The sequence below is a fragment of the Acanthochromis polyacanthus genome, chromosome 2, assembly GCF_021347895.1.
Source record: "Acanthochromis polyacanthus isolate Apoly-LR-REF ecotype Palm Island chromosome 2, KAUST_Apoly_ChrSc, whole genome shotgun sequence".
In the NCBI taxonomy this organism is placed as follows: Eukaryota; Metazoa; Chordata; class Actinopteri; family Pomacentridae; genus Acanthochromis; species Acanthochromis polyacanthus.
This window is the reverse complement of record NC_067114.1, coordinates 18354039-18426127: the sequence shown is the minus strand read 5'-3', so window position 1 is coordinate 18426127 and position 72089 is coordinate 18354039. Positions and strand designations below refer to the sequence as shown.

General features: G+C 40.6%; 4 protein-coding genes across 6 annotated transcripts in view; 1 reads left to right on the top strand and 3 right to left on the bottom strand.

Moving 5' to 3' along the window:
- Positions 1 to 37766, top strand: part of nfatc3a (nuclear factor of activated T cells 3a) — a 67762-nt gene extending 29996 nt beyond the window's left edge. The window contains exons 3-10 of the mRNA XM_022208981.2: positions 1768 to 1930; positions 15252 to 15451; positions 15967 to 16139; positions 16651 to 16791; positions 20369 to 20424; positions 20571 to 20697; positions 22719 to 23813; positions 34712 to 37766. Coding sequence (XP_022064673.1) covers positions 1768 to 1930; positions 15252 to 15451; positions 15967 to 16139; positions 16651 to 16791; positions 20369 to 20424; positions 20571 to 20697; positions 22719 to 23813; positions 34712 to 34788 — 2032 coding nt within the window. The 3' untranslated portion in view covers positions 34789 to 37766. The remainder of the gene's footprint in view (positions 1 to 1767; positions 1931 to 15251; positions 15452 to 15966; positions 16140 to 16650; positions 16792 to 20368; positions 20425 to 20570; positions 20698 to 22718; positions 23814 to 34711) is intronic.
- Positions 37767 to 39599: 1833 nt separating this feature from the next.
- Positions 39600 to 64318, bottom strand: esrp2 (epithelial splicing regulatory protein 2). Of its 3 annotated transcripts, XM_022208992.2 has the most exons (17): positions 64211 to 64318; positions 63883 to 64035; positions 62739 to 62867; positions 56176 to 56289; positions 55117 to 55231; positions 54838 to 54933; positions 54108 to 54162; positions 53464 to 53574; positions 52476 to 52608; positions 50962 to 51004; positions 48193 to 48494; positions 47039 to 47272; positions 46518 to 46716; positions 44528 to 44732; positions 44228 to 44426; positions 42961 to 43061; positions 39600 to 41090 (listed from the first exon to the last, which is right to left on the bottom strand). In XM_022208992.2, the coding sequence occupies exons 2-16, from the start codon at positions 64012 to 64014 to the stop codon at positions 42975 to 42977; spliced, it is 2154 nt and encodes a 717-aa protein (XP_022064684.2). In that variant the 5' UTR covers positions 64015 to 64035; positions 64211 to 64318; the 3' UTR covers positions 39600 to 41090; positions 42961 to 42974. The 3 variants fall into 3 exon arrangements, with proteins under 3 accessions (XP_022064684.2, XP_051800883.1, XP_051800884.1); XM_051944923.1 differs by lacking the exon at positions 64211 to 64318 and having other exon boundaries at positions 53464 to 53571; positions 63883 to 64075; XM_051944924.1 differs by lacking the exons at positions 42961 to 43061; positions 64211 to 64318 and having other exon boundaries at positions 63883 to 64075.
- A 2749-nt stretch (positions 64319 to 67067) lies between these two features.
- On the bottom strand, positions 67068 to 68569 carry si:dkey-148a17.6 (uncharacterized protein LOC108190685 homolog). Its single transcript, XM_022208742.2, has one exon. The coding sequence runs from the start codon at positions 68532 to 68534 to the stop codon at positions 67449 to 67451; it is 1086 nt and encodes a 361-aa protein (XP_022064434.1). The 5' UTR covers positions 68535 to 68569; the 3' UTR covers positions 67068 to 67448.
- Positions 68570 to 69107: 538 nt separating this feature from the next.
- On the bottom strand, positions 69108 to 71802 carry LOC110961418 (leukotriene B4 receptor 1-like). Its single transcript, XM_022209034.2, has 2 exons — positions 71638 to 71802; positions 69108 to 71000 (listed from the first exon to the last, which is right to left on the bottom strand). Exon 2 carries the CDS (start codon positions 70969 to 70971, stop codon positions 69934 to 69936), a length of 1038 nt encoding a protein of 345 aa, XP_022064726.1. The 5' UTR covers positions 70972 to 71000; positions 71638 to 71802; the 3' UTR covers positions 69108 to 69933.
- Between the last annotated feature and the right edge of the window lie 287 nt (positions 71803 to 72089).

The following is a 72089-nucleotide window of genomic DNA, read 5'->3' as shown; positions in this document are numbered from 1 at the left end:
ACCCTTGTGCCGTCAGAAACATGGGTGTAGCATGGCTAGGCTAACAGCAATCAGCTTTCAGACACAAATCAATGGACACCTTGATAGTTTGGATACACACACACACACACACACACACACACACACACACACACACACACACACACACACACACACACACACACACACACATGCATGTAGCATGTGCTGCTCTGCAATCGACTTCTTGGATCATGAATACTTAATTGTGTACCCTGTCATGATGTGGACTACAGGTACAGTAGAAAGAGTCTTCAAGTAAAACATATATATACTGTGTAATAGCACAGGTATTACAGGGTGATGTTACAGATAATACAGAAAATAGTAGGATTATAAAATCTTAGCAAAAAAATGGAAAACAAAACAGGTGAGCTTATAATATAAGCAGAGTACAAGGTATTAGTCTTTGTGAAACTTGACTAATTTACACCAAACTGTGGATGAACTATATTCTGAAAATTTCTTAGGGTACTATCGGAATAGACAGAATTAATACAGTGACAAAGTTGGAAAGATTATCGTTAATATTAATTTGACTTAGTGGTCTAGTAAGTTTTATTTCATTTAAATTGTTCTTATGCGTTAGTTTTTTTGCATATCTTTAGTACGGTTTGTTTGGAATGCAGCACGACGCTCTAAAATCCCTACTTATAGTGGATTATAATAAAATACATTTCATAAATCATAATCATGAACAATACATAGAACAATCACTGAAAAGGTTATAGCTTTGTTTGTTTTATACTAATGACTGACGCAAGTGTTTACAAAATGTTTTGGGGATAAAGTGATCTAATGCACTCAGATGAAGGGATCCAGTTTCTCTGTGGAGACGGCCATTGAGTGTTTTATTTTTGAGTGCAGCTGTTCAAATATGATTGTGGCCTACACAGATAACAAAAAAGAGACACGGAGGAAAAACACACAATGCTAGCCGCTGCAATGCACTACACATAAAATATACACTTGTACAGTATCCACACAGTCACACACACACACACACACACACACACACACACACACACACACACACACACACACACACACACACACACACACACACACACACACACACACACAGTAATTTATGCATTGGCTGACACACACTCTTGTCCTGCCACCCATTCACTGACCCACACAGGGGTAAAGACTCAGAAAAAAAAGTCCCCCTTAGGAAATGATTCACCCTTAAAGCCTTAACATGACCTATTACAAGTTGTTGTGTTTAAGAACAGGATTAATGCATGTGGGCATTCCAGTGATTCACTGTCTGATGGTGCTAAGCACTCTGCATTTTATACCCCCTTTCGCACCTATTGCACCGTGTCACCCAATGAAGGGGGAATACCACATTTTCAGACTTGAGACAGGTTTCTGTCATCAGCCATGAGTTAGAGCACGTTTGCACTGCTTGACCTTATACTATAATGTCGCAGGATTAACATATCTGTGCAGAATAATTAAAATATTTAAAATCCTAACGTACGTAGACCCAAGCAAATTTTCAGATTTGATTTTTTTTAATGCTCCCTCAATCTTAACCTTTAGATAGAACTGTTTTTTCAAATCTATTGCCCGTGTACTATTTGCTACAACCACAAACATTTCTAAATTATGTTTCAAATTAATTCTGACTACACCTTTTTCACAACACTGTATGCTTTTAGAGTTTGTTAACAGAGCTCTAACGTCCTCTACCTCTCTGCGTGGGTGTGAATGTGCATGCTTGTGGTATTCCTTCCTCAGGACCTCCTCACTGCCTCCTCTAGATTGGCCACTGCCAAGCCAGTTCAGCCAGTATGAACTGAAGATAGAGGTGCAACCCAAAGCCCACCACCGAGCACACTATGAGACTGAGGGCAGCAGGGGAGCCGTCAAAGCAGCATCTGGTGGCCATCCAATCGTCAAGGTAATAATTTGTGTGTTTTCCCACAGGTTTGGGTCATTTCCTACTGCGCCTTAAGCAAGGTTATAATCCTCCAAAATTTGGCTGTCGAAACTGACCTGAAACTTTATAGATTACAATTTCCAAACACTAAATTGTTGCTCAACATCTTGTGCATTAAGGGAAATTACTTTTGCAGATCATAAGTGAAAGTAAATATAATCATTGATGTCTCTACCATATTTAGAGGTTTAACTTTTATCTGAGGTCTGTTAACACTATTCTGGCAATGTTTTAGAAAAATTACACCCAGAGTACTTATCCAGCTCCCATTGTACTAACCACATCGCCAAAATGTCAACTATCAGAGCCTCCAGTGGTTAAAGTGAAAGAAGGAGAAATATCTTGAACCTAAGTTGTTTTTATAACTTAGCAACAGCAGTTTGCATGTGACTGAAATGTATTTTCTCTTAAAAGTTTGCACAAGGAGGCTCCCATCGCACTTAAAATACAAATGCCATTAGCTGATGATATAAACCTGCCAGGATATCTTTTGCAGGACCTTGTTGAAAATGCTTTCAGCTGCTTTCACAGTGATCTAAGCATCCACCATTAATCTACTAATAGTAAAGATACATTATTGGACTATAAATAAGTAATTGTTCAGCCTCGTAGCTCAAACATCCACTGGCTAATGGGAATGAGCATTAGATTTAGGGTTTCATTTTACATATTTGCATATGTGGATTGTCACATGGATCCTCTCCTACAGCAGCACTGCCAGTCAGCCTGTTGAAGCAGCGAGATTTGCAGGCAGGCAAGAGACCTGTCACGATAGCCCAGTCAGCTGGTCTGTCATCTGATAGCACCTGTGAGAGACTAGGTGAGCCTCCAATGAGCTATGGCTGCTTTTTTCACAGAGACTGAGAGAGGGGGGGGGGGGGGGGGGGCAGAAGATTTCAGTCTCATGAATTTTTCAAGACTCCAATGACAAGCTTTCTTTGTGTGTATGGTTAAGAAAGGACCAAATACTGATCCAGATCTATTGTTGGGAAACCTTACAATGGCAGAGTTCAGGCTGATAGACTGGTCAGCTGTTCATTTAGTCCAGTAGGACTGCCATGTACAGAACACTAACCTCGGAACACCTACATCTGCTCTGTTGGCATTACAGTGGAACCTACATAATTTTCTTTGCCAAATTTTGTGCAGTAGAACTGAATGAGCGTTTTGTCTAAATGTTTTTTTGTTGTTGTTGTAGTATGGTTTATATATTATTGGTCCTATTTGGTTTCCCACTTGGACTAAATTTGTACTGTTAGTATTGTATTTGTTAGAATTTCTTGGAACTATAGATGGGAAATTTATTAGTCCTGAGGTGAGCTCAGTCACTGCTCATTATACACATTACACAGGCTATAACAATTAAGATAAAATACAACACTTGAACAGCTGTGGACACAAAATTTCCTGAAACAAGGACGTCTAAACTGCTGCCATTTGTTGCTTTAGAAACAGCCTATGTCCTCATACATTCAGTCATGCAGGCTCCCTTCAGGCCAATCATTAACCATTTCTACCTCAGTTAGACCAAGATTCAATCCTGCCATATGTGACGATGCATAATTTAGCTGTCAAATTTTTTCAACCGAGCGTTTGCCACGGTTGCCCTCATTTCTCATCCCCAAAGGCAATTGTTTAGTTTGTCACTTTCCTTGCAGTAGCTAGTGACAAGAAAATAATATATCTTCAGTTAGACAAGGTCATTTCAAAGTTGATTCCATCTCCAGCTGCAATCTGGTCTGCAGTACCAACATGTTTAGCCCTGAAAGTCATTAGAGTCAGTTTAGCTGTTCTGTAGAAGCAGCAGACTCAGGTTTGTTGGCTCTGAATGATTTTATTATTGTGTAGGTATTTTTTTTTAATGTTATTATGGTTATTAGTTTCGTTGGGCTAAATATTAACCAAGATTACAATCTGAAACCAACTCCAATAAAAAATAAACAACAGTTGAGGTCGAGGAGGCAAGAACAGAAGATAAACTACAGACAAAGTCAGGTTCACTCACAATCGTCTACTATTTCATTTATATCATTATTTTTTTAGATTGGCATGGTTTACCACTCACTTTGTTGTGTTCTTGATACATTTCAGTACAATAAATGTCCTGTAGTATGATTTGACCTAGATCTGTGGAGATCGTTGGTCAGCGTTTCTCAACATACAGCTGCTGTTTACACTCCGTCACAGAATGCTGCCACTACCTGTGATGGAAATGAAAATCAAATCCATTTCTGCTAAAATGCACTCAAATTTACAGATATCAACGTGTTTTCATGGACAGCATGAGCAGAAAAAGCAAGAGAAGCACACGTATAACATTTGCTTGCCATCAGCTGCAGTTTGCAGAGCTCTGTGCAGAGAAAATGTGTGGGTGAATAACTTATGAGTGAGAAGGGAGTAAACAAGTGCGAGCAAGTCATTTTTTTCATATATGTATATGTGATATGAAACTAAAAAAAAATCTTTACACCATCTTGTAGTCAGGCATTACACACATCCCTCCACTCTTTTGACTGTGGATGCAGTTTTTAGGTTCATGTTTTTCATGCCTCATCATTAATAATGTCCAAATGTGAAGAAGTGAACTGCTGTCTTGTACTGTGAGGATGGATACATCGGCACTTGTCCAGCAGGTCTAACAGTCACTCTTTGTTTACTAAACATCCAGTCCTCTATTGTTAGTCTCCTTAGCTCCATTTTGATGCTCTATGCAAAAAAGTGCCTTAAAAGGTACTTGAAAGGTCACTTCTTTGTGCTGTTATGTCATTATTGTTTGTACAGAAACACATTTACTTCAAAAACCAAAATCACACACACACACACACACACACACACACACACACACACACACACACACACACACACACACACACACACACACACACACTGCGTTTTCTTTGAGGTTGTCAGAACACGCAATGAGATGCATGTTCTTTTAGTATTTTTAGGAAAAATGCTAACAATGTCTGAACAGCAACAACAACAAAGGCTGAACCTGATTAAAGGGACTCTGAAGTCATTCAGCCTCTGTTTTGACCTAGCATACATTGGACGTAAGGGGGTCAGACCACTTGAAACTGTTAACAAGCTTGCATATATCATATTTCCCAGGTGCACTGTTGGTGTGAAGTAAGCTGTTCCCTGGAGGCAGAATGTCACAGGTGCATGTGTGATTGCAGCCTCTCTGTATTTCAAACACTGCAAATATTAAAGGTTTTGGTGGACAGCAGAAAGAAAAGGAACTGTCCTTTTTTATAATTAAAAGTTTTGTTGACAAATTCTCAACAATATAGATTTGGTGACTTTGCTTCATGGCTCCTGTTATGAGCATTTCTGTTATTCTTCTACTCTTTTCTACTCCATTTCTCACTCTGAATTCAAATCAAACATTGCTTTCATGATTTAATCTTTTTGATCTAAAGTACTGTGATATTCACGCTGTTGTCCTTCCTATAGACTGTTCCTCCTCTGTGCTCTGCGGGACCTCTTACTGTCATTGAATCTTGACACTAGTAGTGTGATGTCACCAGATGACGCCATAGCTGCCATCTGGACATAGTGATGACTTCCTTTTGTGACCTCGCTGTTGCCCAAATCAGTGCACCACCAAGCTGCAGTGTCAACAGAAAAAATGAGGATGTCTGAGCTGTTGAGCTGATGTAGTTTAAATACTTCAAAGGTCTGAGATGGTTTGCCTTTTTCTGTAACTATGTAAGATGGAAAATAGTAAGTTACCACATGCCTTCTGTTTTGTGTTTGTCTTGAATGTGGAAATGTTTTTCATTTCAAACATTTGACTACTAGATACAAGACGTCTCCCACTTCACTGAAAGACCATTCTGAATGTATGCGTAATGCATCCTTCACGGTTAAGTTTCACACTGGTGTAAGTTAACTGCTGACTGGACCGAGGCTGAACTTCAGACTAGTTGTGATTTCACAAATATTGCTTGCAGGTACATGCCTCAGACTCAGATTTCAGGTGAGCTCAGAGAAACCTTCAACTTTCAGCAAATGAGTTTGAAAACTTCTTCTTGGGTCTAACTCTGAACATACATTATTCTGTGCAGTGAAGGTCAAACATCCAGTTGTAGCCAAAATCACAGAAACACATTTCTGACTGAAGGTGCAACAGAATAGAGTAATAGAAAAAGTTGTAGCATTTTAGTCTTGGTATACAAGTGTAAGGTCTTGAAATAAATAGCGCGAAGCCTCATAAATGCTGAACAGTAGCTGTTGTTTGTTGATGCTCCCCAAAATAAAAAACAGGAAACATAGCAGTTAATCTGTTCTGCCCATCTTTATATTTCACATGTGGTTTAAATGCTTGCTAGATGGCAGCTATGTGGCTTGTCACTCAGTTTCTTTCTGCGCTGAATGCCCTCTTTGAAAGTGCTGGGATAACTAATCGGTTCTTTCCCACAGTTTCCTCATTTTTGGAAAGTTCATTGAGATCCCTTCATCCAAGGGATCTGCATTTCTCGCTGCTTGGACTTGTTTGTGCTCTAAGTGTTGGTTCGTTATTTTAGTCTTTCAATCACACCAACTACTTTGGTTTGTAATGTTTTCTTGGATTTGAAATTTTTTCTTGGGGGATGTATAGACTCTACTTTAAAGCTCAAACCACTCTCTTGTAGCAGTGGATGTCTTGGCTTCATGTCTCTTAGTAACATCATCAGTACCGTCACGGAATGGCCAAACTTTTGCAGATGATTTGGGGCTTTGTTTACAAACTTGAGAATGTCTCCCTTCTGACATGTAGACACCAGTGCACTGTTTCCTGTGTTCTGCCAGCTATTGACTTTGTTGCTTGATCACATTTTGATGAAGTCCCAAGAGGTGTGTCATTGATCAGACTGTGGTCACGCAAACTAAAAGGGCCACTGTTGGTAAGTCTTTTTGTTTTGGTGCTCTGCCAGAAGATATTTTGAAATGTGACTTCTGTAAAATTTTACACAAATAGTTCATTTTAAAGGCTAATTTTCAAGTGTTTTATTTTTAAATTGTAAAAAAAGAAATAGGATTTACTGGTTAATTCCCCAGTGCTGATAATGGCACACTCACAAGTTTTCTGTCTGTTAATATCTCATTTTGCAAGTGCATTTTACAAGACAGGATTGCTGATTGTTGCACATAGTTTTGATGTCAGCCTTCAAAAACTGGCTTTTCTGCAAGAAGGAAGTATTTCAGTGTGTCATAGTTTCTGTTTAGTTGCCTGCTAGCTTAAGTGTCAAGCCTTTCAGTTGCTCTGCATCGAACTGAATGACTCAGATGATAAGCAGTTTTAAGTCAGTTATTTCAAACCTGTAGTTTTGGGAACCAGACACAGGATGTAGCAGCTGTTAAGACGTGTAACCACAGAAAATAAGCGGCAATTGAACCACCAAGGAGATCCCATTGTAGCGCTGGAACCAGAATGATTCAGTTTTAGCCTGTTATCGTACTCCAGCAAGATGATGTTGGGTGCTGGTACTTCTGTGTACCCACTTGTCTGACTTTATGACTTTAAAGCAGTTCAATGTATTGTGTGGTGCATGCCCGAGTCAGCTGGGATAGGCTCCAGCTCCCCTCACGACCCTAGTGAGGATAAAGCGGTGTATTGAGAATAGATGGATGGATGGATGTTGTATGTATTAAGTAGACATAGCTGAAGCCTTTGTATTTTGTGTTCTGGCAACAGAAGTTCGTGTAACTGTTGCTTTAGGAATAAAACATGAGACTGCAGTGTGTTGGGAGTTTGACACCAGCTTTGTCTGTTATTACTAGTAAGGAAGACTTGAGGGTGTTGACCAGCTGTTGATCACTGATCTAAAGAGAGACAGGGGTGTCATTATGCATTGGCTGGCGATGGTCATAACAGTCAGCTCATTTTCTCTCTCTCTGTATGTATGGTAGCCAGACAAAGACTACAAAGCATGACAGTGTTTACGTTGAATTGTTTTGACAGACATGATTCATAGCACTGGGTTCTTTGAGGAATGCTATGTCTTCCCATGCAAAGGCTGTTACTGAGGGCGAATAACTGCTCACAGTGTAGCTTTGTGATATGTCCAATTTTCTTGTTGTTCATTAGGGGAACAACCACTTTTAAGAAAACTGCAACAGAAGACTTCACCTATATAATTTATCAGAGAAATATTTTGAATTATTGAACTTACTCTATAGAGACTCTATATTTTCTAAACATCAAAATGAGCATTGTGATTTTACAATAATGTGCAACAATGGTTCTCAATATGCTGACAATCTCACCTTTTTAATATAATTGTACACTGCAGGATGGCTACATCTGTGACTGGCTGTTTTAGCCATTCCTCTGGGGCTAGCTGCAGACCTTAATCGGTACACCTGTTGCTAGGAGACATATAAGTCCAAAGCCTCTCTGGCTGGCTGAAGGCTGAGGTATCCTTGTGCGTATTTAACCAGCTTATTTGAGTGCTGCTGCACCCACACAAATATAAGGAGCCCCTCTGGTATTACTGACGGGGCTACAGACAGAGACAGGCAGACAAAACAGAAAAAGGCTGTCAGATGCAGTGAAGAAACAATCACACAGCACAGAAACAAAATGAGTGCACACAAACACAACATCGGACTGTGCTGTACGACGACACAAGTATGGAAAAATAAATATTAAAACCTGTTGCCACAGTTCATAAATCTAAATGAAGCTATGGTGTCTGGTGACAAGGATTTGAAAGAGAATACGGCAGAAGCTGTCCAAGACAGCCTTATATTTCCACCAGCTTGGATGCATTAAATGATTTTGATCCCAGTGCTTGAATGCACGGCCATGACCCCATTACTGTCTGTCTCTGTCATTCACTTTCGCATTTTCAGTGTGTCTAATCCCTCCTCGTATTTTATCCATCTCTTTCTACATCTGTTAGTCTACTTTCTTTTCTTTTACTTGTCATTTTCCTTTCTGCAATCCCGACAGGTCTCTCTTTCTCTCTCCAACTCCCTCAGTAGATTGACTGTCACAGTAGGGAGACACACGGACAACAATGCAGAGCCATGCGGTTTGCACTGTGTGAACTGGCTGGAGCTTGTGTTGCGTTGCCCCAGGGCTGTATTTGATGTAAACATGTTGGAAGCTTGGCTCTCATTTGTTGTAATCAGGCTTAGCGCACAGCGAGAAAACAGTTGCTGAGAGAGGGAGAAAGAGACAGAGAGAGGTGCGTGTGTGTGTGTGAACGTGGGGGAGGATAGAATGGGGAATAAGAGGAATTGAGCTTGGACCAGTCTAGCAAGGCCATATACAGCCCTCATGCAGTATACAGTAAACTCTGCTGTGTGTGTGTGTCAGTGTAGGCGCGTGAATGAGCGTGCGCATGTATTGACCTTGTTTAAACAAACAGTCAACCGGCTCCCTGGCTCTCGCTGCCCTCCCTAGTGTGCTGGGCAAATAGCAAGCCTGTGTGAGCTGCACTGTGTGTGTGTGTGTGTGTCCATAGATCCCATGCTGTGGTGCCACAGTGCCACACAAGGGAAACCACTGCCAGATAAAATGGGCCCTCTCGTGACCTTGACCACTGTTTCTCCTGTTTTTACATCTGCTACACACACACGCTAGCCAGACTGCCACGCACACGCATACTCGCGTACACATGCTCTCACACACACCACAAACCTTTCCAAGGGCCACAGTTTACACCAGAGTCGGTGCGCTTAAGTCCACACATTCTGTCACACACTCACACGACACAAGCTTCAGGGCTGTAGTTTACACCAACGTGAGTCTATGTAGCTGCTAACACACACACACACACACACACATACACACAGAGAGTCTCACCATGGCAACAGTGGAGCAACACAGGGAAACAACTTAGCAGAGTCAGGCGCTCGTTGTGAGAAAGTGTCGAGTTACGGCAGAGGGTTGGAGCTGAGGTAGGTGAGAGGCTCTGACAGGGACAGAGAGGAGAGAGTGACAAAAGGGAAAGAAGCAGGAAGAGATGGGAGGAGGAACGCAAGCCTGGGTTGGGGAGAAAGTGACAAGGAGAGATAAAGAAAACAGGAAAAATAAAAGGGGAGGATAAAACGAGAAAAAGAGGTAAACACAGATAACGAATGGCAGGTTGATGAAGATGCACCGTGAGTGAAGAGCGGCAGTGTTTTGCCACAGGGAGCAGGTGATGTTCTCACTCCCTGCTTTACACATGTTACTTTTCCATTATCAAAACTCTTGGAGTCCAGAGCAGCCCTTACTAGCATAGCAGTGTGTTTTTTTGTATTATAAACAAAGGTTATAATATTTGTTGTGCGTATGCCTGCACACCTGCCTATGTGTTCTTGTAGTGATGGGAGATGTTTTTCCCCCTCAGCCTGCTTTGCCTTATTACTGGATCAGTGGAACAGATGAAGGCCAAAAATAAGTAGGGACTTTATTTAGTGGGAGCTGAGTATGTAACTGTATCCAGCGGTTTTATTTTAGGGGAGAGAGTTCATCCTAAACTCGATCCACAGTCAGAAGCTTGAAGTCAGAAGTTAGTTACATGCTTCAGCGTACATAGGACTGGGGTCATGTGACCACTTTTAATGTCACTGCAGTTTAATATAAGAACTGATCTCTATCAGGCCTGAGTTACTTGCTGACTGACCAGCTGGGCTTGATGCACTCTGGACAGGCTGAAAGGTGAGGAGTTGAAAGTGCAAAGACCACCCTCCTGTGGTATTTCACACTCAGCCATAGATTTAAGGGGTGGCTGAGGGGTGACTCAAGAATGTGGAACAAGTCAAGGGTGCGTGCCGTGTGCGTTCGCTGTCAAGAAGCCTCGTTTGCCAGGAGCATGGTGCAATCCATGTGTGCTTGTTTACATGTCCTGCTGTTTGCAGGTGGTGCTTTACCCATTTTCTAAACTGAAAGTGCAAATAGGCCCCCTAAAGTGTAGTTAGACTACTATTTGGGAAGCGCCTGACATCATTGTGGTCAGCAATTGTCACCCACTCCTAATGCTGTCTCTGGGATGTAAAACAGAGTGTTTGGGTTGAAAAGGCAAATGCAGCATTTTGAAAGAGAGGCATGAATGAATATCAGCTGATATTAAACTAAAGTATTTGGGGAAAAAATGTGCTAAGAATTTGACACTTTTGGCGAGGGTTTTTTTTTTTTTTACTGTACAGCTTCTATTACTTAAATACTAGTCTCATGCACCAAGTTCTCATGTGTTTTAAGGTATAGATATGTAATTGAGCTTTGTTACTTTTTACGGATTACTTTTATAATGCTGCTATAAGTTTTACTCTTATGTAAATTAATCACATTAAACCAAATTAAGGAAACATCAAACAAAAATAATAGTTTTTAGTACGAGCTATCATTGTGGCATAGTGACTAGATTAGCCAGGTTGTGCGGTATGCTTCTGTTTGATCTGGAGTGTTGATTCACTGGAACTGCTAAAGTGAGCCTTTTCCTTCTGGCTCTCTAATCAGGTTTTCCTGGTTGATTATTGGATTTGGAAAGAACTCCTGGCCTGCTAAGTGTATGTTTGTCAACACTCTGGCTCCACAACAATTACCTGATGTGTAAAAGAGGATGTAGACAGAGGAAGACATGAAGAGGACCTGGAAGGAAGAAACAAAATAATTATCCCTTTTTGTTTGATGGTGACAGTTTGATGTGTTTAGCAGAATTGACAAGCTGGAAAAATAAGTCTTAGATAGCTTCTCCTTCATATTTCACATTGCTGAATGTTTAGCCTCAATAATTTCGATGCTTTAAAAGAAAACTTAAGTTTCAAGTTGACACTGACATTAAGACATTGACTGCTTAAAAAAGGTCATATTTTTCTGTCATTTTCCATTTTGATTTACATTCATGAAGTTCTTTCAGTTTCTTATTTCTGTCCTTTCTCACAGATACATTCCTCCAGACACTGTTAACTCTTTTTATCCTGTCTGGAACACACATGGTGTTGCGAATAAACATGCCCTGATTTATGGACACACACACACTCACACACACACACACACACAAACACATACAATGTGTTCTACAGGCACACAGACACATGTATGCAAGCACTGTCTGTGTTCACTTCCACAGTGTGCAGACATGATCATAAAACAAGCAACACAGCCCACAAGACTGTTGATTCCTGTGACTCCACATTTCTTTGAATCCTGAAAAATTGTGTCATTTATAGCCACAGATCCATTTAGGCCCGGGTGCATAATTACCTGTTAGCTTGTTACTAGCCCAATTTATACTTTCATGTGGCTCTTAAGATCTAATGTGGCTTTTAAAGATGAACCCATTACTGGTTATTATGGGGGGGCCTCATGCTGTTCCCTGGTGCAACTTCCTTCCGAATACATTTCACGTGCTGCAGCCCGTAGTTTTGAACATTCTGTTAATTCCAGTTTGTCATGGGTTGTGATGAGAAAGCAGAGTAAAAATTATTGCAAGACATGCCACATCTGTCAGTTCTACTATAAATTTTGGCAAAACATTGTGTCTCTCTGACTTTATATTTGCTTTGCTTTGTGGAGCAATCATCTCTGTGGATCGTGTCCTGCAGCATACTCTACACCTCAGGAACCAACACAGACACGCACCCAAAAGCCTTGTGAATTACTGATCTGTTTAGTCATTCACTCTAATTAATCCTTCACCGAGCAGTTATAAAGCACATTTGGAGGATGTGGTGGAGTGTCAACATACCTTGGGGTAGGGAATTTTTGCTTCAAAAAGCCTTACTAAGCTTCGGGGGAATTTTGTTTTAAAAGCCACAGTTTGAAATGTAATCACTGATTTATTGGTACCAATCAACAAACCATTTCCTCCATAATTCTACAAGACCATAACATGGGACTTCCTCGTGGAGATGCAACAGCACTTTTAATAGATTTCTGGTTAGAATTTTTCAGGATGTTTTGAAAGTAAAGCTATTTGTGAAGATCGAATCACCAATATATTAGCAGTGCCAATGATGGGATTATTTTTTCTCTGGCCTTGTATATAGAAATGCCTTTAAATTTCTCAACTTAACTGGCTATAAACACTGCCTATGTAAACTCAGCAAGCAAATACATGAACATCAAGTGGTACAGTGACCTGTTTGATCCAGACAGTGTCACAAGCTGTATGTTTTTTTTTCTCATAGCGGTTGGTATATGATGCTGTTTTGCCAGCTTGAACTTGCACTTTCCGGCATAAACTTGTGTACAGCTAGTCTGAAAGACTGGAAGCGAAAAAGAAATGCGCCACCACAGAAAGCTGTGTGTTCACTGTTTGGTGTATATATACGAAAAATAAATTTCTTCTATCCACAAAAGTTAGGTATGTTGAAAGGATTAGTTCAAGGTAATTGTGCATCTCCTGTCCTGCTTGGTCTAGAGTAGTAAGAAGCCTTAGTCAAGTTTTGTTTACAAGCCAGAGAGTACGTTTTCTCCTGTTTTAGTTTCTGTTTAGCTGTCCTTTGGGAACCAGTAAGTCCTTATTGAGTTCAGTAGCACAACCCTCTAAAGATAGAAGGTTTTTATTCAGTTCAGAACAGTGAATCATTATTAAGATTTAAACTCCACCCTGCCTCACTAGTATTTTCCTCTGGAGGCTCGTCCTCTTACATAGCCTGCTGTAAAAACAGCATATTTCACTTTTTCCACAGCTTGGTTCAACGAAGGTACCCCCATACCTCCACTTTTTTCACCACAGGGAACTGTCTTGGAAGTAGTGAGTGAGAGTGAACGAGAGGTTTAATGCAAAATTGAGCTCAGGCTACCGCTAAATCCATTAACAAGAGTTCCCAAGAACACAGATTCCACTGCTGATTCCAGCTCACCTTTTACCAATGCTGGAAATAAGTTATGTTTAAAAATACTTCTGCAAACCAGTGCAGTTTAAAAATTGACTTCAAAGAAAGTCAATATTTTGAAACCATGCACACATTTTTTGGGTTTGCTCACTGTTTTTCTCACTTGCGTATGTTTCCAGGGCCTGATTGTGACAAATTTCACTCGTTTTATTTTAGCTAATTTTGGAACAGCACATGACAATTCCCAAACTACACCCACTTTCTGTCCATCCAGACGCCAAACATTTTGTACTAAACATTGACACAGCGGTGTGTGACGCAAACCTGCAGTGAGGAAAGGGTCAGTAGCCAGCTGTGGTGGGGTTGAGGCTTGGCAGTTCCTGGGGTGAACTAGCAATGAAAGGCCTTGTTCTTTTCTGTTGCCCTCAACAGGCTGCCTTCCATCTGAGTTGGAGGTGTGGGCTTATGAGGGCAGTATGGTGGGAGTGTGTGCGTATGGGGGGTGCCATCCTGCCGTCACGGAGTCTGCCAAGTACAACATTACAACAGTAGAGGGATTGTGTGGCCTGTGTGTTTTTTCTGTCCCTCTGAGGAGAAAAGGTCCTGCTCCCCTTTCCGTCTTCCCCTTGTCTTTACCAAACACGCAACACTTTTCCTACATCAAACATCTCACCTGTCTGAATGGGAACTGAGGTGCCGGCACTCATGGACAACCGGAGAGGACTGCTGCTGCTTGGCGCTCAGTGTCAACTTGATTGGCACACGCAAACCACTGCATTTGAACTGACATTTTGTTTTTACCACACTATAACTATTACAATCCATTTCATATATGTGTGTGTGTGTGTGTGTGTGTGTGTGTGTGTGTGTGTGTGTGTGTGTGTGTGTGTGTGTGTGTGTGTGTGTGTGTGTGTGTGTGTGAGAAGAACTCACAGAACAAGTGGAGGAACATTTAAGAGATGCTTTTTGTATAATTGCACAGGTTTGTGTTAGTTTTTAATTTTTCAGGTTGTTGTTGTGTCTAAAGCAACATATTTAAAATGTTTTTTTTTCTGTAAGCAACAACCCAGCATGATCTTAGCAGTGACAGTGATTTGTAAGTGTTCACTTATCTTCTTTTGGTAATTTAACTCAGTTTTCTTGTAACTTTGTGTTGTCTGTGAATGTACTGAAGGACAAATGGAACTGTGTTTATTAAAAAAAGATTGAGTGCATCAGGTTTTCTCTGAAAATATTTCCTTTAGCAAAAAGCCTGCAGACGGAAAAATTTGAAGGCTATTAGTTGAAAACATAAGTGTCAAACTGGTAAGAGGCCAAAGCGTCAGATGAATCTCCAGTGGCCCTGCCAGAAATATCACAACACCCTCGACCTGCCATTAAGGTTCCCCTCCAAAAAAGGGGTGGCTTTCTGAAAGGGAATGGAAATGAAAAGAATATTCATTTGTTCACACCTCTTGTCTGGAGCCCAAGGACTCACATCTGTTTTTATTCTGTTTTTCTATCTCTCTCTGTCATGTCTCAGCTCATTGGCTACAGTGAGAAGCCTGTCAACCTGCAGATGTTCATCGGAACAGCAGATGACCGTTACTTGAGGCCGCACGCGTTCTACCAGGTGCACCGGATCACCGGAAAAACTGTAGCTACAGCCAGCCAAGAAATTATTGTCTCCAGCACCAAAGTTCTTGAAATTCCTCTCCTTCCTGAAAACAACATGTCAGCCAGGTAGTTGTCAGAAGCACTTCAGGGTTACATTACTCAGCTATGAGCTTACCACCATGAAGGAGGCCCTGTCCAATGAAAAATAACCACAAATATGATTATACATGGTTGTAATATCTTCCAAAGGGGATTTTATAGATTTTTCTTAATTTAAACCAACAGGAGGGTCACGCGCAAAGGGAAAATGTGAAGGCTTCCCATGGAGCAGAGAAACAAGCTTTATTAATTTATTTATGATCCTGTACCACCAGAATTACTATATTTATATAAGATCCGATTTCATTTACACTGCAATTCATAACAAGAGATTTGGTAGGGATTTTCTCATTTAAAGTTATAATAAATCATATTCACAGACATTTTTAATTTGTGACTCAACGATGCCTCTCACTTCCAATCCCCTGCTGGGCTTGTGGTTGGTTTTATCACTCATAGGCCTTTACTACTTAAATGTGTCTGAGATGCTGGCCGTCCCGGTAGTGCTGTATGGGGCCAACTATTTTCCCTTTACCTTGCAGTATCGACTGTGCTGGCATACTCAAGCTGCGGAACTCGGACATCGAGCTGCGGAAGGGGGAGACGGATATTGGACGGAAGAACACACGGGTCCGCGTGGTGTTCAGAGTGCACATCCCTCAACCCAACGGGAAGGTGCTTTCGCTGCAGGCTGCCTCCATTCCTGTGGAGTGCTGTGAGTGTTTACTTCCCAGCCTGAGTCTCACACATAAAAATATTTGTTCAGAAAACCACAGACAGGATAAAGACCTACGCATGGCACACAAACGATCCTATCCACACACACATGCCTTTATTAGCAAGCTTGCGGTCTGGCAATTTAGGATGTTGATTTAATCTACTGTTTGCTCTTATTGAAAATCACTTTAGATTATAACGTCTGATAAATGTTATAAATATAAATGTGCTCAGTTCTGTCTGTGCCCTTCTAGCTTAATGATCACTTAAGAAGCTCCACACACTCACGGCACATACACAAGCACACAAGAAGAATACACTTGGCTTTGTTCTGCATTTTCTGTTTTTTATTGAGGCTTTCAGTGAGGTGTTGAATCCATAGTCATTTCTGGCCGCATGTTATATTGAATTATATGATTTTACAAGCCATTGTCCACTTATGATACATCAGCACAGCTCAGCAAATGATCGACCTCTTTTCTCTTCAACCATTTCTGCGTATCTCCCAGCCCAGCGTTCAGCTCAAGAGCTGCCCCAGGTTGAGAAATCCAGCCTGACCAGCTGTCTGGTCAGCGGGGGAGAAGAGATGGTCATCACTGGCTCCAACTTCTTCCCGGAGTCCAAGGTCATCTTCCTGGAGAAAGGCCCTGGTAAGGGTTGTGTTCACACAGCAGCTTAGACTTGAAGTGCTACTGCAGGAAGAGCTAATGCCAAGTGTGTGAGCAAAAATATTGTATGGCTATCTGACAGATTTATCAAAAAGACTGAGCAAAAATGCATGATGTGTCGTTTTCAGCTGTACTTTGTGACTCAAAGACCAAGCTGAATTTCATAGCATTCATTATATTCAGCTCTTAATGGACAGATTCTATACAGGCACATTTTTCTGCAGTAGTGAAAAGAGGTCCACAACATAATATTTTGTCTTCTGTATTTCTACTACACATTAATTTTTTTTAAGTTATTTCTAAAATATTAACGTTGTTGTGGCAACAAAATACTAATATATGGAGAAAATAAATATTTCTTCCAAATGCAAAGAAATACTCCTGACTTCTGGTATCAAAATTGTTAATGTCTGTGCATCAGTTCTCAGATCACATCTATCATTTTGTGAAATGCTAATCAGACTTTGACAGTTTTGTTTTCAATATATAAATCATGCCACTGCAACAGGGATACTGTGTATTACACAAAACAAGCTTCAAAAATACATACATAAGATTAGTTTTTTCTTCAGCCATGCTTGACTTACTCAAAGTATTTTATTAAAAAAACATTGAATGTGTTGTTAGGTTTATGTGATGTGGTCATGCTGCATCCAGAGCAGCTCCAATTAATGCATTTGGTAAACCAGTCTTGCACCACCTGTGTAGAGAGTTTGAGTTTCAGGATGAATATAGAATCCTAAAACCAGTATTTGTAACTTTAGAAGTTGCTGGTAGCTCTTTGACAAATACCTAAGCTAAAGAGATTACTGAGTTTACTCCCTGTGGAATTTAAATGTCTTCTTTCAAGCCATTGTCTTTTGTCCTATTCTTTCTCTGTTTTACACGACTCTATTATAAAAACACATGTAAGAGCTGTTACTTAGGGTGGAAACTTTAAATGGATGACAGTTGTTGAGCCAGTCTCTGCCTGCCCTAGGTACCTTTGTGATGTGGAGCAACAGAATCAAGTTCACACATGGCAGAAAGTTGAGTAGTGTTGTTTTTGTGAGTGAGAGCCATTCTGTAAAGTTTTCTAGGGAAAAAAAAGTTTCCTGAAGGAATGTGTTCAGCGCTTTGAGGTGTACCAGGTGAAGCATGGCATAGGAAAGTAGCAAGAGGAAACTTTGCACATCTTGGGTAGGGAGTAAAGCTGGGTCCTATGGTGCATGAAGGCCGTGGACTGTGGAAGGAGACAGAAAGAATATGAAAGGGGAGGGAACATGAGGTTGATTAGGTTCGTGTAAATGATCCTTCTCATCATGACTAATCCGTCCGCTTTAGTGCAGAAAGGCACTGATTGGAGTAAGTATTGGAATGGAAGAAAAGAAAAAAGAGAGGCAGTGACAGATATTTTTCCACCATCTCTCATAATTGAAAGACAACAACATATTCAAGAGGAGGAGGACAGACTGGTCTATTGTTTCCAATTATACCCAGACAGTTACTCAAGTGAGATTGTGTTAAAGCAAATAAATGTCAAACTGTAATAACATAGTTTGGGTTTGCTATCTTTTGGTTTGCTTAGCTTTAATTTGATTCTTCTTTTTTGCTACCTTAATGCAGCCTGTTGTAAGAAAGCAATGTTGAAATATATTTTTATTTAAAAGTAAATGAAATTTTTGGTTCATTGAAATTGAACTTAGGCAGTGAAGCCATATAAAAGAAGAGAAAAGGGAAGGCAAGTAAAGGGAAATTGTCTGAGCTTGAGGATCTAGTGACTTTATTTATACATAAACTGCTACAAGAATTGATTTTTTAGGAGAGAGTTTGCATGCATAGTTTGCATGCAAAATGCATATATATTTTTGCCTAGAAAATAACAGTTTTAACATGACTAAACTACATCCAACACTGAAGTTAAAATAAGCCCATAATTGGTCTTTCGGTTTTACAAGCATGAATGTTTACACAAGGTATTCCACTTTAAAGGCTGCAGCACAGCCTACTTTGAATAGTGACTAATACAGCAAGGATACTGCGGTGTTGCGTTGTAAAAGCTACACAACTGTGGCTTTTTACAAAGATATAAATGCTCACAGTGGCAACATAAACAGCAATCACCTTCTTTATTTTTATTCGATCTTCCGGCACAATGGGTGTACGGTCTTTTCCCTTCTGAGTGGGGTGCGCAAAGTGTTTCGATGATCCAAGTCATTGTCTTAGTGTGGTATGAGGTTCCTGTCGGTGCTTGTTGTCTGACAGAGCATGTGGGGCCCTTGCTCCTGCCTGTTGAATGTCAACAAGCTGCACTGCAATAATGCACTGCTGTCAGCTGCAAGACATTCAAGGTCATTTGCTTGTTGGAAAAAAAGTCCTCTGTCATCAACAAGTTAAGCTCTTCCTTCACAATAGAGAGAATCTGTTTTGGGTTATGACTGTCTAATGTGCCAGTGGATTACTACTACTAAGGCTAATGTTCTGGTGAGGTCAGTGCAGGTAAATCATCCACTTAAAGCTACAGTAGAGTGGATTTTGGTAGAAAGCTGGATAGCCTAAATGTACCAGGGCTCACAGTCGAGTGCTTGCTTTGTTAAATCTACATATAGGCTTGGCCTCTTTGCAGACATGTTGCAGATGCCTGACAGTGGTATTTGGGGGAATCCTTTGGGTTTTGTGGAAGAGGCCATGCAGGTGCAGAGTATACTTGCACCATGTGCGTGCCATGAAAAAGGCAACTGCAAATAAATTTTCCTCAGCTAAGAGGCTGTTCAGTAGTTTAGCTGTCAGAGTTTTTATTCTTCTCAATGCTCAATGATTGTGATTTCTTCCAACCACACGGCAAGCCTGTCGGTGTTTTCACCCCAACTGCTTCCCTTCGAGCAGCTGCCCCTAAGATGTCTGGCCAAATAATTAGATCCCTCATAGGAAAACTGGAAAGGATGTTTTCTAGCCAGAAACCTGGCAGTGTGTAAAGTCATTCTAAAATAAATACAATTATTCCACTGCTCTCTCCATAATTTTAACCAGGCAAGACAAACAGCAGGATATTTGGGCATTTGATTACTATTTAATAGCTGCTAATATTTTTTCCATGGGGCTTCTGGGCCTTTTAAACCTATATAGTTTGAAATGCTTTTGATTCCCCAGAACAAATTGAAATTGTGTGCTTTTCTGAAGCCTCACGTGGTTCTTAAGCCCTGTCTGTTTGAGAAAGCACTGCACATTGACATCCGTTTTGGAAAATAGAAAAGAGAGAGCTACTCCAGCAGTCTGAAAAGATGTCTAAATTGAAATGCAGCAGTTATTAATGATCATTTCAGATCTGGGTTTATCACTGATTCTGTGCAAAGTAAAATTTTTGTCCACTATTCTTACAAAACAAGTATTACTCTGCTGTCCCTTCCAGACCAACACTTACAGCCTTTTCTCATGAGCGATGTGCTTATGATGTCGCAATGACTTACATATTAATCTGATTAAAGGTGGGGGGGGTTTACAGTACAATACTTTAAGCATATGACATGATGATTGTCACTGGCTTATTCATTTCCCTTTTTGTCTTAACCATTCCCTTTAGATGGACGACCACAGTGGGAAGTTGAGGCAAAAATAATCCGTGAGAAAACTCAGGGTGTAAGTAGTTGCTTATTTTCCCATATATGCTACAGCATTTTTCTGTGTCATTTGCAAAGCTTTCTACAAGTATTTTCATTTTGATATGTTAATTGTTCTTTTTCCAAACAAGTAGTGTGTGCCAATAACGTCATATGTTTTTGCAGTCATGCATTGTGGTGGAGGTCCCTCCCTACCATAGTAAGACTGTGAGCTCAGCTGTGCAGGTGCAGTTTTATGTCTGCAATGGAAAGCGGAAAAGGAGCCTATCACAACGCTTCACTTACCTTTCAGGTGAGTTTAGAGTTTCGAGATGTGAATGTCGAAAATGACTACTCTGAGGCTGGTTTTAGTTGTTACACTATTAGAGACACTTCCACATCAAGATGCTCCTCGAGGCTTTACTTTGTGAAGCTTTCTGCAGTTATGAATCTCCCAGTTTAATGACACGAAGTGTGACTGACGGCAGCGACAACATGCTCCACAGGGGCTTTGCTAACCCCATTTCTCTCTCGCTCTCTCCAAAGAAAGCATTGCTGTGGTTTAGGGGGGACTCTTCCACTAACAATAACATTAACACCTGCCAACTGTATATTTTGTAAAGCCTCCTCAAACTCCCAAGCCAGCCTTTTATTTTTTCTCACATGCACTGCATTTACATGGGGTTTTATGATACACATTTTTTGCTATCCAGGAAACTTTTACTATATGTAGACCATGAGCTGTGGTTTCATGCAATTATTTTATTTTGTATTAAAGTGTCAAGGAAACTTAATGTTCATAATATTTTGATCTTAGAGTTCCTTGACGTTTTTCATTGAAGTCAAATCCGTGCTTTGTTATTTGATATTGTTATTGGTTTTTTTTTTTTTTCCTTTTAAAGCCAGTCAAACTGAAAACATTGTTGGCGGAATATAATGACATGTGAGCATTTTGTGCAACACATCCAAACCCTAACTTTCACCGCAACAGCGTGTATATATTGGTGTGTGTGCATGCCTGTGTATGCGTATAAGCGGCCTTGCCCATCCACCCACCCAGTCTTTCTGTTTGCAAGCACGCCCACTCGGCACAGGCAGTTCCTGTTTTCCCCCGCTGACAGCTTAGGGCAGCCAATCAGAGCAGAGAAGAATAACCCTACTCTGTCAGTCAGGCTGGGTTGCTGACACCACCAGTGTCACCACGGACACCGCCTGCTTTATTGTGGCAGAAAACAGAAAAAAACTCAGCTAATCAGTTTTGTTTCATGTTTCATCATGGGCTCTGCTGCAGAAGCTCTGGCCCAATTTAAGGATGATTTCTGAGAACATTTGCAGAAAAAGACATGTTTATTTGGAAAATGTGAATAAAATGCCCCCCCCCCCCCCCCCCCCCCCCCGTTTTGTTCTCTTAATTGCTGCATTATCAAAAAGGTTACAGTATTTGTTAAACCTCACACAGTTAGGCTCATTTTTGTTTTAAAGGTGGGAAAAAAGAAAGCTCCCTGACTTCAGTTGTACACAGTCATGTTTAAATATAAAGTACATCAACCTTCTCTTACCCTTGGCGTCCCCTGGCTCCATTTTCAGCCAGAATAAATCCCGTTTGGCCTTTCTGTGCCTCTTGCCTTTCAATCCCAGAGGCATGACAGGGTGAGCAGAGGGCACAGTCAGTGAACTCGTTTGTTCTGTTGGTCTGATCTGGGCTGGGGGGCATTCAGCTCCTCTTCCCACACAGCATTTCACATGATGGCACTCAGACTGACAACATATGCTCTCTCTCTGATTCAGAGCTGGATAAAAATAAAACTCACTGTCACAAGGCACCAGATTGGGAAATAGGTTACCGATTGGCATAGCAGTGCTCTAAGCTGTCACAGTAAAACGGAATGGCCCCATTTACTATGAAAATGTCACTCTGTTTTTTGGGAGGCTTTTTTAATCTGGGAGGAGACCTATTTCAGAATCTATACATTGCAGAGACTGTTTACTTCTTTCAAAGTCTTTTGATGCAGTTTTTTTTCCTGGTTTTAAGGAAAATATTTCAGCTTTAAAGCCACTGATAGAGGGAATTAGTGGGGGTTGAGAATTTGGAAAAACTTTAAACAGCTACTCCCTTTTTTTTTACAAGTTGAAGTCTCTGGACTTCTCTGCCTGAAGTAAAAGTAGTGTCAACACTGTCGATGTTGTGCAATGCATTGACATGACAAATTTATAGATTACGTGTCTTTCATCAGCTTTCTTGCAGTATTTGATTAATAGAAATGACTGAAAATGTGTTTTTCTTCTTTTGTCACCTCTCTGTCTCCCTCTCTTTGTATACCTTTCTCCCTTCAGTGATGGTTAAACAGGAGCACAGAGACGAGCTGGACCTTACTGCTGTACCCCCCATTTCCATGCCCCTGGCACATGCTGCCACTCTGGTGCGCACCCAGCTGCCTTCTCCTGACCAGGGCCACCCATCGGACAACCTTCTGTCCAGCTCCCCTCACGGCCTGGGCACGGGCTCCGGACCTGCTCTGCTCCCCCTGCAGGCTCCCTGCCCCTCCCTGGGCTCCCCGTCTTTCCAGCACCTGCCTCACCTCCAGGGTCGCAGTTTGCACCACTCCCCTGCCGACTGCCACATGACGTTCCACTCGAGCTCTGGTCCTGCTCCTCTTGCTGCCCCTCCCCAGCCCTCCTACCAGCCTTTGCAACACAGCCACAGTCACGGTCATAGCCTGTCCTTCAACGGCCAGCCCAGCCTTCCTCCTCAGAGCTATGAGAGAATGCCCTTTCAGCAAAGCCCCAGTGCAGCATCACACCCGATGGGCATGGGAATGGTGTACTCCACGTCCCCTTGCTCCTCGCCGTCAGGTCCCTCCTCCTCATCTACCAATCCCATTGCTGGATCCCCGCAGAGCCAGCAGCCCCTGCTCACCCCTTCATCCCCACATCTCCACACTCTCGGAGGCTATCACTGCTCTCCAAATCCCACCCAGGTTCCCTCTCCAGGTGGACACCCCCTTGCAGGGCAGCACTCCTCACAGCTGCAGAGGGCCATGGGCTACCACCCAGTTAGTCAAAGGTCAGCTTCGTGTCCCACACCGTCCAGCGCCCCTCCACCACGGATGATCCCCTCTCCCCACTCTGGGCCTTCATCTCCTCAACTCCACTCCTTGCCCTATCAATCTCCCACTTCATCCTCCCCCACCTCAGGTGGCAGTCCTTTGGGGGCCCTGCAACAGCAGCATTCAGGACAGCCTTCCCCCCAGGCTACAAGCCCAGTCATGACTAGCTTGTCCCCAGCAGCAGTGGGGCCTCTTGTTCATCCTTTAAGCCCTCAAGGACCTTTCCCCTCAGACGGGGAGAGGCTGAACATTAAACAGGAGCCAGAAGACAGAGAGCCCACCTTCCGCTCCATTGGCCTGCAAGACATCACGTTGGATGATGGTGAGATATATTTACATATTTACCGTAAAACATCTTTTGTACTGTTTATTTTGTCAACCTGGTGTCTTTATCACACAGTGAAACACTTATATCTTTTAGAAGCAATAAGGACTGATTCAGAACAAGCTGCCTTCACTACTGTGATTGTCAGTACTTGAAAAATGACGAATATTAGAAGTTTATGAAAATTTGAATGTATTTACATTTGACTGTTTTGTAGTGGCACAGAGCAGACAATGCCATCAGAAGTAGACGGCCACCATCATTTCATCAACCTTTCAACCTTCTTTTACTTTCCCTTTTTATTAGTTTCTGTCTTACTCTTTGTATAACTGTGCATCTCTGACTCTCATTCTACTGCTTTCTGTTAGTCCAATCTTGTGCTCTCATTATCACATTTTCCTCTCTCACCCTGGCCTTTAACACAAGATATTTAAAGCACAGCCATCTGTGATCAATCTCATTTTCATCCTGAAACAAGGGACACCAAGGGATTAAATTTATCCTACAATATGTGACGCACAAGATAAATTTGTATCTGATGATGTAAAACAATACAGGAGACCAGTTGTTGTATTTTGAAGGGGCTGAAACCTTGATGCCTGATAACAGTGATAGCGTTTCATCTGTCATTGCAGCACGCAGTTCTGTATACAGGTTCATTACCGAGCGGTCCTGTGACTAAGTATTGGGTAACATGGACACAATAGGACTGATAACTGTAGTATCATATTAAAGGGCCTAATTGTGAACTGCTAAGCTTTTGTGTCTCTGGCAGCAGTTTGGAGATTAATTACACCTTGAATTTTATTGGCTTCTTTGAATTGGTAGTAGTGAGAGGATTGCATCATTTTGTGCTACGTGCAATGGGTGTAGCTGGAACTCTGAGCGTACCGTTGTGTGCTGCTGCAATAATTACATCCTGTGTGTGCTATGTGAGCGTGTGTGTACTCGCGTTAACAAGTCTAATTAGGATGCTCAGGAGAACTTGTTGACTTAACGTTTGACCATGAAGCCAGCGTGTGCATTTAGCACCTTTTCTTCTCTCATCCGTGAACTTCTTTGCCTAAAATATGTTAATCCAAACTGTTCTAAGTCATCTACCTCCTTATCTGCCATTCAGAGCCTCTCCTGGTTTTGTTCACCTCTGTGCCATATTCAAATTAGAGTTCTAAAGATTTAGGGTTAATGAGTAGCCTGGCAAGGCTGTGTCAGGGAGGTGTGATATTGTGTGTTAGCAAGGGTCAGCCTAATTAACACTGTCAATAAGTCATGTGTAAAAGACTAACAGCCGCTGCGGTTCATCAGTGCATAACACTTAGGAACGCATACTCAGTCTCCCTTTTCACAGCCTCAATTGGATGCACCCATGAAATGTGTTTTTCCCGAAATTTTTCACATAAAACTGTATCTCAGATTTTATTCAGCCTGTCCCTGCTGTCACACAAGTGTAAAGACACAGCCAATCTGAAAGTAGCTGCCTGCACTCATTCTCCTACAAAAAGTGTGAGAAAAGTTTGTGAGTGACACGGTTCAGCCGGGAATGTAAGCTCTCCCTCTGAGCCCGTGGCTAAAAATAGCTTTCTGTGCCAGCCCAGCTCTGTAGGCCATGTTTTGAAGTAGCAACGTGGAGTTTCACCCAGCTCTGAGTTTTAGGAGGTCGCAGCACACTCTCCAAAGTAGACCGCATTCACCCCAGTACAGCAGACAGACTGGTGAGGATGGACACAAATGCAAACATATGTTAATATAGAGCATACTGTTATACATGCATGCTGACTGTTTTGCATTATAGTTGACTGTGTAATTCACATCATTATAACAGAGAAACCCAACATTCTGATCTGCAGTTTAGTAAAACAGCTATACAAAGTAAAAAGATGGGCCTTTGACATTTCAGAATGAGATTGCATCTTCCCTTTCTTAAGCTCATGATCTTCACCTGTTCTTCTGTTTTTTCCCCGTCATCCTTTACTTTATTTTTTAGGTATAATTCACATTGTAGTTAAACATGAATGCTTTGAAAGCGCGCATTTCTGCTGGATATTGTAGTGTATGTTCCTCATACATGAAATGAACTCCTGCAGTAGTATCACAGACTAATTTGAGTGATATAAGAGCAAATGCGGGTGTGTAGAAAACTGCTCTGGTTAGCAAGCAGATGGCCCTTGTGACGCACACCAGAGCATGCTCGAGGATGTGTGTCTTGGTGTGTGTATGAGAGAGAGATGGTGTATTGTGTTTGTGTGTGTCTGTTTGATGTTGTAGAGGTGTGAGTGTATGCGTATACTGTATGTGTGTGTTTGCGTGCAGGGCAGGAGACGCAGGAGGTGAGAAGACAGACTGACAGACAGATGGACAGACAAGTTCAGGATCCAACCCCACTGCTGGGTCACTCAGCCGAGACATTCAATCTGAAATGTACTTGGCGTCTGAGATTAAGGTGTATACTGGACAATTTGTTGCATTTCAGAGTATACAAGTCAGATAAAAATGTTCCATCTTGACTAAAAGAAGTGGTGCAGTCATGGAGTAATCACACTTAATGCAAAAGAGAATACATAACCAATTTCATCTTTGAAAATACAGCAGATGAAGGGACCATTACGCTTTATTTTTATTAGACTTTCCAATGAAAGAAAAAAGAAAAGAAGATGTTAACGGATATGATGAACCAGAAAAGCAAAGAAGGAACTTTTGAACAAAGCAGCGAGGGACATAAAACTCTGTGTCGCTAAAATGTGCAGCTTTGTGTATTTCTACGGCTTTGATGTCTGAATTGAACCAGAACAGCGTCTGGTTGGGTGGTGCCTTCATGAGAAATGATCAAAGACACGTTTTTCATGGTCACCGTTTGGCACATTTGGCATAGGGAGCAATCAGAACTTTACCCCAAAAACAAAATAGAAACTCTGATTACAGGATTTAGGATAATTATGTGGAGCATAGATTATTGGTGGATTTGGAATATTGTTACTCATTTTTATGAAATAATTAAGATCTACTGTCTATCCCCAGTATGCAGCAACCAGTTAAAACATCTGTAAACTTATGTGTTGAAGTGTCCATAAACAGTAGTGACTTGAAGAATGGGTGCCTCCTGTGATGTTAAATAACACGTCATTGTGACAGCCTGAATCTGCCGACTTGTGCATTAAACTAATTAGTCAGCATCTGACTGTCTTTATGATTGTAGAGCATAGCACATGTGTGATTGTCTTTGTATGCACCTAAGTGGTTACTGTAGTGTCGACACTGCACAGCATGTGTCCACAACAAAAGCTGGTCTTTTGTTAGCCATGCCCTTCCCAAATGCATAGCTGCCTCAAACTGTGAGCACTGCTTTGAGGGTTAATAATAGGCCAAGCCCTGCTGCCTGCACTCCTTGAGAGACACCAACACAAATGCACACATAGACACACAAGGAGCGACACACATTTTCCTGTAGATGTAGTCAAATCTAGAAGTCAATGAACACGTCATTAAATTATATGTTTTTATTGTTCTGTTTTTCTGTCTTTACAAGAACTGCATAGAAATGGGCAGAAATTGCCAGCAGCTGTTGCTAAAAACGTTGCACCACATGCATATTGTGCCACACAATAGCTCTTAACCTGCTCTTGATTTTTTTTTTCTGTTTTGTACTGGTCACCTTTTTATTCAAGAGACTTGCATGCATGTACTGTTCATTTCTGATTTCAAATACCCATTAAGCAACATTTTTAAACAACAGCTATGTTTCTCGTTCATTTTCTAGACTACTGAGATGACAGCATCAAGATGACTCATTTTTTCCCCGTGAAATATGGGGGTCCAGTCAGCAGCGCACTGGGCTAGCTAAGAGCAAACTTTAATAGCTGTGCTATTATGTGTTATTTAATGAGCTCTAACGGTAGCACTGGTGCAGTTCTGTGCAGAGAATTTTGTAATCTTCAGAGAGAATGAATAAAAATCTTTCCCCATTTTCACTATTTTTGAGTTCATCATCTGCTGTAGTTTCATACTTACCGGACATACACTACCGTTAAAAAGTTTGGGGTCACTCAGACAATTTCATGTTTTCCATGAAAACTCAGGCTTTTATTCATGTGCTAACATAATTGCGCAAATGTTTTCTAATCGTCAATTAGCCTTTCAACACCATTAGCTAAAACAATGTAGCATTAGAACACAGGAGTGATGGTTGCTGGAAATGTTCCTCTGTACCTCTATGGAGATATTCAATTAAAAATGAACTGTTTCCAGCTAGAACAGTCATTTACCATGTTAACAATGTCTAGACTGGATTTCTGATTAATTTACTGCTATCTTCATTGAAACAAACTGCTTTTGTAAACCCTATAACTCTTGAATGGTAGTGTATTTGGTTTGGGTTTTCTCATTTTATTGTTCCAAACATCATCATGAACATCAAAACACTGATCTTTATTTAAAAAGCATATTTTTGTAGTAAATCTCGCTCCCACTGCACCCTTTGTCCCTCATTCCCATTTTCAGCACACACACAGAATGTAAATCAAGCAGACTATGATCAGATACTGACAGAATTTGACAAAAAATGTATTAAATTTAAATCCCATACTGTATCACTAAACCCTATTTATTTAATAGGCAACTGCTCTTTCCCAGGATTCCCAGGATGCTGCAAAATCATTGGGAGCTGTAAAATAAGTAAAAGTGTCAAGTGTGTGGCCAACATCTAGCTATTCAGTATAAAGTGTAATGTTTTTGTCAGTAGTTGGCCCACCAAACCCAGAGTAGAAAATGCCAGTAAATATTGGATTCACCTTTGACAGGTAGCAAGAAATGTAACTCTGGATGTATCCCAAATTAAATTGAACATGAAATTAGACTTGGAAAAGACCTTTTGTCTTTTGCTCAATTTGTAAATTGTCTTCATTTACCTTTTTTCCCTTTGGAAAGGTCTGAAAAGCTTATTTGTATGTTTTTTTTTTACCATCACACACTCCATAGAGTAGTTGGTAACTTTGGCTCAGCGGCCTTTTTATGAAACATTACAGATACATCAAACAAGTTGTTCAGAACTGTTCACTTCTGAAATGTGTGCAAAACCAGAAAGAAATGTAAACATAGCTGTAGTTTATTTAACTGATCATTTGTTTGAAACAAGGAGGAGTAAATCATCTATCATCGTTTTGTGTGTGTGTGTGTGTGTGTGTGTGTGTGTGTGTGTGTGTGTGTGTGTGTGTGTGTGTGTGTGTGTGTGTGTGTGTGTGTGTGTGTGTGTGTGTGTGTGTGTGTGTGTGTGTGTGTGTGTACACACGTCGTGCGTGTTTGGGGCCATCGTCTGAGTCAGAGGCTTCATCCTACCATTAACCAACCAAAACAGTAATAACACTGAAGTCTTGATTCGATGGTATGAAAAACAGTGGAAGGAAAATACGTTTCCATCAAATGCTGCTGCTCTTTAAAAACAATGGCAAACATTTGCTGGTCTTTTCCCCTTAAACAAGTGGAAACGGACTTTCTGTGTCATCTTTCCACACAATTAAGGTCTTAAAGAGTGTAATGCAGAGGTCTTGGCAGAGGCAAGAGCCGAGTGTGGAGACGCTGCCAGCTGCTGTTTTTTTCGTTAGACAGAAGGAGGGGAAGCCTGGAAATCCCTCAGTGGGGATGAGAGCAATGTATTAACTCCGAGGTTGTTTTTATGAATATACACAAGCCACATTATTCCGAAACGTTAAAATGCTGCTTTTGCCAAGATTTGTTTGTTGTGTTGTTGTCTGTTCTTGTTGCTTCTCATGAACGCCTCTTGATTTGTGCTCTCAAGCCAGGCATCGAGCACCGATGCTCAAGTGAGAAATGAATGCTAGTCCACGCGTTTTAATAGTGCACAAGTGAGGACTTGACAGTGTGGTGAAGTATGTTTTATTCCCCCTTGTAAATGTGGAGCCGCTGAAATATGTAGTCATGTTTGTGTGTAAACAGTGAGCTTTTCTGTGAGTCACAGTGCAGAAAATACAAGTTTTTAAACTTGATTTTGGTCTGACAGAATAAGTTGCTTGAAGATGTCACTTACTATTACAGTTTTGGAAGTTTTAAAGGACATTTTGTTTGCCAAACAATCAGTTACTGATGAAAATAATCATGAGCTGCAGCTAAAAAGAAAAAGTTTGCAGCTATTTTGTACAAATGCCAATTACATCGCTATAAAAAGATGAGACTTAATTGTGGTTGCTGCCAGAACTGTCAACTCCTACAGTATTTATTGCTCACCCTTATAGTATAGCGGTTCTAGTATTTGCCGATCTCCCCAAGCGGCCATTCAGGCTCCACTTGTTTCCTCTCTGAAGCCCGCTCCTCTCATCATCTGCAAAGTAGAGCCACTATTTTGTGTCCCGGATAAAAAGCGAGAGTCTTGTGAATCACTTACCGTCACATCAAATGGGAAATCCACAGATGATTCACAGAGATGAGTGACTTTGAGAAACTGACTTTGTAACGGTCCTCTCCGGTGTGCTCTGTGCCCTCAACCCACTCGATCACTTACTCCAGAAGTGAAATTAAAATAAAGCAGAAAGGGATCACAGAGCTGCAGCACAGATAAAGTCTAAATGAAAAGGAAACGGCTTTGCTGAGCAGGCCTGGAAGATTTCGTACACGTTCCATCAACTGACCCTCTATTTCCAATGTGTGTGTGTGTGTGTGTGTGTGTGTGTGTGTGATCGTTCAGTGGATTTTTGCTTCACGTTTGCTCTCTTACTCAAGGCTTTGTGAAGATGTTTGCGTGTCATTACAGGGCCGTGCAAGTGGAAACTGTGTGCTTTGATATTCCTTCTTGCAGGCAAAGGAAGAAAGTCTTGCTTCTCTCTATTCCCTTCGCACAAACGTTTTCCATTGTGGCATGTTGTCTTCATTTACTGGACTGAAGAATCAGTCAATCCTTCAGTTATTTGCTTAAGCCGCTCTGCCAGAGTAATGTTTTTATGCCTGGGTCAGGGAACTTTTTTCAATGTGTCATAGAGGGTTATGATAATTACCCATTTTCCATTTCGACAGTAGACATGTTTATTGTACTGAATGTCCATCTGCTTATTTCACTTCTGTTTTGCATTATGGAAATCTTTTCAATATGCCTCCTTTGACATGCACTTTACAAATGAAGACATGCAAGTACCCGATTGCAGTGGACTCCTGCTAGATGTAAAACCTTCTTTTGGGGAAATGAAAGAAGTCCCTGACACTGCTTTATTCACCATATGCAGATTTGACAGCAAATTTACTTTTAACTTCACTTTAAAGTCTACATGACCTTTTGTAGCTGCATTTTTTCTCAGGGTGTGATGTCTTAAGTCTTTATTTTTCCGAAGCCTCTTGCTTGTTCCTGACTCTTGCTGATGCCTGCTGTCAGTCGGTCGTGTTGCTTAACTCAGGAAAACTGTAGCCAACCCAGAGATATGTTTGACTAGAAAGCAAATGATCCTCTCTGCTTATTAAGATGTACAGAAGATACAATACTACCTTCACTGCTGGAGAACATGTTGTATTATATGAATAGAGGTGGTGCAAAAGATTAGGATTAACATTTGTAGGATACAGTGTGCCTGCATGGTGATTGGGGAAACTAATAACAATAACAATACATTTTATTTGTAAGTGCCTTTCTTGGCACCCCAGGTCACTTTACAGGATGAAGAAATACAATAGAACAGATAAAAACCATACAAAAAGATTTTTTTTAAAAAGTAAAAGTTTTAAATGCAAGGATTAAAAGCATCAGCTCACAGGGGAAGGAGTAATCTGATACAAGCCTCGTAGTAAACGGCTCCCAGCAGTAGTACATGCAGTAGCAGTCGGCTGACGGCAGATGTATATTTTGGCTAGGGAGCCCCCCTCCCAGTCATTAGCAGAGGATCTCCCTCCGGCTGAGACATTCAGAGCCACAGATACTATGACAGGCAGCGCTGAATCACTGGCTTTCTGTTGCACTGTCATGAACAATACCAGTAAATCTGAGAAAATACTATCGGCATCTGAAACTTGGCAGACTGTGCACGACTCAAACCTCTCTTTCACTTCTGAGTTATTGATGTGTCGAGTTCCAGCTTAAATTGAGGTGTAGATTTTCTATTGTTCTGTTTTGTACGGGAAAACTACCATTCTGTTTCATGTGAATTATTTGACTTTTTGCTCACTGGCTTAACGATTTCTATAGTTTAGTTCGTAAATAGTTGACGGATGTTTATCTTGTGCTGTATGCTTTTAGATTTCATTCCACGCACATACGGCTTCTGCCATGAAACTAATTCTGTTCCGAGTAATTTGTTGACGTGCAGCGAGAAGGAAAACGGCAGCGGACGGAGTTGCAGTCACCTCGTTGCCAATTCTATGTGGTAAGACGGAGATGGAAATTCACTTTCAAAACAAGTCCAACTTTTGTCAAACAGCCCGAAATCAAACCGTCCAGATTTACATGTAGTGCAGCTGTAATATCAAGAGTGAAGCCTCCCGAAAGTATTTTAGACAGACTGCATGGGGAAACCTCTTCCCTCACCTCTTTTATGAGAAAACTGAATGAATCAGAACGAGAGGAATAAGTCTAAAGTTGCACTTGATCGTTTCGTCGGTTTTCACGTTGCTTTATGCTAATTTCCATCAGTTTGTCTCCTCCGAGTTATCAGTCGATAGGTTAATGTTTTGCCTCTGCAGCAATCTAATCAGTACAGCGGAAAGTGATATGTTTTTGCAGACGCCCACTTAATGTCGGTCTGTCGCACTTCACAGTATGTTGCTCATATTCCTGTGGTATTAGAGCAGATTCACTCCCATGAATCAACAGAGCTACAGAGTTCACCACATAACACTTGAGCTGCGCAGGCTTCTGACAGGCCTGTACCCATCACTCTGATTGTCTCTGTAGTTTAAGATGCACTGTTTAGTTCAGAGCTTTTTTACACACTAATTTCAATTTTAAAAATGAAGCATCAATTATTGTTTTAATGAAACCACTTCATACTTTTCGTCTAGATTAAAAGTGTCAGAAGGAAAATATACTGTAAAACATTGGCAGAATTTCACTAAACAGTTCGAGAGGCTGGACAAATAAAGCCCAGCTCGTAGGTTTTTTGTTTTATCGATACAGCCGCTCTACTGCTCCGATGGTCTTTTACCAGCTCTGAGAGTTTGAGCCCAGCTGAACCACTCGTCTTTCAAAAGGTCATGACTTTTAAAGGAGATCTGCAGCTCTCCATCAGTTTTATTTCACACATGGAATTGTGTGACAAATCGATAAACTGGCCCACTTGTAAGTTACACCTCAGTGTTGTACTGTATATTCAAAGGTAAATGTTTGCTTTGATAGTCACACGGTATTCTCACAAGTGCGTGGTGGTGCTGCGAGTGTAACAGTGTGTGTGTGTGTGTGAGCATGGTTGACATGGGAAAGGAAGAGCCTCCCACGCTAACAGGATGATGTGAGTGATGGTGGCCAGACACAAAAGCAAGCAGCAGAACACACAAATAATGTACACCGCGGCTCTAAATTAAAACTGCTGGGCCCGTAACAAAGGCTGGAAGATGAATCGCATTTGATTTAATCAAGAAATGCGCTGTACTTTAAAGAAAAGGGTGATGACGTTCTGCATCACTTTGCTGTGCATCGCTACATTTAAATGGAGTTTCTTTTTTCTTCTGAAACACACTTGGCTGGGTTGATTTGCTCATCGTTGACTGAGTCACCCCCTGCCCTCTTTTTTTTGTATCTGAGTTACAGTAAAACATTTGCTTGTTATGTTCTAGGAAACGTGTTGATTTGACAGTACAGTTGCACAAGTGGCCAGCGAGCCGTAGAGAAGAGAAGAGCTGCGTTTTGACGATCATGTACAGACAGGTCTGCTCGTAAATATCTCAGTGTCAAACTGGGATAGAGGTCTCTGCTGCACCCTCCCAAACCAGTTTGCCCAGCCCGATTTGTGCGATCCGTGATTCTGACCTGTCACTGTCACATTTACAACAGTTAGGGAAGTCCCAAGACGAAAACTGAACGCATACATATTGTTCCAGTGGAAAAAAAAAAAACACGCTTTCATAAATTTCAAACAAATGAAAGTCTTCTCTCTCTCTGTCTGTGTGTCCTCATGCTTTCCTCACCACGTCAAAGTATCTCAAGCTGATTTACTTCACGGCTGCAGTTTTTACTAGCTCCCTGTTGTGTTTCTTGTGGTCCCAGTGTGAGTACTGAATGGAGGCAGCAGATGTAAAACAATCACGCTCGCTCGTGAAAAAACAGACTGCAGCACAGAGAAAGAGTTATCTGTTATTTATTTCAAATCAGGCTCTAACTGCGTTGGTGGAGTAATTAACCTCGCTGTGCCTGAGTGCCTCTCTAGCCTCAACAGCATGTTTTCAACAATGGATTGGTTTTACACGGCCCTTTTGCCATGCCTACAAACCCCGTGAACGGGCCTGAGGAAATGCACTGAACCACCATTAAAGCTCTAATGAAGTAATGGACAGCCCCGCTGGTTGGCCGGCTGCACAGGAGTGTGTTTATAGGAGTCAATGTGCTGTGCTAACTGCTAACATTTCTTGGACTCAAAGAAAGGTGAGAACTGGCACATTCAGTGAATGGAATAGTTTCCCTCATTTGTTATGTCAGGAGTGATTATATCTCATGTCAGACCCATGACTTTGTGACCTTTGGGTTTGCCAGTCTGTTTGAGTTTTTCCACTTTGAGCTTTTGGCAGCCAAAGTTGAATGTTTTAGATTTGTGAAGAACTCAGTGTGGAGCTACACTGCCCTCTGCTGGGAAAAAATGCCCTTTTTCTAAAAAAAAATAGTTTAAAATGTGCTTTCAGAAGACAAAAAGATCAAATATATGTTGAATACATTGTGCAAAAGTGATTTTTTTTCTCTCTGTTTGTGTTTTTCTTCACAGTAAATGAGATAATCGGCAGGGACATGTCCCAGTCCCCCGCCACTCGCGGTCCTCCATCAGCACACAACCAGTCATAGCTCAGCCCTGGCTCAAGCTCTGACGCCGCTCGTGCACCATGCCCTCCAGCTCTCAACCCTGCAAACTCCACAGCCCCAACGTAGACCCAGATCCTGGTCCAGGTGCTGGTCCTGTTGGGAGAGGAGAGCTGAAGAGACAACTGGGTGGTCAAAGACAGGAGACGACTGGTGACTCCGTTAAAGTCACACGGACGTGCACGACCACCAGCCTGATGAGAAGACTCTTCTTTGATTTCATTTAAAACTGTGTTATTTCTCCTGTTTAGAGATGATGATACAGAACTGACAGCTTCAACAGAAATGTGAGCAGGAGATCATAGCCATGTGGAGTTAGAATGAGGCTGATGTAGTTGGAGAACAACGCTGGAGAAGCAAAACGTGCTTTCTCTTCAGCTCTTTAGCTGTCTGTAAGTTCTCAGGCTTGTGTCGGTCTCTGACCCTTCAAAGCACCGCTGTCTTCCTGACCAATCAGCTCTGTGAGTCTGGAGCACTCGCTTACAGCAGAACGGAGGGTGTCGCCCTCTCACCAGCATCGACCTTCATGAATGAAGATGTCTTGTAAGAATGCGAGACACTCAGTAGCGCACAGTGTTGCCACAGGGAGCCAGAGCTGTGTTTGAGTCTCATTCAGAGGGATGTTTTTGTGGAGTTTCTCAGGCAACATTGTTAAAAACAAAAAACATGAGGATGCTAAAATTTCCAGAATGCTACAAATCAAGCTGAGTGAACATCAGTAAAAGTGTGGCGTGATCAAATTGGATCACCAAATCAAATCTGACCAGCCTGAATGATCACAGTGCCCGTAATCAGTAAAACAAATCTTTCAGAGGGATCTCAAATTTCTCGCTGTCGAGCTAAGAAAGTAGAACTTGTGAAGCGGCGTCCACTCCTGGTTTTTCCCCTTTTCAAACGGTAAACCTATTCAGGTCTGGAGTGCAGGAGCCCGGCAGGAAGGACGAGCTCCCGTGATGCTGGTCTTGGATCTGCAAACCTGCGACATTCCACAACTTTTAGTAACCTTGCAGCCGTGTAGATAACTGTACATTATTTCCCACTTTTTTCCCTTCTGTCTCTTCCCAACCCATTCTTTGCTCCCCCTCCCTCTCCTGTGTTTCCTCTTCGATTTGAACAAATGCCTTATAAACATTTAGCAGCTTTGAAAGGTAGTGAAAGCTTTTTGTTGTTGTTTTGAACAGCAGGCTTTAAGTTTGACAGTAATACTTTTTTAGAAAAACGGGTGTGCAAGTCGGGTCGTGTGGATGTGATTTCATGAATCCTGATGAGGGATGTTTGAAGATATACAAAGATCTCGTTTTGAGTGTTTTCATTGGTCCACAGTGGCAGAGCTCGCTGCCTCTGAAATTTCTATTCATGCAATAACTCCCCAAATCTCACAGGGGGCCTCTGTGTGCCTTCTAAGTCCTAACAGCCACCATGCAAAATGCTGGGATGGCAGCCTGGGTGGCTTTTAAAATAATCTGACCGAAGTTTTCAAAGCATTTTATACACACACACATCTATATATTCCATTTCTGTATTGTGTCCCATTCTGTAATGAACAAGGTAAAATCCCAGAGTCCAGACAACAACATCTGGATAGAATGGGGTCTTCCACATCCCCCCTTTTTTTCCAACAATTTCCTATGAAATATGCAGTGCCAGTATGGCAGCAATAACACAAACTCGAGTGTTTTCAGACAGGCTTCTAGTCAGAGATGAAGTGGGTTAGATTTTGTTTTTAAAGATTCCCATCGGCTTTTTTTTTTTTTTTTGCCTTAAGCTTGACAATGATGCTCCTGCATGTGAGAGCTGAGGAGTGTTGCTTATGATGGTTTGAAGTCAGTTTCCAGGTGAAAATGATTCTGCTATGCATTCAAATTCTGCCTAATGCCTTTAAAAAAATGACAAAAAAGACAAAAAAAGACCTTGATGCCTATAGAAGTAGACTGTAGACTTGTAGATGCTTGATTGATTCTGTTAGCATCGTGGATTTGTCCATCAGCCAATCTGCCTTGTCGAGGACACAGTGCAAGCATCTTAATAGGTTCAGGTGTGTGTGTGTGTGAGAGAGAGAATGTGTGTTGACGGATGCTTGGTGTTTGTACCAAATATGCTGTACAGAAGACAGGAGTCCTATTTTCAACAACAGAAGCACACACATGTATTTAGGCTATGCAAACTGTAACAGCAGCAAATGTGAGAAATGAGATTATAAAGTATTTGTAAAGTTGCTTATGAACTTCACAGAGAAAAAAAATAAACCTTCAGATAGTGAGAGTATCATGTCACTATGTAAACTATTAGGATGCCTTAACTCTTGTTTGAAAACCAGTTTGTCGGTGTGTCAGTATGCTGTTGTGGGTTGATTTTCTTTCCCCTTGACTAAGACGCAAGTCGGTAATTATTATAAATATTTTTGTTTGTTTTGTGGGGGCACAGGGTGGACATTAAGCGTTGGGTGGGAGAACTGAGATGGTTTTTTTGCATATAAAGTTGGTTCTGCAGCTTGAAAGACTTGAGTCGACAAAAAAGAGAAAAAAAAAAAAAGAAACAAAACCAGCATTGACAGTAAACTCTGGCTGCCGTCCTCTTCTGTCACAACCAAAGACCGAACAATATGTTCCCATTTTACATGATAGTAAAGCAACAGAGACTGTACAACTCTATTTTTGATACTTTGAAATGGATGTCATTCCTAAAAGGTTGGGGACATGTATGACTGTCTATATATATATATATATATATATATATATATATAAACACAAATATATATATGAAATTGTTTTGTAAAATAAAAGGGAAATACAGGTTTAGCTGATGTTTACCAAGCCTTGTATTGTCATTTCTTGTATATTTTGTATGTTAAATTTTTGTAATTTTTAAGACTGCAGTGCTTTTTGAAATTATTCAAAGGGAATAATACCTTGCATCATACTGTAGGCTCTAAAGTAGTGTATGTCAATAAAAGAGAAAACTCAGCCATGGCTTCGTGTCACTGTTTCCTCCATCTCTCTTTTTATTTTCTTAGCTTTTGAGTTTTCCACCACCTCATCCACCCTAGAACAGTACAAATATTCAAAGGTTAAAATGATAAACTGTGATCAAAATGTGCTGATGAAAAAGCAGCGATCTGATGCCTACTTATTTATTTAGCCTTTTATGAAAAGCTACACAGACATCCAACCTGCTTATCGGTACAGTTGTAATGTAATAGTGATTTAGGACCATAACTGAGGCAGCAGAGCCAGAAATTTTTTATTTTTTTTTGTTCTTACTGGCAGCTACATTACCCACAATACAATGCGGCTGCTGACAGCTTGGTGACTTGGGTGTGTTATGTTGCACCAACCTGGTTACATTTTCACACCTGTAGTCTTCAGCATCAGCCAACCAGGGGCGGATCCAGATTCATTTTAGTGGGGGGGGCAACAACGGATATTTTGGTGGGGCCACGGAAAAGTTGTAAGAAAAAATGAAAGCTGCTACTGACCTCTCACTTTTACAAAGCATTTTTCATGTTTTTTTTTTCCTCTTTAACCCAACAGGAAAGCTGTACATGACCTTTTCATTTTGAACTGTTAACATTCAAATTATGATGGACTTGTTTCCTTGTTTATGTGAATTACAGCATCATCAGCTGCAGCATCTGCCTGTTACGTAAAACTGGTAAGCTCAATGACAGTATCCTGAGGGCAATTAAGTGACAAATATTGTGCAAGAACAGCACTATATACAACCCTGTAAATTTTCACTTCTTAGAATGTTTACTGACAATTATCACACCTAAAATAAGAAATAATATTCTGTACTTTTAGCAACTAGTTCTCAGCTGTAAACCAGAAACATCACAGGGTTCTGTATACTAATCAGTTCAAATCAAAATGAGTACTACCCAATACACAGTGAACAACAACAATCTGTACCCTTGATCTGTGGTAAAATAATCTGAAATGTTCTGTGCAGTAATGTAAATTTTAAAATACAATAAAATACAGTAAGTAGCACTCTATATATTTAATAGTAAACCCGAGAACAATAATAAACAGTAACAATACTCCATATTCTTAAATCATTTAATAGTGCACAGCTCAGCAAACATAGTGTTCTGCATAGAAATCACAAAAAACTGCTCTCAGTAATCTTTCACAGTGAGCAAATGTTCTTGTGTTGCAAGTAGTACATGGTTAGTAATGTTGGTAATGTCATAATGTTTTTTGAGCAACACATCATACTATGATGTTTTTACAGTGAAGGTTCTACTATGAAACCAGTTTGATTTGTTCAGGCGTTCTTTGTGTGAAAACTCAGAGATTTCAGGTATCAGAAGGTGGTTTTCAACTTTCTTTGTCAACTTTCTGCTTCAACTAAAAACTAAATTTATTTCACCCACCCAGCCCTCTGGACTTCCAGTAAGCTGTGTTCCTATTGGCTGTCCAGGTGGCTGCTTGGCGTTATCAGCGGCCTCAGTGGTCGCAGTAAAAAGCTCACTGCAGCTGGCAAAGCTTTGTTTTGTCATTCAAATCAGCTGTACATTTGGAATAGTTTTATTTCAGTGAGTGTTTCTACAGATAACTAACACTGTTGAAGGGCTGCTCTCTCTTGAGTGCTCTTAAAGCTACCTGTAGTCATATTAAAACAGGTGTCTTTACTGTTTTCATGTTGTTTGCTACGCTTCAATGCAACCTAAACTCCGTTTGCTTCTCTTCTGCTCTCTGCTGATTCAGGAGCAGTAAAAGGTGGACCACAACAGAAAGGTGAAAGTCTTTCTACTTGTCTTTGTATTGTTCTCCAAGTAACGACTGAAACATGCATCATTGTCAACACTTTTATTGTTTACAGTTTATACACAAGTCTAAATTCATACAAGTCTCAAACTTGCATCCAAAGAAACAAATAGCTCTTCTGCCACCAGAGGGTGATTTGGCTGCATATGGGCCAGTATTGCACTCTGGGTAATGTAGGCACAGTAAAGGTGAAAAACTAAGGCATCTATCAGCAGGCCTGTCACAGGAAAACTCATGCAGCTTTACACAATACTCTGGTTGATAACAGGGATGAAAGCATGGCTCGGACTGATTGTTACAGTCTGGAAACAAGAAGGGAACAGATACAGCAGCTTAGGTCCATCATTATATTAGACTTCAGGATACGCCTCTGTCCTTACACATTTAACAACTAAATTTCAGCTTTTGTAAAGAAATGGCATTGATAAAAATAGAATCAATTTGTCTTGCTACTCTGCTAAAGATGCTCAATTCCTTAACTCTTTGTTTAGAGCAAAAAAAACGTAGTGCTAGGAAAAAGCAAATGGATTGTTATCATACAAACGCTTTTTACAGAAAAAAGCTAATAAAAATAAAGTTAGCTATTAGTTGGTACAGCTGTGTTGTAATGCAGAATAAGCTAGTAGTCCCTGAAGCTCAAAGCAATTTAAATTAATTCATTCAGTTTAAGAGTACAGTTGTACTGTTGTCAGTAGTCTAAGTCACTTTTATGGCTTTTTTTTCTTTTTTCAACGACACCACGGCACTGCTGGAGGCCGTCAAATAATAAACATGGAGCCTGCACATACACACAGCTGTGTTTGCATAGAACTAACACAAAAGGTTCCTAAACACAAAAAACTCTAAATCCTTTAGTGGTTAACAGTGAAAATTTAGAAATATACAGAGAAGATTGTGTGTAGAAGTGGTTTGTACAGCCTCAAGCATTTCAGGATGAACATCTGTACAGTTTAATGGGGCACACACATATAGAGTATTAAATATACCTGCATGTTTGGCTTCGCAGAGCCACTGATATGATCTGTCCAGACTCCACACCATCTCTCCACAACCTGCTATTAGAATATGAGCAAATGCAGAAAAACGCTTGACGCGACATCCACAAAGTCATTCCCCCAACATGAACCTTTACAGACTGTAGCTGCTTCATCTGTGGATGTTTCAACTCCATCAGCAGCTTCAGGAGCGTCAGAACTGACAGGTGTGTGTTTGGGTTAGATCATGGAGGAGGGAGAAGCCAGCACTGGAATCTACTGGAGCTCGGAGCTGAAGCAAAGTGTCTGCGAGAGAACAGAGACTGTTCTTCTGTGGGATGATAAACTGAGTGTGGTGGAGAGGGAGATGGAGGCCTGGTGGTCAGTTACAGAAGGCCAGGTGGATCTGCTGGCCATAGAAAGTGTGGTTGGAGCACTCGGCTACAGCCCGCCTGGCGATCTCCTCGCTGGGGAAGGTGATCAAGGCCTCGCCGCTGCATTGGCCACTGAAGTTATACAATATGAGAACAGCTTCTGGTTGGAGCTACAGAAAAAAAAGAAAGAAAGGGAAAAAAACTGAAGAAAACAGGTGACTTTATTTTCCATGTAGCTGCGGCATGAAAACACCAGGGGGAGCCCACAAAGCTGAGGAGGAAAAACGCACCAGGAAAGATCATCTCATCAAACCAGTCCGGTTAGGAAGCAGTTAGGAAGAAATAAGCAGAGTTTGAGGAGTTCAAGCAGAGTACAAGCTGTTCTCAAAGACCTGAAAAAACCCACATGGCAGGTCGAAACGCAACACACTATAAGGATCTGTTCCGTGCATGCACTCATGTCCTGCACCACAATCACGTTTAATAAAAAAAAAAAAAACAATCTGATTCCTCAAGACATGCAGAGAAGAAACAATTCACTGATCACAGAGCAGTGAATTAGACCATGATAGTGCTCTCAGTATTTATCCACTAGAATGGTCAAGTTAGTGAAGAAGTCCTGGACTCAATGGTTAAGTGTAGCAGTGCTGAATAAGAGTGATTTACACTGAAATTGGTACATTGACAGTGGTGGTGTGCTAATATTTCAGCTGGCAAACAAATGCTAATCTACACTTTAAATACTTCTAAAAAAAAAAGAAAAAGTGATGCGCTCAATTGTCCCTGAGGACTGACAGCTTTCACTGTCGCTGTGAGACAGGCGAGGCTCATCAGGTCCCCAAAGTCTGCATGCTTTTAATCTCACATATTAAACAAAACATGAGCTAAAGTCTTGGTCCTAAGTTCAGATTGTTAATCACTGAACTAATTTATCCGTTTCTTCACAGAACTGTATCGACCAAATGCAGAATGCACAAAATGTTCACGTCATCTTCTGCATATAGCCTTACAACCTTTTAGTCATTCTCAAAACCTTAAGACCTGCAGTCAAAGTGATACTTTGCTTCTTGGAAAATGTGGCTTTTGATTATTACATTTTACTTTTCCCTGTTGCTGGGGCAACACCAAAACATGGTACTGGCAAAACCAAAGTCTTTGCCTTAAGTAGGCCTCAAATGATGTGGCATCTCAGTTATTTGCAGGAAGCAGTTGTACCACAAAGGTTTTACGTCAAAAATTTGAAAGATAAATGTAGGGTAGGACTAATAATTTTACATTTACAAACAACAAGACAGAATCAGCCACAATATTTTTTAAATTTAAGACGCACACGGATTTTGGTCTCGAATCACTTAAAGGACTTAATAATACCAAAACAAGCTCGTAACATTTCATACAGTCTGCGTATGTTTTGCATAAGTGTCTGTCAGGAACCTAGAATCAACACTTCCAGCAAAAGCCTTCAGTTATGAGGCAGATGTGAAGCAGCAGGTCGACATGTCGGATCAGGAGCTGTAAACCTCGCTGGCTGGACTGGGCCGTCGTGGCTAAATTATGAACTGACTTACATGAGTATGACTGGTTATGCTGTGTTTCTAGCAGCAGTCTAGGTTTTTTCTGATATTTTTTATGCCTGTCATATGAAAGAAGTTATCTGTAATAAATCAATTAAAAGTCTTCCTTGGTAAAGTTATGGTGGCTCCTTTTGAATCAGATTAAACTTATTCACCAAATAATAAATTGGCGATTTTACCTATAAAATATACCATTAAAATTAAATTTGTTTTTCTTCATTATATAACTGACCATATCTAATGTAATGCATGCACCTAAATATAGCTACTGAAAAGCTTTCACCCCTTAAAGCAGACTTTTTGACCAGCAAATCACCATTTCAGCACTTAGTGGGCATTTTAAAGCTACTAGCCTACAGTAGATGTTAGTTTTTGATGTGCATAAGCCAAAACATATAGATATTATTTAACTTAGGAAATGCCCCCTCTCTCCACTCTGCTTCTCTGGTCTGGAGGCTCTTCTTACCTTGGGGTGAGTCCCTAAAGACAGAGCCATTCTTTGGGCTGAATCAGACTCCTGGCCTGTTCGCTCATCTGAACCATGCCGCTGTACTCGTCAGGGGCGTACTACAGATAGTATAATAATGAGCAGACAGTCAGGGTGGGAGGGCTCCACATCGTTTCACACATGACAGCACACAGTTTTAGACACACACAAGATGCAGATGTATACGCTCTCAAAATGTTTCTCGAGCAGGAAGAGAAAAACACACCAAACCAGACGCACACACTCACCAAACACTGTCTGAACAGGCTACATTTGAACTACACAGTGATTAAGTCTGGGAATGTGCTGTAAAGGACACCAGTGCTGGTGTGGGAACTGGTTTCTCACCCAGGGCCAGTGTGAGAGACGCTACTGCAGCCAAAAAAAAGCGCACACTCACTCCATTAAGGACTGCAGAAGTTCAGCCAACAGTCAGAACTGGAGTCAGCTCTCAGACACACACATGGTACACTAATGGACTCACATTTCTCTGATAGTATTTAAGTTCTCCAGTGTACAACTCAAACAGAGCTCCTTTTTGTGAATTTGATACTCACACACACATACAGTTAAAAGTATAGGGGTTTTATAAGCACAAAATGGCATGAGCAATACAGAAAAAAGCAGACCCGAGATCTGTGTCCCAACAATAACCACAACACAACTCCTCCACCTTAAACCCCACTCCTCCCCTCCCCAACCTGCAGACTGTCTGCAGCCACACCTGTCAGGGTTCATACCTGCTTCAGGGGACTCCACCTAATTTGGACTGGCAGCAATAAATATGGGAAGCAAAGAGGAGGGGGAAGAGCACAAGTATTCACATGTCCCTTAGTTGAATAGTGATGTGGTTTGATTCTGCAATAAAAAGCCTCAACAGAAATGCACTTAATGGTACAACAGCTCAAGACTCGGTCATGTGGGGTAGCAGATTATGGGACTTCATAAATAACAAAACAGTGCAAAAAATACTAGCAAGTCTTATCCTGGTATTCACCATCATTATCTGCTATGAACACTCATCAGAACTTACTAAAGTACTGTTCTGGGCCTTCCGGAAAGAAGATACAACTGAAAGCATGAGAGCATTCTACATATGGAGCTAAAATGCTAGAGAATTCATCTTAAACAGCATCCTTTCACTGTGTATCGCTATGCATTTCAATACTAATCTTTGGGTGACATCCCTCGAAACACAAACGCACATTCATGTCTGTGCCTTCATTTCAGTGCAGCATGTACTGACCTGGTATCCCTGGAAGAAGCTGAGGATGTCTTTGACTCCAGCATTGTAGGGCAGTCCCTGCATCCTGACCAGGGCACCAGGCTGGGACAGTACAGGAGAGGCGGCGGCTGCAGCGGGGTGAGACTGAGCTGCGACTGCTGCTGCCATTGCTCCTGGTGGAGCTGCAAAGTAGCTAACAGTGGAAGGAGAGACTGGAGGGCTGGAGAGCAAATGGACAAAGGACAAGAACAAAAAAACATGAGGAAGACGTGGTTTGTTTCCATCCACCGAGTAGTTTGCTGTAGCTGATGCTGCACTGACCTGGGGTAGTAAGCAGTGTAGTTCATGTTCATGTTCATGTAGAGATGTGGCTGAGGAGGGTAGTAGGCCAGAGTGTGAGCGGGGCTGTGTGCGGTGGTCTGAGGAGGTCTGGGAGCAGCCAGCAGAGGAGGCTGGTAGAGGGCAGCCTCAGAGAGAATGGCAGGGGGAGTGGGGAAGGCAGCATAGGCTGTGGGGGGAGACAGACCTACAGACCAGACAAAGACATGTATGTAGAGAGTACATGTACAGTCCTGATACAAGTAATGTGGGATTAAACATATGAATCATTTGGCTTGATGCATGAGCATAGTATACAACACAACAATGTTATGAAGACCAAATCCTGTTTATTTTCTATCAGATTTCAGTGGTCAGGCTTGAGCCAGTCAGTTAAAAACTGATCAGCACTGCAATTTTGACACTTTCTTCATAGACTGTATTTAAAAGATGGTCTGAATTAGTGAAGAAAAGAAGTGCCTGCATTCTTTCTGACTGCAAAAAGAAGTCAGATCATAGACAAGTCAATGAGAGAATTACCATATTTTTAAATTATGGTCCCATTAGAGATGAGAAAGCAGGGAGGGTGCAGGGTTTGCAACTGACAAGTCACTGTCATACAGATCTACTCCTTGTTTGTCACATCTGGTTTCAAAAAACCATCCAACCAACACAGCAACAGCCAATTTCCAAATTCAAGGCTTTAAAATGGCAGCCCATAAACTAATGAGTGATGAACAGTAGCTCCATCCAATTTCTTCCTCAACATTTAGTGCTTACTATTGCCATCTGGATTATAACATTCATCTTCAAGTTTACTTTCAAATAGGTGGCTTAGATTATGAGAGTAAACTGTCATGCTTATTAAAACAGTCACAGCAAGAGGAAGACTAAACTGTAACAAAAAGGCTGTGATTGTTTTTTTTTTCTGAAAAACACCACATCAGACTGAAAAGGTCTCACAAAACCTCCTCTGTAGCAATGTAGTTTACAAAGCCTGAAGTGTCCTTCAGGCTGTCATTCTTGCGTTGTAAACACACACACGACGGTACAGATGTATTTACATACTAACAGCCACTATCTGTGTGAGGCTGTGGGCAGCAACGTCTCCCTCAGTGCCAAACAGGCGGCACGGCGACAATAGTGCCGACTTTGTGGGTCAATAAAATTGAGTGCAAAAAATAAATCACTTCCAATTACATTTAAATCACAGATGAAAGAGCAAAACCACCTTCATTTTGCAAATATGTAATAAATCTATAATAACTTTAGAAATCGTTGATTCATGATCATTAAAAAGTTCACAAAGAAAATTTTAAAAAAATTGATGGTGCTCTCTTGCTCCCAATCTAATCTCTAGCAGCAAAGACTGATACGAGTCATAACTGAGCAAAGTACACAGTTAGAGCTGCATTCAATCCAGCCTAAGCTTGCATCACTGTTTCCAGACCAGAGACTGTGTACAGTGGCAGAGCTTCGTCGTATGCATGTTCCTATCATCTACCAACAGGCTATCTTGCTGTAAAATAATTTTTCAAATACATTTGAAGAATAAAAATGTGACGTGATGTTTCAAATTTTGCTTTGAGTAGTTCAGAGATCACATATTTGGTTATTTCACTGCTGAGTCAATAGAAATTCAAGCCCCAAACTACTGTTTACCGTGTTAACCATATTTTCTTAGCATGCTAACATTTGCTAATTAGCACGAAAGACAAAGTGCAGCTGAGGCTGAATATAAAGAAACTAATTTTGCAAGTATTTGGTGAAGAACTGAAATTATTACATTTCATTCTGAGGGTGGCATGAATGCCTGTATGAAGTTTAATGGCCTTCTATTCAATAGCTGGTGAGATATTTCAATCTGGATCAGAGGGGTGAAATGAGCAAAGGTGCTAAAAATCTTGATCCTGGTTAACAAACTGTTGCTATTATCAAACAGATATAAGTCTAATTGCTGCTTTAAACATTGTCACTTGGTGGGTTAACGTACAGGGAAGCTTGCAGGGTGGAGGCGAGAGGCCACTGCGGTTCAAGGTTCCCCCCATCAGGACGATGCTCATCTCTTCTGTGGAGCACTGGAAGACCTCGACATATCGGTCCTTCATTGTCTTTTTATGGCATTTTTGGGCTACCATAAATGCTTTGTCAGGTGACTTCATTTGGATGAAGGCATCACCAGAGGGCCGCCCCTGCACAGAGAGAAAAAAAGGCAGAAAAAAAAAAAAAAAAGAAGACTGAGCGTCACATATATGTGTGATTTTGTCTGAAGTAGAAAAATCTGTGGGTCAAATGATAATTATGAAAGTTGTAGAGTAAGTAACACTGACAAATAACGCTGCTCCCAGCACTACTATCATGTGATTTGCTTAAGGTACTTTCATATTTTACAGCTGTTCAGTTTGATGAGGGGACTCCTGATAAATAAATGGTGTGTACATATTACATTTGGCATCATTCTAAGACATGGAGCTTCACAGTAACATATGGGGCTGGCTCCATGTCCTCTCTGACCTGCTGGTTAAGGACCATGTGAACTCCATGAGGTTTGATGTCAACAGTGTGTTCAGCCATGAACTCCAGGATATCTTCGATGCCGGCAGTGTAGGGCAGACCACGGAGGCGAATACAGTCTCGAGTGCTGCTCGCTGCTGGAAGGAAGGGAGGTGTAGCGAGGACTGGGACAGGCACGATGGGTGAGGGTGGTAGTGTGGAGATCAGAGGTGTAGACATGTAGCGGTTCAGGACCTACAAAAAAAAAAAAAAATCATCAATTTAGCAAATAAATGATCTCTTTCATAATTAAAAGACAACAAATTTAATTTCGCCTTTTTTCTTCACGAAGGAATTCCTGCAGTGTAACAGGAGGCTTGGCTACAATCATTAAAATGTTTTGCAAATGCAAAATAGAGACACAACACAATATGTTATAATGCAAACTCAAAATAAAGACTGGCCTGTGGCCTGCTAGTTTAAACAAACTGATTCTTCATGGTGATTGATTTAAAAAAAAAAATAATACATTGTCCAATTACATAAATTTAATCATCAGTTGTACGACGCCATGATCATGTAAATTATTGGATGTCTCGACTGTTTTGTCACTTAGTTTCAACACAATGTTTGCTCTCTTGTCTGTGTTGTCATGACATCAGTTCTCTGGAAACATTCTGACAAGGGAAGCAGCTGCTGTGGACTTCAGCCCAAAGTGACAAGTATGACACACTGGAAGGAAACGGTTTTGGCTTACTCATAGATGACAAAAATACTTACACAAGAACCTTAATTTCGAGAAAATCAAATGCATGGATTTGCCAATATATTTATCAAGAGAAGCTTTTAATGTTCAAAACAATCTGGCAAAACAAGCCAACGACAACACAGGCATGTTAGCATCTAAAATAGAAAACCATAGCTACAAGTTCCCATGTTTTTAAGAGACTTTTGCTATTACAACACCAACCTATATTAGGCAGCAGGACAGAGGAGCTTAAAACCCAGTTCTTTCATTAAAAGGACCAAGCAGTCAGGACCTTACATTTGTTTTCTCACATCATTTTGACTCCTTTAAAGCAGAACATCACAACCGTTTCCCAGATAAGAGCAATAGAAATCTGACATTTGCATGATGTGTGACACAATGAGTCCGCACAACTACAAGAATTTACCTGTTGCACTTCGGCCGCAGTGCTCCGAAACAGCTCAATGTAACGTTTCCCCAGGATCTGCTTGTGCTTCTTCAGAGCATTCTGAGCATATTCTTCACAAGAAAAGAGCACAAAGGCGTCGCCAGTGGGCCGTCCATCAGGATACTTGACAAATAGCAGACCCTCGCCACCATCTGTAACTGGGCTCTCAGGACCAAGAAAGGACAGCACTTCCTGTGGTGTGGCAGTAAACGGCAGCCCCCGCATACGGATAATCACCTGATTCTCTTTGGACAGGAACTGGGCCACCTCATTGGACGTACCTGAAGTCACAAAGAAAGGAAAGGTTAAACATCTTGGATCTTAAGACTCCTCAAACACACAATTTAGTCTCAAGTAAAGCTAATATGTTGTTTTGGAGCAAACTTCTTTTATCAGCACAGCAAGCCACACACTGACAGTGGGCATGGTCAAGGTGTACCTAATTTCAGATTTTGACAATCATGTATATCAAGACCTTGTCAGTTTCCTGTAAAAGAGTCTCAGTCTGTTCTGGTCCATCCTATTATAGCATATTAGCTTTGTAATATTTGTCTATTAGCATTAAAAACAGTGTACAATTAAGGCTTATGGGATCCAAGGGAAAAGTCTTAGAACTTGGTCACTTTGGACATTATAGCCACATAATAAATATGTATATAGTAAAAATGTATTATCTGCTATAAAGTTTATCCCTGCATGTCAAGCCCCCATTTAAAACATGAATATTTAATTTGGTCCTTAATGATTGGCTGTTCTTGATAAAAATGTCCTAACAGCTCTGATGGAGCTCAGGATTCATCTGGAGAAGCCTCGTTATCATCAGTTCCTCTGTATAAACCTGCAATCAGTGTTTAACTGCGGACCTGTCATATGTGCATCAGAACATAGTACATCATTTAAAGTCAGATCCTGACTGTTCACGAATGTATCACTGCTGTATCACGTGCACTAACGCGCACTTCACTGTCAATTTAAAAAGGAACTTATTATTTCTTCTGCTGTGTCATGCTGCACAATACACAAACAACTATATAACTATTTATACAATTATATAGTTCTGTTTAGAGTGACACGAGCCAGGTACATTCTTAGAATTTAAAGGGTACCATAGGACAAAAAAAAATATCTGTTTCATACAATTTTGTTATCTCATGATAAAAGCATTGCCACATCTCCCAAATCTCCCTTTCACACTCTGGCACATAAGCATTTCCTTCAGCAAGGCAACTACAGAAATCTGTCGCAGGTTGAGCTTCAGAGCGATCTGCCAGGAATGTTTGGGCCACAAATTCTTCATGTGTAGCAAAAGTATCCTTAGTTAAGTATTCTGCATCCAATTTGCTATTTTTAGTATAATCATTTTTAAACATCTCAGTGTGATTCCCTGGCTCTTATGACACAGTCATCTGCTTTCCACTTTATTTCCTTTGCTTATATCCTCCTTCACCTTCTGAACCACAAGACTGTCTAAGGGTGAGAGTTGCAAAAATTACAAAACGAGGAAATATATGACCATTCAAACACAGACTATAAAAACAAATTGTCTTGCTTTATCTCTGAGTCAACCCTTCAGTTCGCAAGTAAAGCTATCTGGTGTAGAGCTGTTCAACCAACTGACCTAAAGTCACAGCACTGTAGGCATGTCTACTAACCATATTCAGTTAAGTTTTGTTCCAACAATTACAATGTAGAACATATTAACTGAGAGGAAAAAATTACACTACAAGCCCAGCCAAAATGAGAATTCTGATGGCTTATCAAAAATACGATTGTCTTTCAGTGATGACGCTAACAAACACAAACAACTGTGAACATAAGGTTCATGAAAGGCACTTACTGACTAGTCAAAGCACTGACTAAATAAGAGATTTAAGTATTGTCCCTATTCCGTCTGCCTTTAAAAAAATAGATTCAGATAATAGTTTTTATTTGTACAGATTAAACAGCCACAACATCAGATTTCCCTTTCAAATGATGTTTCCCCATGCACTTAACATTTTGCATTGTGCATTTGTTTACTGCATTCAGATCTATTGAAAAATGCAACTGTGTCATGCCTGATTGAACTACTTGCATAAAGTCCAGTGTGCTGTCAATCTGTATTGATCTTAACTCATCTGAGTAAAGTCCAGAGTCTGACTAGCAGCCACTGTAAGTTATCTGCTGCCAGTGACTGTGTTTCTTTCTCTGCCATCTTTATCCTGTGTTACTCCTGACTGCTGGTCAATGGTCCAGAGGCCCCAGGCCCTGCCTTTGTCTCTTCACACCCCCTTTGTATCAACACTGAGTGGGTTCTTTCACTCGGCGTCAGCCCTCTCTCCCTCAGGGGAGCGGAGCTCGAGGCTGAACTGAACAGGTGAGCTGCTGTAAGCTCAGAGTAAAATTTCTCTCCAACTGGCCTCTGAGGGGTTTGCCTAGGGAAAAGGAGGTGAGGAAGGGACGGGGGCTGAGGGGGACGCTCCTCACAAAGCGTCTTTCATTAGTCCGAGATAAGCTGCTCGAGAGTCGCTGGGATGAGGCAAAGACACAGGTAACAGGAGAGAGAGCCAGAGAGCAAAACAGATCCCTTCCTTTACTCCTTTACAGTCACTACAGAGCTGCACTTTTACAGATGTGGGAAGTGGGGGATTGTTTTTTCTCAAAGGTGCACGAAAGCCACGAAACAGAATGCTACCCCAGCTAACAGAAAGTCTTTCACTATGATGGTGAGAAGAGAGAAGTGGGGGGAAAAAAAATCTGAAATCTGACCTCCTGCAATCTTGAGGAATTCCTCTCCTGTGGCCTTGTAGACCTGAGAAAGACAAGAAGAAAACTGGATTGTCACAAACGACAATTTCAACTCACAAAAGTAACATACACTGTGTTATGCCCTCAAACTGAAGTTAGGAAGTCATAGATCGTTGATTCCAATTAAGAAAAAAAAATGACAGCTGTAAGACAACAATGTGGTTTAACCACTGATCTATAAATAAACCCTGGATGTTGCATCCGACTAAGCGGGCAGCTAAACTTTGAGGTAAGCGAGGCTGGGCTAGCAGCTACATTGTGGGCCCCAATAAGCAGTAGTGCAAGTAGTGGTGTCACACACACACACAGAGACACACACACACACAGAGAGAGAGACACACACACACACACACACACACAGAGAGAGACACACACACACACACATAGAGAGACAGACACACACACACACACATAGAGAGACAGACACACACACACACACATAGAGAGACAGACACACACACACACACAGAGACAGACACACACACACAGAGACAGACACACACACACAGAGACAGACACACACACACACACACACAGACACACACACACACACAGAGACAGACACACACACACACAGAGACAGACACACACACACACACAGAGACAGACACACACACACAGAGACAGACACACACACACAGAGACAGACACACACACACACACACACACACACACACACACACACACACACACACACACACACACACACACACACACACACACACACACACACACACACACACACACACACACACACACACACACACACACACACACACACACACACACACACACACACACACACACACACACACACAAGAAGAATTTTTTACTTCTTAATAATTTGCTTTATATCAGAATATAACTTATTCTATAATTATAGGTATATATGTCTAAATATTTATTAAGAAGCATATTTAAAAATTAATAAAATTATAATGATTAATTATTGTCAGTAACAGGATATAATAAGGGGCTCTGTTCTGCCATGCTTGGGAAATGTACCTTGTACTGACATAAAATAAACTATAAATTCAACTTACTTATGAAAGGTTTTCCCCTTTCCTGTAAGTACAGTTAATTGCTGCACAAGACAGCATAATAAATGGTAAGAAACGAGTAAAATAATAAAAATACCGAGAAAGAATAACATGTGCAAGTGCATTGGATTGCTTTGTTTAAACCAGCAGGGGACCACAGCAGGGCTTTGTTTTGGGGCTCACAAGATGTCCGCTTTAGTATATCCGGTCACCTCCGCTTCAGCAGCCCAGTACAACACCCAGGGTCTATTATAGATCAGTGGGTTTAACTCTCAAGCCTGAGGTATTAATTGTTTTTCCTGATAATTCAATCATCATTTAGTTTAGAATACACTTGCATTCACTGTCTCTTAATGACTTTAAAGAAAAACTAGTGTTTGGATAAGCAACTATTTTTAAAACACAAATCACACTGAGTATGAGTGAACAAGTTACCTCAATGTAGCGACTACCCATGTGGTGTTTGTGGCGCTCCAGAGCCAGGTCTCTGTGTTCCGAGTTGATGAAGCGAACTAAGGCTTCGCCATTCCTCCTGCCCTGAGCGTTCAGACACAGCGCAACACCACCCCTGAAACAAAAGCATACAGACACTTTAATGCCACACAAGTGAATATAAGGATCCACAGTTGGGTATAAAACAGATTTTTCCTTTCTACTTTCACATCTTCACTTCTACAGCCATCTTTGCTTGGTGTTGTCATCAGAACTGTGTTATCAGCGATACCAAGAATCTTGTCAGGTCAGTATCAGGAACACATTGAAACACAGGCAAACAGTGAGTCTGGCTCTGTCTAAAAGTAACGCAATCAGACTACCAGGAATTTAAATCCTAGCAATTACGTTCCGTCTATATTGTTTCCAGACCTTGTGCTGTGTGCTTAAATGCTGCTGGCTCAAGCTACATGCTGTATTTACTGTACAGACATGAGAGTGGTACTAATCTTCTCAGCAAGAAAGTGAACATATGCTTCCCAAAATGTCATACTATTACTACTTACTTACCATTTCTAAAGACATTTCTGTGATTATCTAATATTTGAACAAGATTATGTCTACTGCAATGATTGATGAGCAAATTCACCATCTTAGCTTAGTATGCCACAATGCAACGTTTCCAAAATAGAGCTCAACTACAGCTGAGGCTGAGTACAAGTCTCTGTTAAAATAAGAAGGGCCTTTAAACATAAATTTTCTCAAAGACCTTTAAAGGTTCCAAGGGACTGCTACAAGTATTTCATCTGACCGACAAACATTAATAATTAAAAACAAACTTACTACATCAAAAGCACAGAATAAGTCTGCACCTCATTCCAACATGCTAAAAGCTCCAAAAATCACTTTTAAGTGTTTTATATCAACAGAAGTTTAAATGACGTAATGGGGTAATGGGACTGTTGGAAGATACTCAGGAAGTCCAACGTACTTGGCAATATTAAGGCCTTTAAAGAAGCGAGCGATGTCTTGGTCTGAAGACTGCCATGGAAGCCCTCGTGCTCTGATCACTGTCTCACTGTCAACCGGCTCCGTCTTACTGCTGCACAAAAAAAAGGAGATCAAAAAGAAAGAAAAAAATAACATTTGGTCCATCCCCATAATAATGACAAAAAGAACAATAATTAGCACAGGTCATTAAAAGCATTTCCACATATGGCTAGAATATTTTTTAAAAGTACTATCACTCTTGTATGTTTGAACAAATTGTCCACAGATTGTAGAGACAGAGTCCACTCAGACTAAGTGCTTAACTCAGAACACACTCTCATGATTAAATGTCAGAGGGTTGTCAAGGTGATAGGCTTTTGGCTTTCTGAGAACAGCAGGATTTGGTGCTCTGCTACTAGATATCCAGGTAAGCACTTGATGGCAAAGTTGGACAGCTTTAATAACACACTTGTGGTTTTCTTGTTGCTGTAATCAATGCCCAGAGCCTGAGGTCTGAGATCTGAATACAGTTCAGGGGGGTTGTGAGTCTGCAAACAACACTGCTGGCTAACACTTGTGGCAAGAACTCACACAGAGATGGACTGAGATAACAGTGTACTGTGTGTACTAAATGTTCATACGTACCATGTGCCAGAGTCGAACTTGTACTTCACAGTTTCAACACAGCTGAACTTGTGATCTAAAAAAAACCCCACAAAATTGTATTATTATTGGGAGATGTTCGATTTAAAACAATGTTCCTTCTCATGTAGTGAAGACGTTCATTCTGCCAAGTACTGTGAATTTTAAGCACATTACATTCCTGTAACCTATCACACCCAAAGACATACTTGGCTGTTATTTAGAGTGTAAAGCCAAAGGGGACTGCCACAGTCAAGATGGAAAATCTCAGATTAAAATTTGATTTATTTGTACAGCAACATATCTGGAGTCATCCGAGTTCTGTCTATAGAGCAGTAAATTGTCTAATGATGGATAATTCCTTGCTGCTGTAACACGTGTTTTTGAAATCTGGATTTAATGGGGAATAAATAGCATAAGGGTTTCTGACTGTAATCATGACATTTTTTAATAATCATCAAATTATAGAAGCTTCTATTTAAGTTCTATTTGTGTAAACATGAAGGCCTACAGATTCCATAAATTTAAAAGCAGGAAATGTAAAGACTTCAATGCCATAGTGCTCATTACATTAAAAGGTCTGTAAAGTATTTAACACACACTGAGAACTGCTTAATAACTGCATTTCACTTCACTGCTCTTTCTTGTGTCCAGGTATTTCTAACTGAAACAAGGCATTTGGCATTAGTACAGCGTCAGATTGTTTTAGGTGCAAACTCTGGTGGTTACTTACTGTAGGGCTCATCCAGGATGCAGAGTGTCAGCTGCACCATGCCCATCACCTCCCTCACTCCCATCATCTGCTCTGACACAGCAGGAAGACCAACATCTGACACACAGTTAAGGCTGCTACCTGGTTTTAACAGTTTAATGTTGTTTAAAGATTTTGCACTTGCATCATTTCACGTTATCACACTTTAAGTGCATTAGCAAGGAAAAGTCTATATACTAGATACCATTCTGCTTATCAAAACGATTAAAAAGCTTCTGATTTTGGTCTGGCAAAGGATACATTCCAGCATGGAGGTGAGTGTGAGCTTCTGTGCAGGGCCGGCATTTGGGCAGCATTTGTGAAACTCCTTTCTCACATCCACGAATGAAAAGAAACATTCAGGAAGGACAAGATTCTAGACAGGAAGAAACAAAAAGGAAAATATTTAGTGTGGTACTACAGCAGTACAGAAATCTGATATGGATATTCGATATACCAGGAAACCTAAAGACAAAAAGCAGGAAAGAAATAATTCCAAGGTTGAGGGTAAGTTCATGCGCAAGTCATCCTGTGTTATAGTTATATAATCAGACCACAAAAAAAGGAGATAATTGTAATTCAAAAGATGATCATCACTCATTACTATGTGACCAATGCACAAATCAGGAACAGCTAAAATCATATCTTTGAAATTCTATGATTCAACACCAGCACATTTTTTTAAAAACTCACTAGTTATGTGTTTTGGGTTAGGAGCTCCACAGTGGATCATGGGTTAGAACTGCCGCCTTACAACTAGAAGATCCCCAGTTTGTGTCCCAGTCAGGGCCTGGGATCTTTCTGCATGGAGTTTACATGTTATCCCTGTGCATGTGTGGACTTCCTCCCAGTCCAAAAAACATGCTGTGATTACTAATAATTATAACTGCCGATTCTAAATTGTAGCTGTGAATGTCTGTGTGTGTGACCCTGTGATAGACTGGCGACCAGTCCATGGTGTCCCCTGCCTTCGCACTAAGTCAGCTGGGATAGACTGAAGCCCCCCGCGACACTAATGAGAATTAAGTGGTGTATAAATAACGGATGGATGTTTTGAATTTAACTTTTTCACACACTATACATATATTTCAAACCATGAACATAGAAAACCACCGTTATCTGATTTAGTGGAATTACTAATACACTATGTTTGAGCTTTACATGCAAACGATTAACAATTTGTCAAAAAATAAAAATAAAAAAATATATAGCAAATGTGTCTGAAAAAGCTGCTGGTTACATATTTTCATTTTAAAATCCTGAATTTCTGTATTTTCCTAGGACCATGCGACTGTCCAGAGAGTAAGAGGAAATATTCACCTTTTTGGAAGCCTCGGGGTGGAGGGCCTGTCGAATGATGAGAGGACTGTTGACACAAAGTGTGTAAGAGTTCCTGCCAAGACATTTTACTTCTGATGACACTGACTGCTGGAACTGCACAGTGAAACAGAGAGGAAGGAGAAAAGAAAATCAAATGTTATTTGTTTATTTGTTTTTTCAAAGCAGAACAATATAATAACCTGAACATGTTTAAATTAGATTTTAAAAAATCCAAATACAAAAGAACAAGTAATATTTTATTTTGAATTATTTCATTCCAATTCATTTGTAGCTTAATAGTACATGGGTCAAGTATGATTCAAATAACTGCCTAACACTATTTTAAAGAGAGAATCAAACAAGGGACTTTAGATCTAAAGGTAGAGAAGTGAAGGTGGTGTTTTTGATATTGGAGTGTTTCTCAAGAGGAACAAGTCTTGTCTGACAGGTTTTAGAGTTTGCCGTGAGAGGGAGAGAGCAGACAAAGGAGAGGAATGATCACACCACTAATCACCAGGATCACAGATTTCTCTTTGCACAACCAACAGTCACAGCCAGGTAAGAACACAAAAACAACCCATACGAGTTCAACCTGTATCACTTTACGTAAACTCGGATGGCTACAGTCCTACATACCAGCACATCCCACATATACATGTTTGTTTACAACAATCACGAGTCCAGCGAGTACCGTTTCTTTTGTTGTGTCAACCTGTTGCTGGCTGTGTTTAAATGTCAACAAAGACCATCTCTTTAATATCAATATGCACTAAGGCTCATGACATTCAGAGCCCTGCGTTTCTGAGAATCATTTTCTTATGATTTCACCTGAATCACCTTCAAAGGCAGTCAAATGATAGTGATATTAAAGAACGAGGTGTGCTTTACATCAAGTTGCTGTTACTGGAATTGTTTTTTAAACTCAATATAATGTGACAAATAATTTGGATGTCAAATTGAACAACAGTTATTCCCTCCTTAACTTATATTTTCATGCTAACCAACATCTGACATCCACAACCTCCGTTCTTTTTGTCGTCTCAATCCAGGTGTCTTATATTGGATATCAAAATAATTCATTTCGGCCATTGTTATTTTCATACAGCATTTGGAGAGGATGTGGTGACCCACCCACACAGATCGCTTCATAACAATGGCATCTTGAAACTTCTTTAAAGTCATACTGACTTGAATGACACATTCCCACGCACAATGAAAACTGCCATTTGATTCTGAAATGAACCACTTTAGAAAGCTGTTAGTTTCCCGTCTTTCTTCCCTCAACACTCCAAGTTACCTCTGTAAAAGCAGTTACACCATCTGGATATGGGACCACCTTAAACTCAGTGACTGACTAGTTTCACATGGCCACTGGCTATGACAGACCTTCAGATAGAGGGAGAGCCTATTCGAGGTGCATGTTGGGGCATGATCCTTAACAGTCAGACAGAAATGTGGCACTATTCGGCAGCAGCAACCCGCTACTAGCAAGGGAAGAAATGCTTCAGAGTTTGATAAAGGGGGGTTTAGGATGGCTGGACAGAAACACTAAAGAGTCACTAAACACTGAGAAGACTAAAGAAAAAACTGTTCAATTATTTACAGTGGCCCCCATGAACACCAGCAGGCCTACAAAACTCCTGTCAAAACTATGAATTTGTAAAATCCTCTCTCTCAGCAATCCCTCTTTACTTTACCTTGTAAAAACGACAGTTTTTCACGTAACCAGATAAAACATGGTGGTTTTACACTGAACAAGTGAGTATCACAGAATGCATAAGGTCAGTGTGCGCTGTCAAACTACATTACATGCTTTTACAACGTGTCTAAAAATGGCAGCAGGAATAACTTCCAAAAGCACACATTTAGTACTGAGGTAAACAAAACTTAGACGTTGTAAACACTTTCTGCAGTGTAAGAGCTACTGAACAAGTGAAACCACAGTGTTTGCATGGTGCCCCTAAACAGTGCTTATTTGACTGTCAGCATTGCCACAGAAACAACAGGATAGTTTAATGACAGATCTGCTGCGATGCTTCACATTCCCATACCAATAAACAGTGTGTGAGAGCAGCCACTTCAGAAGTTAAAATAGGTAAAGTGACATACCACATGCTCATCTGTGTACCCATCTACTCTATAATATTTAACTAGCATATGAAACTTATCATATGATTCTCATTTACAAATTTTCAAAGGCTCTATACACACCAAGAGGTCCTTACAGGTGCCGGGAAACTAAACACTAAAGACATCCGACCATTTGTTGTCCATCCAGACAAAAACCCTCTTTGGTCAAAATTTTAATTCTCACACAAACATGATAAACTGCAAAGATGAAGCAAAAAGGTACAACTCTTTGATGTACAGCCCAGGACCTCATTTAATGTTCACATTCTATACATTGACAAGAAGTCAAATGCGGTTATTTCTTCCCTCAGGGCTTAGTATGCACCTGGCTTAATACCTGGAGCTTTCATTTTTCTAACAGTAAACACAGAAATCCCACACTACAATACTCCAAAGTTTTATAGATTAACGTAGCAGCACATTTTCAGCTCAGCCATACAGCACAATTTCATGTTTACAGTGTTAAGAGGACTAATGTTTGCTCATAACTGTGCATGCAGCCCCACCTTGGCCTATTTCTAAAGCCAGATTACTGAGAGCAAAGCAAATGTTACAGAAGAGGTAGCGGCACACCCTCATCCTTTCTCATCAACGTCAAAAGCCACAATTAGACAGAACAAACAAGCTGAGCAGAAGACAAATCTTGCATTGATAGGTAGACAACAAGCCATCATAAAATAACCACAAAAAGGTCATGGCTTCCACTTAAACTGGCTAGATTTCATTTTCAGTGGGCACAATCTAGACAGCAGTAACCACAGTCAACAACATGAAAGGACTATTGTACAATATATAAAATACAACAGGTTATGATGTAATTTCTGCAACATGCTGCCAAAAAAAATTAACATCTGTCTGGTTACTGTCTACTGGTACCCTTGGCTCTGTTGTCAAAAATGGCTGCTCATGGGCAGTTTCTGATGTGATAATTTACCATATCATCTGTAGAAACATTGCATATTTTAGTTTATTTTTAAAAAGTTAATATTTGTTTCTCCAAAACTATTTCAGGAGTTAGACATATTACTGGTGCAACTTTCTGTTTTGCTCTAGCACTGAAAGGCATTTCCATAGATGAGGGGGACACGATCCTATCAGAGATTCTCTCCGGTGTAGCTGGACTGTTTGTGTGCAGCGGTGAGGTAGTGTGGTGGTGGATGAAACAAACTCAGATAAGAGCAGCAAGGAGTGTCAGGGCAGTCCCTGTGGGCAACTGTTCAAACACACACTTCCACCACAGCACGTTTTGTGACACAAAAGGTTGTCCCATTTGTGACTGGGCCAAGTTGGGGTTTGAGTATTACTTTAATTAAAGTACCTTTCCCTGAGTTTACATGGACTTATTTTTGTAGTCACTCCCGCTGTTTTTTTTGTAGTGACCCAATTTCTTAAACATCATGTAGATAGGAAATACAGCTTCATTTTGCAGAAAAGGGATAAATAAAACGAGTTTCATGTGCAAAACAACTGGTTATCAGTCGGTGTACCATTCACAAACGCGCACACAGTAACTTTTCTGTCAGAGTCTGTCCACTCACTGCACCGCATCAGAATCAAATCTAACAATCTAAATGTAAATATATTAAGGGCCAACTGATATGTTTTTCTCAAGCCTGACACTAATCATGAAGATCAGAAATCAAGGAGACCGACGATGAACATTTCTAATCGATATACATTTGCAGTAAAACTGAACATCTTGATGTCAAAATTGTGAATAACATATTCCAACATAAAACTGTATTCAGACACCTGTGATTATTTTTTTGTTCTACATATGGGACATTACTCGAGACGAGAGCAAAAAGCAGTCACAATAGATCAAGAGAGGCAGCTTCATCACAGCCAAAGTAGCATGTTAAAATAATTTTATGTTATCTGGAAGTGGCTAAAACATATTTCTTAGCCTGATTCCCCCCAATAACTTGTGTTCTTCTGTAACTGTAAAGCAGTGTTTGCAGCAACATGTACACATTTCTTTTAAGATACTCTTTATAAAGAAGCAGCGACTAGATTTCTTGATCTTAAGAATTTTTGATATGTTAATGCAAATTAGAGCATTTTGTGTTATGCAACGTTTAACTGAAATATTCAAATCACAGTTGTGTGAAACACCCTTTAATGCGATTCATCATGGGAATCTTTTCACAAGATGGCTACCTTTGTAGTGAGTGTCAAACATTAGCAACTTAAATTAAAATCAAATCCAGCCAAGACTTCTGGCTATGGCCCAAAACTGTTGAAAAATCTTTAAATAATGAGCATATAAACGCCATGTCTCAGTTTCACAACGATGTCTGTGAACTCTCACGTTACATGCAACACACCACAAGCTGCAACATGCTGTCAGTGCCCTCAACTAAAGTCAAGCATGTACAGCCAGCGTCAGCGTGACTACAGCTAAAAAAAAAAATCCATCAGTCAACTCCATAGATACAAAATGAACACAACATAATGTGATAAAAGCATCACAGCTTCACTCGTAAAACACAGATGTTGGCTATATCATCTTATACATCAATTTATTCCTGATACACATAATTTAGCTTTTAAAATGCATTTCTAATATTTTGAAAAGAAAAGTTTGGCAAATGTCCAATAGAGGGACTTGAACATAAAAAGTCTTTCTGAACTAAAACGGAGTATCTGTTGTTGTTGGACCTGGCTGCCATAGACTTTCTTGTACTGGAACTAAGAAACTAGAAAAAAGTTAATATTTAGTTCAAGTTATTTAAATTCAATTTTGCAGAGCTTCTATCACAGTTCAGCATAATGTAGGATTTTTATGGCATCTGAGCTGGGTGAAACGAGTGAGAAAAAAAAAACAGGTGGAACTGAATCTACCCTGGTATCCATTTTTACAACTTGACATGAGGTAATTTGCCATATCTAATACATATACAGTTTGTACTCATTTTATCATAATTATCTTACATACAAATGAAAAGCATTACGAAAAGGACATCAGAAGGTCAACTAACAGTGACCGAATTCAACAGAAAAAGGACCGTGATACGGTTTAAATCTGGCAAACTGCACGAGAGCCAAGTGTTTAACAGCCCTGCTAATGTCTCCAGCCTTCTCTACCTTAATAAATCTTTCACCAAAGAAAAGCAGCAGACGTCCTTGGGGGCTCTGACCACACAGGTCAATACAACAAGCCCACCAATAACAGACAGTTGCTTGTTTCCAGTCTACACCAAATAAGTTGGAATGGGTCGACACATCTAAAAATACAACAACTTTGAACCACGTGCTTTTAAACTGTAGTTCCAAAAAACGCCTCCAACTATCTGAACAATTTTGACTTGCTTGTCTTCCCTGTATCAGCAGGGATAAAACTAATCTCAGAGTGACCAATAGTAAGAGAAAGTTAGCAGTGAGACAAAGGTATGAGAAGAACAAACTGATTGCTTGGGTTAATATTTGAAGGTTCAGCACACAATCTAACCTAGAGTGGCTGAAGTCTTACCTGCTCTGTATGTGTAAAGCCCAAATGACATCAGTATTTAGACTTAACTCCCATGAAATTCTCTCATTCTGTATGCTACGTGTTGAGTTGAATAATTCTGGCAGCGTCATTAGTGTAAAGCCCCAGGGAGAATTTGAAGAAAACAAATAAGAAAACTCATTATCCAAACAAACATGAAAGCACATGCACTTCATTCACTCCACAACAGCACGAATCGCAATGCCGACACACCGGTCCAGCATGATAATGAGAGGTTTCCAAACTGTAAGAACAGTGCACCCAGTGCAAACAAACACTCCTGCAAGGGTGGCTGAAAAACATGTTTGGCAACATAAGTACGGATGTCACGACACACCTCTTGACAGGGAGAACCAAGAAAGCCAATTCACATCTTGGCCATAAAGAGGTAAAGATGAAGCCCCTGATCTGTGAAGCCTCGCCTCCTCTCTGTCCTGCAGCCTAAAACAGAGGTGCGGTACCGGGTAAACATTCCGCCTTCCAGATGTCTGCAGCAAGCATCAGGCCGAGACAAGACTAGACCTGCGACGACTCCTTATCTCCAGACACCTTAGGCTCTGCCCATCCTTGCTCTGGAGCTTCTACAAAACTGTCAGCAGAGTTTAATTGTCAGGGCCAAACCAATGACACATCTCTACCAGGTGGAGGCCCGTTTCTTCTCAAAGGTCATATGGGAAATTTGACTCTCTTCACATTAGCTTACAGCTTAATACCCAGTCAGGCTTGTCGTGTCACATCTCGCTCCCGGCAAAAACTGTCAGAGGAAAGTTTTCTTGGTTTAATAAGTTTCTGAATTCCCTATATTGTTAGAAAGGGTACAGAGGTTTTACTGTATAAACTGAATACAATGACCACAACTTTCACTCTATTTTTGGTTAAAGTGACATAAAGATTCCTCGTGGAGATTAAATGACCTGATAGTAAAGTGACCGGTGAGACTCACCTGTTGCAGAACTTTGTCCAGGGGCTCAGCTTTGATTATTTCGTCCAAAGTCAGTCCTGTTTCTTCTTTACACTGGTCTGTCAGCTCCAAAGAGTCTGGCTTAACATGACATTTATGAAGCTTCCCGACCTGTGGAGGGATTTAACGTTTCATGGCACGGAATACATCATTTAAAAAAGCTAATTAATGGCAAACTACCGTTGTGTCAAAAAGCAGTTGTCTGCCAAAAACAGATTTCTCAGTTTAAATACATATACAGCCGCTTTAATCCGGATTGAACATCCATAACATGAAAAAACACAAAACTAATTTAAAGCAATGTTAAACTTTAATGTTTCTTGTTGTCGTTTATGGCATAATTTGGTAGATTTTGTGATGACATGTCTAAAATCCTTGTCTGTATTCGTAAACTGGACTGTAAATGAACTTAATTTACTGATGGTTTTTGCATATCTCATGGGCTGCAACCTTTAAAACATAACCCTGAAGTCATATTGGTGCATTAATAACATTTCGGTCAGAGTATAGGTGTTGCAGTCCTTTTTTGGCAAGTAGGGAACTGTATTTTATGAGTTGAATTGGTGCTTTTAAGCTACAAAAAGAACAGAATTAATCATAATGAAGAACACAGAGCGGGTAAACTAATGTTGACACATAAGGATAACAGCAAAAGCGTTTTCTTAATGACCCAGATAAAAGCGGCTGTGAACGTATAGAAACTGCGCCATATCGGTTTTTGGCAGACGACCACTTTCTGGCAAGGACACCCCCCGCATAAAGGAAATTAACTCTTCAAAAAGTCAAACAATTGACAATGTAGTTGCAATGAAAGCACTTAATTGTCAATAAAAGCGTCGTTTACATGGACAAGCTGACATGCTAAACCAAAAGGGTGTGTTTTCTCCTTTAGGTGAAGCTACATTTCTCAGCTGCTCGTTAAGTTTCACTCGCACACCTGTTAAAAAGGTGAGCTAACGCAGGCAGAGCTGATGTAGCACTAGCTAGCACGAAACACGGCTACAGAGAGCACACCATGTTGATTTAAATGTCAAACACTGTTTCTCTAGAGGTAGACACTATGCCACAAACACTCTGGCTACACAAGAAACCGTACAACGAACGAAGGGGTCAGAAAGGTCCGTACCTTTTTCTCATGTAGATCCACAATTTGCCACACCAAGAGAATTATTTCCCTCTCATCCGAACCCAGTTTACCCCCATTTGCACCAGCTGTTGCCCCAAAGAACACCACCAGAGTATCACTGTGCGAAGCCATCAGGGACCACAAGGGTAAAAACTACAATTAAAGCAAAGATTAAAATAAAAATAACACGAGGGTTCACCTTTTTCCAAGTGATAAGAAGAGCGAACAAAAGGGCTGGAAACTCAATTGAGATAAACGGAGAGAGAAAAAAGGGGGGAGAGATTACTTTCAGAGGAGCCACGAAAGAGTTTGCGGTCAGAGACTCTACCTGTTGCTGTACTTGAGTGTGTTCTATCCAGAGATACTGGTTTAACTGGTAAAGAAGGGTGGAAATCCGTGTGTCTTTCACACGAACTCCATAACAAGCCCCGGAGTTTTTTTTCCTCCTCTCCTTTCTATTTTTTTCCGAGTTACCTGTGTGGCTCGGCCTCTGCGAGAGAGGAGCCAGAGCGGCGGCGACTATTGGCTGGTTTGTAAAGGTGAGGGCGGGACGATGAGGTAAGTGCTGCAATATCATTGGTCACTTCTGTTGAATCAGGAAGTAGTCTGGCTAAACGGGGCTGCAATCACTCCATGAGGCATATCATACAGCCTGCTGATAATGGAGAAAAAAAACAACTGGAGTCTACCGGAAAATGAAAAAAAACAACAAAATACACAAACACACCATAAGTAAACTTTCTAATATTATTAAAGTGTTTGCGTTTTAAAATCATTATTATTTGCCATCAAAATTACTTTAGCCTTCATAGAATTTGTCCAAAATGGTTACAAGTTGTCATTTTCCTGCCTTCCTCTTGCAATGTGCAACATTTGAAATTTAAGTGATGCACATCAAACACCCAACACACCAAAACAAACAAAATATAACTTAACAGGTTCTCACTGGCTTGGTGGAGTTTTCACTAGTCTTTGGCCCATTTCCCAGACTGCCAGGTTTTGTTGTTCCTGACACTCCCTTCTCTGCTCGCTCTGAGCCAACAAGCTACAGTGAATGCAAGGCTTTTTGTGTATTCACCAAATCCTCCAGCCTCAAACATAATTCCTCATGTCTCCTTCCTTACATGAAATCACTATTTCCAGCTGAACCAGTCTGATTACTTGAGGGTCACAGTGGAAAACCCAGGAACTGAAATCTAGACACATAATGATATTCCACGACAACAGAAAAGAACATTTATCTTCATGATGTCGCTTAGTGTGCATGCTTGTACATGTAGGATGTCTGTAAAGTGACAGTAAAGTTTGTGTCAGCTACCACTGTACCCAGAAAACAACTTTCTGTGTACTAAATGGTGGATTTTGTTACCATGTGGTGTGAAGCTGCAGGCCTTCCAGGGAGCCGGTGGCAAAAGCGCAATCAGCACTACTCTGTAAACCTTGTGTCAAAATTTGTGGCTCTGTTGCACCAATTGCCAGGTCTCTTCCTGTGGTGTATCTTTAGCAAAGGGTAAGTATGGTTTACATTTAAAGGAATTATAGTCATCATATTTTAAAGGTGAAAAAAGGTGAAATTACTGTGACCTCAGTGTGTCACAGTATGTTAAATACCAATGTTTTATGTGTGCCTACATTATTTTTCACCTTTGAAACTAATTATGCCACAATATTTCATTATACAGCAACCCACAAAACCCAACTTATATGTAGTAAGTATGGGGGGATATACAAATTACGAAATGATTACACTATAGGCCCGTACCACAGTATTTTGCTGCTTCCTCATTCTATGAAAAAATATGCAACTTGTCCCAGATCAGCTATGTTTTCTGGTGTGATCTCATCTTTTCACACCCTTTGCTCTCTGTAATTTTCCACTGTCCCAGTGAAAATGATTTCTGATTCACTAATAATCAGAATCCATTGAAGTGACAAGTGCTGTCACAACGGGTTTATTTGATCCTCGGTTCAAATCATTTTCACAGCGAGCCATTTCATTGTATTTAGCACAACATACAAATAACACCCCATGTAAAAAAAAAAAAACCTCTGTTCTTGTGGATGTCTGAACTTTCAAGGCTCGTAATTCTCTAAAAGAGTACAGAATCAGACTCACAGGAACTTAGCGTATCATGAATAGCGGCGTATATTTGGCATATTGGTTCAATAATTTTGTTGTGTCATCATATTTTCCTATGAGGGATTCTGTCATTGTCAGAAGACAAAGCTATAGCCACAACAGTGTCATATTACTTGACCCGCATACTCTATATGCTTCATATTAACAACTTATTGGGGCTAAATCATGGATCAGCTCTTTAGACAATCCTATAAACTCTTGAGATAGACTGGAAAATATTGTTTCCTTCCACTCCATTACTTGCAAGTAAAGATTATTTACACCACACTGTCATGATGTCAAAACTCATTTATCAGAAACACAGTTAGGAGTCACAGGCAGCCATCACTGCCATCTACTGGCTGATGAGCTTCTATGTCATCCTATCAACATGCTTTAAAAGAATGGGTTATTATTATTTGTGCATTTAAAGATATCAGTAAGTGCATACTGAAATATTTCGCTGCTAAGCACAAGTTTCAGTTTTATAAGACTGCGGCAAACATTGAGACATGATTCCGCTTTTTGCTGCTGAACAAAGGGAAATGCAGTTTTTCATTTGGCAATCTTTTCGTGAGGGGAAGTTGAAAGCACGGCTGTTGTCTGTATTGGGATACCAGGACAACTATTAGCTAATCTGTCACGAGTGGAAAAACAGTTTTGTTGTAGTTGTAGCTTTTGGATTCTCTAATAGAATAAAGTACAGCATTATATGTGGATTTAATAGAATTTGTAGCTAGAGAGTTCATAATCACTAAGTCAGAATTTTGGGAGATGTTACAGTTCACCAAGAAAAAAAGGTAGTAAAATGAAATTGCTCTTTAAGCCCTGTCCGCATCAAGACAGCTGTCCTGACAGAACTGCGTGAACTTCTTTCTGTGACAAAAATAAATATATAAAAAACAAGAAGTGGCACACGCAGGATTACAGAACAGCAAACCTATTGTCCTCTGTTTAATGGTGTTCCCACAGACACATTTTAAAAAGTTCAGAATCAATACCATAATCAATTATATTTCTTTTTTTTGGCATTAAAAAAATAAAAACCAGAAAAATGACAACAAAAGAAAACAGAACATTTAAACTTTATTTTTGCATAAACATCACACTGAGTCTTTTTCATATCTAATGACTTATTGTTTCATTTTTGAATGCTAAATGGTATAAACTGTAAAGAACAGAAAGAAAAAGGCATAACATACATAATATTTAACATTTTATAAATATATATTCACAATTAAAAAAAACATGTAAAATAGTTCAAATTTACAAAGTTGGACAAGCATTGCATAGCTAAACTCAGATATCTTGTTCATCTGCTGTAATTTCATACAAAATTAGCTTCATTTCAGGCAAAACTTCTTTCATTTTGAAAATGAGTACAACATACAAAGAGATATCTACACAGACACACGGACTGCAGGCACGAGCCCGAACGATTTCAATGTCAGGATGGATTGTTTTCGCACATTTTTATTAGTATGTTCATTTGGTCTTTTGGTTCAGACACGCAAAGGGAGCTGTTGGTCTGGTTGCTCTGTCTCTTGGACACAAAAGACATCTCTCTGTTTCCCTCACCTGGAGAGGTGCTGGAGATGTGGCGGAAGAGCTTCTGAATGCCAGTGTCTCGGAGGGAACTCCTGAAAGAGCGAGCCGCAAACATGTAGAGAATGGGGTTAACCGTGCTGCTGATAAAGACCATTGCTCCAGCGATGAAAGCCATGGTGCTTCTGACACTTTCCATATTCTGAGCTGCATCATGAAAGGAGTCCTGAATGGCCAGGATGATGAGCGAAAGGATATTTCCTATGTGATAAGGGGTCCAGCAAATGCCAAACGCAACCACTACACTGGCAATCAAGACGGTGGACTTGCGTTTGGACTTGAAGGTCATCTGAGTAATCCGGCTGCACAGACACCCATAGCAGACCACAAGGATGGAGAAGGGTATTATGTAGCCCACCAGTGTCTCCAGCAGCACACACACCAGCTCCTGGGCCACTGAGGTGTACAGGCGATACAGACAGTGCTCCCCATCAGAATCCTCCCCAACAACCTGAGTTGGGATGACGGGTATGCTGAACAAGAAAGCTGCAGTCCACAGAGCCAGCAGTACTTTATTCAGAGCTTGTTTTCTCTTCCAGTCCAATGAGATGAAGGGATAACGCACAGCCACAAAACGCTCCACGCTCATGAGGGTGATGAGGAACACGCTGCTATACATACAGACATTGATCATGAACACCATGGCTTTGCAGGTGGCCTCGCCAAACACCCAGGAGTGGGCGAGGGAGTAGATCCACACAGGCAGGGTGATGAGGACAAGCAGGTCTGCAGCAGCCAGGTGCAGGATGAGGATCACAGTGTGGGAGCGCTGCTTAACATGTCTCAGGATAGTCCAGATCACCAGCAGGTTCCCCGGAGCTCCAACCAGGAAGGATAGACCCAGGATCACACAAGCCACTGCTGTCCCACCATCAAACTCCTCAGGGGCCATTTCCTCTGAAAGAGACAGCTCAGCTGAGCGGTTCATGCTGTGAGTGTATGTGCTGACTGTGGTGTCTGCATGAAAAGAAAGACAAATTGCTGTACAAGTAAGTCCTCACTTCCCTTTAAGTATAGACTGCACAAGAACAGGGTTTCCTCTCTGGGCTTTTTTAGACACCAAGAGGTGATTCATGCATGTATAATCAGTTTTTTTCACCTCAGTTCATGGATTATGGTGAAAGAGAACCATTTAAAGAGTAATAAAATTAATAAAAAATCATTAGCCACAAACTGAAATGAACTAAAACCGAAATGGGCCCAGCTACTGCGTCAGACGAGAGCAACTCTGTGGACACAATAACACTATTAGAAGGCATATGAGTCCATGTTTAAGAGCAAAGTTTGTAAAACTTTTAGTTTCACAAAACAACATTTTTAGCTACCCAGTAATGAGTTATTTACAAAATGTGATTGTTTATCACTTGTCCTTCACTTCAAAACTATAAAACTACAAAAGGGTTCAAAATTATTCTCCAAGGTAATTTCGTGTTTTCGTGTTTTATTTCACAGAATGCAGGATTATTGTGTGAAACAATACAGTTTAAAAGATACAAATCAGTAACACAATCAGTACAGTTTCACTTTACTGACATCAACAAAATAAGAAAAAAGACATTATTTTTACATACAGGATTTTATTTTTGAATGCTAAATGGCGTGAAGAAAAGGACATAACATACATAAGTGCATAATGTATAACATTTTATAATTATGTATTCACATTAAAAAAAAAACAGATGTAAAATGAATAAATTACAAGAAACTATGCACTAGAAACTGTCCTTGTTTAATTCCAGAGGGAGGAGATGCTTTTATTTGCACTAGTCAAAAGTTTGGACACACTTTCTCATTTAATGCTTTTCATTTAATTATTTTCTAAATTGCAGATTAATACTGGAAATGAACTTAAAATATGTGACTCAAAGCTCCATCAATGTATAGCATTTTGAAAGACGATGCACATGTGGCTGAGTGGCACTAATTGATTCATACTCAATATAAAAATACAGTGCAGAGTACAGTATTTTTTAAAGAAATCAAATCTACTCTTAACTTAAAATAGGGCATTTAGTCTCATTTAATGATCACAAGTGAAATTTGGAGCAGTTTTCAAGCTTTCATTTTTCAAACACATCTTTAATTTTAATCATTACCACATTATACAACAGTGGAAGGTACTAAATTTTTAGCTTTACAACAAAGTGTAAACAAACACAAGTTATAAATATTCTCCAAAACATGAGATTACAATCATATGTTTGGGTGTGTTGGGTAAATCTGAAACAACAACAGGAGGATACAATACATAGTAATGGTATAAATTACAACACACTGTCTCCTAATTAGCTGCAAAAGACGCGTCACATTTTCCTGTTATAACATTTTCAAGGATTCACAGCATTTTTCTCACACAGAGAGTCCGACATCAGCTCTACATCTGTATTTGCTGCCCTCTGGTCAGTCTGTTGTTGTAATGCCATCTCCCTGAGTTTGTTTGTGTGAGTGGCTATTTCCTGAAACAGCCTGACAAGCCTCGACTCCTTGAAACTCCCTCGCAAGTTCCTCGCAAAGAAGGCATATAACACAGGATTTACCGAACTGCTGATGAAAACAAGGGCACCAGAGCTATAGACAATACTTTCCGGGACACATTCATGTTCTGTGCCGGATCCTAGAATGCAAACCAGATCAGTAATGTTGATAATGTGGTAAGGCAACCAACATACTGTGAAAGCAACCACCACAGTGTGGACAAGAACCATGGATTTCTGTTTGGAGTTGAAACTCATTTTCCTGAGCTGTGCAGCAACAAGACAGTAACAAACAATGAGAATGATGAAAGGAACAACAAAACCCCCAAAGATCTCCACACATAAGGAGAGGATTGCAAGGGTCAAAGAGTCGACCTCCATGGAAAGACACATTGCAGCTCCATCACTTTCATCCACACTCCGGGTCAGAACTGCAGGCACTCCCAGAAGCAGAGCAAAGAGCCACAAAAATACAAGACACCTGTTCATGATGCTCTTGGTCTTCCAGCGCATCATCACAAATGGATGACAGATGGCTAGATAGCGCTCCACGCTCATGAGGGTGATGAAGAAGATGCTGCTGAACATGCACACATTGATAATGTACACCACGGCCTTGCAAAAATGTTCTCCAAACACCCAGGTGTGAGCCAGAGAGTAGATCCACAGAGGCAGGGTGATGAGGACGAGCAGGTCTGCAGCAGCCAGGTGCAGGAGGAGCACCACAGTGTGGGAGCGCTGCTTAACATTTCTCAGGATAGTCCAGATCACCAGCAGGTTCCCCGGAGCTCCAACCAGGAAGGACAGACCCAAGATCACACAAACCACTGCCGTCCCACCATCAAACTCCTCAGGGGCCTCTGAAGGAGACAGCTCAGCGGAGTAGTTCATGCTGCGAGTGTATGTGCCGACTGTGGTGTCTGCATGAAGAATAAAACAAAGTGCTGCATAAGCAAGGCTTCACTTCCCTTTATGGATGAATTGAACAGGAACCAGGTTGCTGACTTTACCATCTGAGAATCTCAGATGTGAGCTGAGTCAAGTGATATTTTCCAGTAAACCTTTTTATTTCTTAACAGTTTTATGCATTTTTGTAAGATAGGGGCAATTAAGAGAATTTTCTATGATCACAGGTCCGCAGGAAGCTCTATTACTGATTTGTCACAGAACAAATCAGGGACAATTTTAGTATTTATGCATCTGTATATTAAATTATCCTATATGACAACACAAAAGTCAAAGGCCTTTCACAGGTCTTTCCAAATCTAGATCACTGTCAGAGTTTCAACTTCTGTGCTTCTCAAGGGATCATCTATAATTTTGTGACAGTAATTATCCAGTGTCACATGCCTCATTGCCCCTTTCCCTAGGTAAGTATACCAGACATCATTTTTTAAATTGCCATTCTATTTTGCTTATTGTCTACTCTTGCTGCCTCAGTACCTTGGACTATAACAACATTTCCAGAAAGAGGCAGTGGCTGTCGACAAACAGTCACGAGGCCACAAGATCACAATAAGTAACACAAAATACACTAAATCCCTTTTCTTTACTCACCTCAAATGATTCCATATCTTTCTCCTTTCCACACATCACCATCAGAAGACACTGTGCTTGACAACAAAACATAGTTAAACATATTGGAAAATAAATGGATTGATTACGCTCCCAATTGCAATAGCCCAGATGAGTTGCCTGAATCTTTTTCTAATTTCTCTGTATTTGTGACAACACTCCCACAGACTTTAACTTTGGACTCTATCTGTTGAATGGATGACATCTATTTCAATGGTTAATTATTACCACTACTTGCTTGTATGGTGACATAATCAAAATTGGTCTCAAGCCTATCTCCCCGAGTCATTCATTGTCTTTCATTTTCACAATCATCGTGTGTTTGCTGTTTATACTGTTAAATAAATGCTTGAAGTATTGTTCATTTCATGAATGACTCCTTCTATTGACATTGTTTCAATTTGAAAACCATTAGAATGTTTTCATGCGATCTC

Excerpts from the sequence above, each read along its gene's own strand:
- LOC110961418 (XM_022209034.2), bottom strand. The coding sequence starts at position 70,971 with ATGAACTACTCCGCTGAGCTGTCTCCTTCAGAGGCCCCTGAGGAGTTT.
- si:dkey-148a17.6 (XM_022208742.2), bottom strand. The coding sequence starts at position 68,534 with ATGAACCGCTCAGCTGAGCTGTCTCTTTCAGAGGAAATGGCCCCTGAG.
- esrp2 (XM_051944924.1), bottom strand. The coding sequence starts at position 64,014 with ATGGCTTCGCACAGTGATACTCTGGTGGTGTTCTTTGGGGCAACAGCT. Across the intron at positions 55,232-56,175 it reads ACCCCGAGGCTTCCAAAAAG|AATCTTGTCCTTCCTGAATG; the intron begins GTGAATATTTCC and ends CTTCCTGTCTAG. Across the intron at positions 48,495-50,961 it reads ATTCCTCAAGATTGCAGGAG|GTACGTCCAATGAGGTGGCC; the intron begins GTCAGATTTCAG and ends TTGTGACTTCAG.